Source organism: Mirounga angustirostris, unplaced genomic scaffold (assembly GCF_029215605.1).
Source record: "Mirounga angustirostris isolate CCGP_5_RB_7025 unplaced genomic scaffold, mMirAng1.0.hap1 SCAF_13, whole genome shotgun sequence".
In the NCBI taxonomy this organism is placed as follows: domain Eukaryota; kingdom Metazoa; phylum Chordata; class Mammalia; order Carnivora; family Phocidae; genus Mirounga; species Mirounga angustirostris.
This window is the reverse complement of record NW_026991721.1, coordinates 1,389,251-1,450,198: the sequence shown is the minus strand read 5'-3', so window position 1 is coordinate 1,450,198 and position 60,948 is coordinate 1,389,251. Positions and strand designations below refer to the sequence as shown.

General features: G+C 59.6%; 1 protein-coding gene and 1 long non-coding RNA gene across 4 annotated transcripts; one reads left to right on the top strand and one right to left on the bottom strand.

Moving 5' to 3' along the window:
- Positions 1-793: 793 nt before the first annotated feature.
- Positions 794-3,691, bottom strand: LOC123856325 (uncharacterized). The gene is made up of 3 exons (XR_006793708.3): positions 3,528-3,691; positions 1,915-2,093; positions 794-1,586 (listed from the first exon to the last, which is right to left on the bottom strand). It is a non-coding gene; the product is annotated as an uncharacterized LOC123856325 (long non-coding RNA).
- A 6,626-nt stretch (positions 3,692-10,317) lies between these two features.
- CTSD (cathepsin D) lies at positions 10,318-31,675 on the top strand. Of its 3 annotated transcripts, XM_045892997.2 has the most exons (9): positions 10,324-10,495; positions 12,439-12,598; positions 14,514-14,637; positions 15,114-15,232; positions 16,532-16,758; positions 18,547-18,669; positions 19,034-19,178; positions 19,264-19,362; positions 19,443-20,361. In XM_045892997.2, exons 1-9 carry the CDS (start codon positions 10,428-10,430, stop codon positions 19,608-19,610), a joined length of 1,233 nt encoding a protein of 410 aa, XP_045748953.1. In that variant the 5' UTR covers positions 10,324-10,427; the 3' UTR covers positions 19,611-20,361. The 3 variants fall into 3 exon arrangements, 2 of the variants coding, with proteins under 2 accessions (XP_064432070.1, XP_045748953.1); XR_010406742.1 differs by lacking the exons at positions 19,034-19,178; positions 19,264-19,362; positions 19,443-20,361 and adding exons at positions 25,218-25,670; positions 31,492-31,675; XM_064576000.1 differs by lacking the exons at positions 14,514-14,637; positions 15,114-15,232; positions 16,532-16,758; ... (2 more) ...; positions 19,264-19,362; positions 19,443-20,361 and adding exons at positions 25,218-25,670; positions 31,492-31,675 and having other exon boundaries at positions 10,318-10,495.
- Positions 31,676-60,948: the final 29,273 nt, after the last annotated feature.

Here is a 60,948-nt window from a genome sequence, read left to right as displayed (position 1 = left end):
ATGGAGGCCAAGAATACTTACGGGAAGCCACAGGCATTGCCCAGCTCTTCCTGACACTCACAAAGCCAGCACCCACAAACAAGCAATCCACCCCACCCAGCCCAGCCGACTTGGAGCAGATAGTCCAACCACCACGGCCATCCCAGCTCAACCAGCCTGCCCATCCCACACAGCCCAGGTCCCATGGCCCATCCCATCCCAACCCAGCCCCATGGCCTCAACTCACCTGGCCCAGCCCCCATGGCCCCATCCCACCCACCCAATCCAGCTCCCATGAGGCATTCCATCCCAACCCAGCCCCCATGGCCCCTCCCACCCACCCAACACAGGCCCATGGCCTCAACCCACCCAAGCCATTCCCCCTGGCCTCATCCCTCCCAGCCCAGCCCCCATGGCCTCAGCCTACCCAAGACAGACCCCATGGCCCCATCCCACCCACCCAACCCAGCCCCCATGATCCATTCCATCCCAATCCAGCCCCATGGCCTCAACCCACCCAACCCAGCCCCCATGACCCATTCCACCCACCCAACCCAGCCCGCATGGCCTCATCCCACCCACCCAGCCCTGCCCCCATGGTCTCAGCCCACCCAACCCAGCCCCCATGGCCCCATTCCACCATCCACCACAGCCCCCATGACTCCACCCCATCCCAGCCACCCAACCCAGCCCCGTGGCCTCAACCCACCCAACCCATTCCCCATGGTCCCATCCCACCCAGCCAGCCCAGCCTCCATGGCCCATCCCATCCAACCTAACCCCCAAGGCCCCATTCCACCCAGCCCAGCCCCCATGGCCCATCTTCTCATAGCCCTGCTCCATCTCCCCAAGTCCAGCCACCTACCCATCCCATCTCCAGCCCCTCAGCTCAGGCTTCCTCAGGGTATCCATCCTCTTGCCCCAAACCCCATCACAGACCACTCAGATGCAGTGGGCTCCAGGATTCAGGCCCCTGCCCCTCCTCTTACCTGGACCTTTGCCCCAGCTTTCATGCATGTGCCCCTGCCAGCCCCTCATCCCCGTCAGTCTACTCCCACAACTGTCCCTCCCCTGGCCTTGCTCTGACCTTGCCCTTCATGTCCAAGGCCCTCAGGGACACCCCTCCCTGCAGGTCCAGCCCACCAGCTGCATACACTCTCTGGGCCCCAAACTGAGCCACTTTGCACCTGATGTTCTCCATTTTGACAAGTGACAGTATGTGTGGGTGGAATAGTGCCCCCCGAAAGCCATCTACATCCCAGTCCCCCAAGCCTGTGCATATGTGACCTGATGGGGCAAAGGGCTCGATGACCTTGAGACCAGGATTATCATGGATCCCCTGGGTGGGTGCTTCTCAGGGGGAGGCAGGAGGGTCAGAGCAGAGGGACCAAGCGCGGCGCCCGGCTGTGAGGGTGGAGGAAGAGGCCGAGCCCAGGAATGCGGGCACCTCCCGGGAGCCTCCAGCAGGAACCAGCCCTGCGACACGTCTGTGTTAACCCAGCGAGGCTGGCTAAGGACTTCTGGCTTCCAGAGCTGTAGGAGAGCACTTGGCGCTGTGTCTGTGTCTGCAGTGACTCATGCCACAACCGGGCTGGCATCCTTCTTTCCTGGAGGGGCAGATGGGGAAACGGTGGACGCTGCCCTCATCCTCTTCCTCACCTCCTGCCTCCTCCCTCCTAGTATCTAACAGAGGACCCCTGCCCTGCCCCCGGGAGCACCCCAGCCTCTGCCTTCCACGTCACCTGCTGTTCTCACTGGGCCCTTGCCCAGAGCCTGTGGACCAAACCTCCCGTCTGGGGCCTCCTCCCCGCACACCCAGCCCGGTCACCACCATCGGCCTGGCTCACTATGCACCTCAGGTGCACCCTCCCCAGGAAGGCTCGCCTGAGCCCAGTTCTCCAGAGAAACAAAACCAAAAGGGTGTGTTTCTCTTACCGTCATGGGGGCTGTGAGTCTGGGGCCTGCAGCCTGGACACCAGGGAAGAGCCAACTTGCTGCTCCAGACTGAGGCCATCGGCAGGCAGGATTCCCTCTTCCTTGGGGGCGGAGCTCAGCCTGTGCTCTGAAGGCCTTCAACTGATTGGATGCGGCCCACCCACATTATGGTGGGTGATCTGCTTTACCAAATGTGTGATTGGAAATGTGAATCACCTCCAAAAAATTCTTCACGGAAACATGCAAAACCATGTGGACCAAATGTCTGGGCACCATGACCCGGCCAAGTTGATGCCAAGTTACCCCTCACACCTGCCTCCCTGTCTCTTCCGCCCTCACCAACGGGCTCTCTGGGCGGCTCTGCGCCGCCAACCCCCCGGCCTCCTTCTGCAGGTGGCGGGTCTGCAAAGGGCAGGACAGTCTCCATCCTCACTCTCAGTTTGTCACCATGTGGAGCTCGGGGAGTGCAGGGCATGGACACTCTCCCCAAGGGCAGCCCTGCTTGTCTCCGCACTGACCAGCAAAGCCCTGGATGAGCTCTGTGCAGCTCCACCATACTGAACCCCCAACCGACACCCCCAGTTGAACAGCTCAGATCACCCACACCTGGGTCACCACCAGAGCCCCGTGTGTCCCTGCGCCCCAGCACCCACCCCGCCCCGGGCCACAAGGCCTGTCCGGGAGCTGGGGTCCACAGGCAGGGTTCAACGCCTGCAGATCCCCGTCCTTCCACAGGGATGCAGCTCGTCCCCCCGGTGAATGCCCTCCTGGGGCCTGGCCATGGCACACACCTGCGTGTGCACACCACCTGGCCGGGTGCCTGTCATCCCTCTGACCCCACCTCACGCATGCTTCCCGCCTCCCCCAGCCGTAGGGGGCTTCTCTCCACCCCTGGAGCTCACTGGGCTCAGTCCCATCTTGGGGTCTTTGCACATGCTGTTCCCAAGCCTAAAAGGCTCTCCCTACCTTCCCCAGCCCCCAGCCCCCCACTGTTCCCGGGCTGGCTCCTGTTCACCACCCAGCCGTTGTCGTGAAGGCAACCCCCCCACCCCCCCACTCTAGAGCAGTGGCCTCAGCTGTCATTCAGCCCATGCCACAGCCCGGAACTAGGCCATTTGTCGGTTAAGGACTTGGTTTGGGTCTAGCTGCCCCAAGAAGGCAGGTCCGCGTCTGTCCTGCTCACCCCCAGCGTGCGGCACGGTGTCTGGTGCCCTCTGCTTCCATGGGTTTTGATAAATAAAGGGAGGGGTCCCCAGCCAAGCTTGGGGACCAGAGAGTCAGCATGCAGTCATTCCAGGGCAGGGACACTTGCAAGCTCTGCACTGGGCTTTCGAGGAAGGTCCCAGACCTGTGGGCCCCTGGGGACCCCTAAGGGTCCCACGTGGCTGCCCGCCCCCCCCAACTCCCCAGCGCAGCCATGTTGGAGGAAGACCATGACTCGGGGCTCAACCCTTGGGGTTGCAGTGTCTACTCCAGAGGGCTTGTGAGCCACTGGGACCCTAACTGTGCCCAGGCAACCCCCTCCTTCCACCTGTGCTCGGGTACCCCCTCCCCCACCCTAACTGTGCCAGCCATTCCCAGCCTCCCCCGCCCGTTGTCCAAGGTCAGCCGACCTGAAGCTGATTCCCCCACATGGCCTCCTGTGCTGTCCTAGCAGAACTAATAGCCTGGGCCTGTGGCTGGGGCCCCAGGACACCACAACTTCACCTTCCTTCTGAGGGCCAGGGTGGCAGGCTCTGAGGGCTGGGGTGACTCAGGCCCAGGAGGAGGGCGGGGTGGCGGAGGGAGGGGAGCAGGCATGACTCAGCATCTCCGCTGCTCTCTTGCAGCCTCGTGGGAGGACCTGGTGAGAAACCACTTCCTGCCTCCTCCTCTCCCAGGGTTCTGCCCTTTGGCAGGTCCCCCTCAGCTCTGGGGCTGCTCTTAGGACCTGCAGACAACCTCTTTTCTGTCTGGGGCACCCAGGAAGCCGCAGGTGCAGAGTGCCAATGAGAGAGAGTGGCAGGCAGGGCAGCTTGCTTTGCCCTGGGGGCTGCTGCGGGTCTCAGAGCCTCCCGGTGACACCCAAGCCTGGGACAGCAAAGAGCCAGCTAGGAGCCCCCGCCCTCCTCCCTCTTGAACTGAGGGGTGGGGGCCGAGGGAGAGAAGGGCCTCGGGCGCAGTGCCCAGCACCGTGTTTGCAGGTTCCTGGCCGTGCACCCAAGGGTAATTCATTCATTCTCAAGGCTGTGAGCCTCCCCTTGTGTGCATTTGCCACAAATCATTCATCCCTTCTGTGGTCTTGGGGACAAGCTTCTCCAGGCTTTGGGGAGCTTTCCCGTTTGGGGCTGTTGTCAACATGGCTGGGTGCACGTTCTAGTCCCTGACCCGGTAGCTGGGTGCATTTCAGCTGGGGGTGTGCCTAGAAGAGGTGCCACTGGCCAAGGACAACTCTGGACCGGCTCTCGTGGACAGGCCACACGGTGTGGGTACCAATTTTCATCCCGCAGGCTGGACGGGCCAACCGCCCCGCCGTCCCGACCCAGCTGGGGTTCTCCAGGGTCTCCTCCGCAGCCATCCCCCCAGGTGTGCGGGGTGCAGACCTGGGCTCGAATCCGCACTTTGCTGACGGGAGTGAGGACAAGCCTGGGTTCGTGGGTTTACTGCAAGCTGGGTTTCCTCATTGTCATGGGGATCGCTTCCTTCTGTGTCGGGTTGTCCGTCTTCTGGCTTTGTAGTTTGTCTGTTTCAGACATTCTACATTCTGTAGTGGAGTCTGTTTTCTCTCGCTGTGGCTTGGCTCTTCGCTCGCTTAATATGGTGTATTTTAAGGAACAGAAGTTGTTAATTTTCGTGTAGTCTATCAACCCTTTTTCCCCTAAGAGAGATTGGTGCTCCTCTTTTTCCATTACTAGACTTTAATTTCTAGAACAGGTTTACGTTTACAGAAAGATTGGCTGACAGCAGAGTTGTCATAGACCCATCCTTCATACATACAGTTTCCCCACCACGAACGTTTTTCATCAGTGGCTGTAAAGCTGACGAGCCAGCATTGCTCCACTATTAACCAAAGTCCATCTTTGACATCGGGGGTCACTCCCTGCTGTGCATTTCATGGGTTTTGACAAGTGTATGAAGTCCTGTATCTGCCATTCACGTCCCATACGGTGGAGTCTCCCTGCCCTAAGAATCTGTGCTCCCCGAAATAAGTCAAACAGAGAAAGACATGTATCATATGACCTCACTGATATGAGGAATTCTTAATCGCAGGAAACAAACTGAGGGTTGCTGGAGTGGGGGGTGGGGTGGGAGGGAGGGGGTGGCTGGGTGATAGACACTGGGGAGGGTATGTGCTCTGGTAAGCGCTGTGAATTGTGCAAGACTGTTGAATCTCAGATCTGTACCTCTGAAACAAATAATGCAATATATGTTAAGGAAAAAAAAAAAAGAAGAAGAAGGTAGCGGGAGGGGAAGAATGAAGCGGGGGAAATCGGAGGGGAGATGAACCATGAGAGACGGATGGACTCTGAAAAACAAACTGAGGGTTCTAGAGGGGACGGGGGGTGAGAGGATGGGTTGGCCTGGTGATGGGTATTGAGGAGGGCACGTTCTGCATGGAGCACTGGGAGTTATGCACAAACAATGAATCATGGAACACTACATCTAAAACTAATGATGTATATGGGGATTAACATAACAATAAAAAAATTTTAAAAAAAAAGAATCTGTGCTCTCCCAGTTCCGCAGCCCCCTTCCCTTCTGAACCCCCGGCAACCAGGGGTCTCACCGCTGTCTGCATAGTTGGCCTCTTCCGGGATGTGCCTGAGTTCAAATCACACAGCATAGGGCTTCCTTCGCTTACTGAGATGCACGTAAGATGCCTCCATGAATTTTCACGGCTTCACAGCTCACTTCTCTTTTGTGCTGAATGGTCCACAGTTCACACATCCACCTGCTGAAGGGCCTCTTGGCTGCTTCCAAGTGTTGGCAATTATGAGCACAGCTTCTCTAAACACCCACGTGCAGGTTTCCGTGTGGACATAAGTCCTCAACTCCTTTGGGTACATACCACGGAGTGCGACGGCTGGATCGAATGGACACAGATGTCCAGTTGTGTGCCTCCCAGAGCAGCTTCACCAGCTTGCGTCCCCTCCAGCAGTGGACCACAGTTCCCATTGCTCCGCATCCTCACCAGCATTTCGCGCTGTCCGGGGCTCGATTTTGGCCATCCCAGTAGGTGTGTAGTGGGTCTTGTTTTGATGTGCATTTCCTACGTGGCACGAACATTGTCTCGTGTGCTTATTTACCCTCTGTATTTTTCTTTGGTGATGTGCCCGTTCAGGCCTTTGGCCCTTTTTTTTTTTTTTTAAGATTTTATTTATTTATTTGAGAGAGAAAGAATGAGAGACAGAGAGCATGAGAGGGAAGAGGATCAGAGGGAGAAGCAGACGCCCCGCTGAGCAGGGAGCCTAATGCGGGACTCGATCCTGGGACTCCAGGATCATGACCTGAGCTGAAGGCAGTCGCTTAACCAACTGAGCCACCCAGGTGCCCCTTTTGGCCCATTTTTTAAATGGGTCATTCATTTTCTTATTGTCAAGTTTTAAGAGTTCCTCACATATTTTGGAAATCAGTCCTTTACCAGAGGTGTACCTTACAAAAATGTTCTTCTCTCTGCAGGTTGTCTTGTTATCTTGACAATGTCTTTTGCAGGTTTGACATTTTTGTGTGTGTGTTTCCTCCTTAAACAAATCTTTGTTGGTTAAATTCATGATTCCAAGTTCAAGAAGACATTCTCCTTTGTCTTCTTCCTCCTAGAGGATTTCCCACTGACTTTCAGGTCTCTGATCCACCTGGAATGGATGGCTGTGTACCGTGTGAGGGAGGGCTAGACATCCTCCCGTCCACCTGCCCATTTATGGAGAAGATAATCCTTCTCCGTGTGTGAGACTCTCCCCTGTTCCGGACGTCTCCTTGTCTTCTCTGTGTCAACACCACACTGTCTTCATCACTGGTCGACACCCCAGCCCTTCCCTGAAACTGCTCTCCTCAAGGTCAGATTGCAAAATCCAGTGTCCGGCGTGCGGTCCCATCCTCCTCCTGGCCCATGGCGGGGGCCCATGGCACGGAGGGCCGCAGCCTCCTCCAACGGCACTTTGCTTGGCTTCCAGGCACTCCTCTCTCAGTTCTTCCTGTCCCCAGCTGCTCAGGCTCAGTCTCATCTGCGGTTCCCTCTCAGTTCCCTCACCTCTCAGAGTCGAGGGGCCCAGGGGCCTTCCTAGGCTCTGCCTACACTCAGTTCTGGTTGCCTCCAGCCTCAACCCCCAGCTCCCATAGCTGAGGCTTCCCAGCAGTGCCCCTTGCACGTCCGACAGGCATGATCTCAACCTGACGCATCTGAAACTGAGCTCCTGGTCTTCCGCCCGGATCCCCTGCTCCTGTATGCGCTCCTCACGCTGCCAATAATGCGCCATCCCCCAAGTCAGCACTGACCCCTCTGTCACACACCACTTGTCCAGCCCGTTGGGAAATCCTACTGGCCTGGCCTCAGAAATGCCTCCTGAAATGCTTCTCACTGTCTCCTCAACCGCCGCCCTGACCCAGGCACCCGTCCACCGTCAGCCCCAGGCCCAGGTACCACGGCCTCCGGCCCGTCCACCGTCAGCCCCAGGCCCAGGTACCACGGCCTCCAGCCCGTCCACTGTCTGGCCCAGGCCCGGGTACCACGGCCTCCGGCCCGTCCACTGTCTGGTCCACTCCTCAGAACAGCGGCAGGGTGATGCTGGTCAGGGCCCTCCTCTGCATCTGCTCAGGACCCTGAGCTCACCCTGCTCAGAGGCAAACCAGGGCCCTCCCAGTGGCTGCACGTCTGAGTGCCCCAGCAGGGTGGCCCCTCTCTGCCCCGAACCGGCGTGCTCAGCCTGCTCTTGCCCAGTCTGCTGACCCATCACCTCCTCAGTCTGCTCACATGAGCTCTTCTCATTGCAACATGTTCTTCCTTGTTCCTCCCATCCTTCCTGTGCCCTGAGTCCCCAGTGCTGTGGCAAGTGCCAAGTGCTGGACAATTGTGTGGGGGAGAGACAAATGGGTGCACAGGTTCCAGAGGGGTTGACCTAAGAGACATGGGAGTGGAGATCAAAGGGAAGTGGCTTCTAACCCACTATCATCCTCTGATTCACCCAGGCCTACCCTACCCATCAGGGCCTTGGCTCTCCCTGCCAGAGTCTCTAGACCCTGGCCCCCACCCACTAGGAGCCAGAGACAACAGAGTGGGCTCCTCACTGGGTTCAGCTTTCCGGGACACTCCACACCTGCTGAACTGACTTGGGAGTCCCGTTCCCACCAGGTTTGCCCTGGAGCACCCGGTCAGCAGGCACTGGAATGCCCTTAAGCCCTGTAGTTCTGTGCTGGGCCCACTGCCTTTGGTCCAGCAGGGGAGTATGTCTTCCCGGCCTTGCCCCACATTTGGCAGGGGCAGGGGATAGGGGCCTTTTGGGACCTTTGCACCTGACTGAGGCTACAGGGATTTAGGGAGGACCAGGGCCCAGGCCAGAGCAGCTGTGTAAGGTGGGGACATGGCTCCTGTCTGGAGCCGGCTGGTGGGGGCCCAGTGCAGCCCAGATCCCAGCCTACGCAGTCATGGCCTGTGGCACTGCCCACCCTGTGGCACTGCCCAACAGCTCTTGGTGGGCACGAGCCAGGGTCTAGGGGGCCCACGCATCTCTCCCGCACACCACCGGCCAGCAGCCACCCCGTGCCAGGCCCTGCTCTGGGTGCTGGGGGGTCGTGGGAACAGCACAGAGACAACGTCCTTGCTCTGCATGGAGTGGCTGGACCCATGGTCTCTCCAGACTTTAGGCTACCAGTGGTCCCTTCTCTGCAGCTCCCCACTGTCCTCACGGGGAAGCCCAAGGTCTCAGCCCTGCTGGCACCTGCCCCAGCCAGGCACCAGCAGCTGCCACGTCACACCTATGGCCTCAGCGCCATGCCCGCCCGCGGCCTTGCTGGCCCCTGTGGAAGAAGCAGATGGGCCCCTCTGAAGCTGTTTGCTCACACATCTGTGTCTGAGCATCCTGGGACACACGTGGTCTCGTGGGCGCCCAACTGACCCGTCTGAGATAGCGGCCTGCCAGGAGGGAGGTGATGATGCCCCGTGCGAGGGTCCCACTCTGGGGCCTGCGTGGCGCATGGCCGTGGACCTGCACACCTGGGGTCAGATTCTGAAGGCAGGGGTATTTGCTTGCCTCCGGGCTCCAGTCCTCATATCTAGAACACACCAGGGGAATCCAGTACAAATGTGTGGAACAGCCCGGTGTGGAGGCAGGGCAAGGCAGTGGTCACTCATCTATGGCCATCCAGGCTGACCAGGGTGGGAAGGTGTTGGCTGGGGTCAGCGTCCTGATTTATTTGGTGGTCACAGAAAAGATGGGGATTCCAGTCCTGCCTGCCGTGGGTCACGGAACCCATTTGCCCGCCTTTAAGTAGCTGGCAGGACCACTCAAGAAAAAGTGCCCTATAGGTGAGTCCCTTTGGGAAAGTTCCTCATTGTTCACATCCTGCTCAAACGTCACCTTCCCAGAGAGGCCTGCTCCCAACAAGGGTCACTTCCCAGCACATTCTCAACATGGACCTCTCTGAAGTGACCGATCCAAACTCCCCTCCTCCTACCCTCCTCTGGAGAAGTGAACCGGGCCCTCCCCTCCGGCAGCAAGCTGGCCATGACTTAGTGACTTGGGGAGGTGGGAGGTCCTGGAGGGCCATGGAGGTCCTGGAGAGCCGTGGGTCACTGTGGCCTCAGCAGGACTGAGCACTGGCCCCAGCGAGGGACTCACTCCCCCAGCCCCTCACTCTCCCCAGGCTGGGAAAACGACCCCAGTCACTCAAGGTGAGAGACCTGGCTCCTTATCTGATCCTGCTGCGCAGCATCCTTTGAGATGGGGCCTGGCACAGTGGGCTCCCAGAGGAAGGAGGACCCAGGGTAGGGTCCGGCAGGTGCTGCTCTGCGGAGGTGAAAGGGGGGGGCCTGGGGACACTTGGAGCCGGAGGATAAGGTCTGGACGATCCCCAAGGCTGAATAAGAGTGGGAAGGGAACAGGCTTGGGCGAACGGGGCCTGGGTGCTGCAGCAGGTGCAATGGGGAGGGGGTGACAGGAAGGTACAGCAGGGGCCTGGGAAGGGCTGCGAGGCCTCGCGCGGTGCAAGCCCGCGAGTCTGGGGCGGCGACGGAGCCCCGGGCTCAGGGGGCCGCCCGGCTGCCGGTCCCGGCCCGCGCGCCCCCGCCCGCGCGCCCCTCGGGCTGGGGCGCTCCCGGAGCCCGCGGGCCGGCGTGCGCGCCCCCGAGCGTCGCGCGCCCGCCCGGCGGGGGCCCGGCCCGGAGCGCCCCGCCCAGGCCCCGCCCCGCGCACGCCGGCCGCGGCCCGCGTGACCGGCCCCGGTGCAAACAGTGCAGTCAGCTGACTCGGCCAACTGCGCCGTCATCCCGGCTATAAGCGCACGGCCCCCCGGCGCTCCGCTCGGCCCCGGCCCCCGCCACCATGCAGCCCCCCGGTCTGCTGCTGCTCGTCCTTGGCCTGCTGGCTGCGCCCGCCGCCGCGCTCGTCAGGTGAGGCCCTGCGACCCCGTGCGCCCCCGGCGCCCTCCGTTCGCCCCGCGCTTTGGAATGCAGCCGTGCCGCCCGCGCGGCCTCCCCCGGGGCCCCCGCCAGCCGGCGACCCTTCTTCTCCACCGCCATGGAGTCAGACTGGGGGGGGCAGGGGGCTGCAGGAGGGAGGATGGCTGAGGCCCAGGCTGACCGAGCCTCCCCAGGGCAGGTGGGATCGCGGTGCCTGCACCCAGGGCCCACCGTGCGGAAGCCAGGAGACCCAGGTGGCCTCCAACAGCCCCTGTCCCTGCGAGCCGCTTTCCCGCTTGGCTCCCCCTGTGCCCGCTGTGAGCTGGGCGTGGTCGCGCTTGGTCTGTGCCGGGGGGCTCTGACCACAGCGCTCCGGCGGGAGACCCTCTGACCCGAGGAGCCCCGAGTGTTTCAGAGACGGAAGGGAGTTAGCCTAAGGAGAGGGTCTGGGTGAGTGGCCCGGCTGCAGTAGGCTTCCCCACTGGCACCTGCCCTAGTGAGGACCACACGTTCCTCAGGCCCAGGGGCCTGTCCCCCTGTACCAGGTGAGCTCGTCATCCGCCGGGCCAGCATCGGGGCTGTGCCATGCTGTGCCAGCCAGGCTGAGGACGGGCGCCACCCCCCACCCGCCCACTCTTGCCAGGCAGCCTGCTTTCCCAGGTGGGGGAGGGGTGCAGTGGGCCAGCCCCTTCTGGTCCCGCACCCACCCTTGCCCCCAGGGCCCTGGTGCCAGGCCTGGGAAGGCATCCTTGCCCCTCTGCTGTGGGCCTTTTGCCTGTGGGCAGGTGGGTGAGGTCACAGAGCCGTGGGAGCTGGCTGGGGGCCGAGTGGGACTCAGCCTTGCCAAAAGGCCGTTCTGCGTGGGCTTCAGCACGGGCTGTGGCTCGGGGGCATGTAGCCCCAAATGGAGTCTTTGTGGGCAGGCAGCTGCAGGGCTGCGCCTACCCTGGTGCCGCCCAAAAGCCTCCTCTCTGGGGCTGGATGGCTGTGGGGAGCCGAGTCTGTGGCTGTTTGGGGCCGGGCAGCCAAACCAGAGCCCCTCACACCTCCTCCAGGTCTGTGGGACTGATGGCACCACCTTCCTGGGTTACTGGAGGGCGTGTCCCCTTCCCCCAGGCAAGAACCTTGGACTCTAACAGCCTACCAGGTCTTAGGCAAGAGTCCCATTTTCCTGAAGCATGCCCTTGGCATGCCAGGAAGGGCCAGCTGTGACCTTGAACTCCCAAGTCCCCTTGGCTGGGAGGACCTTCCATCCAAGTGTTGGAGTGTGCTCAGGGGTGCCTGCCTGTCCCACCTGCACTGTCAGAGCTGGGAGCAAGTTGAAACCCAGGAGCCAAGGATCCAGGCCAGGGGACCCCATGCACACTAGAACCAGGCCACCTGACCTCAACCCCATGCTCTTTCTGCCCAGGCAGACCGCCAAGGCCGGGAGGCAGGGGCTGTCAGTGGGGGCCGCGGGCATCTCAGAGGGAGGCACAGCCAGAGGCAGAGACCCCTAGCACCCCAGCGCAGGCCTGGCCTTCCCGGGGTCTGCGCCGTGATGGGGACAGAGGGTGCATCAGCAGGAAATGAATTCACTACTGTGAGGGCCCCGGAGGGTAACAGGGTCACGTTGAAGGATGGCCAAGGAGGGCTTCTCAGAGGTGGTGGCGTCGAAGTCCCATCTGATGGCCAGGCATAGCCAGCCCAGGAGGCCAGACAGGGAAGTGGGGACCCTCTCTGCGCGGAGAGCAGCAGATCCAGAAGGCAGGTGAACGGGCCCCCTCGGAGGGCGTCGGGCAGAAGTGACGGATGGACAGCGACACTCTAACAGACCTCACAGGCACAGAGTGGGGACAAGGGATGGGAGGTGCTTTTGGACCCCCCGGTGGCTGAGGGTGCAGAGGTGGAGGGGGAGGCGAGCCCTGATGAGCCCCCTTCCCTCCTCTTGACAGAATCCCGCTGCACAAGTTCACCTCTGTCCGCCGGACCATGTCGGAGTTGGGGGGCCCCGTGGAAGATCTGATAGCCAAGGGCCCCGTTTCCAAATATGCCCAGGGGGTGCCCAGTGTGACAGGGGGGCCCATTCCGGAGATGCTCAGGAACTACATGGACGTGAGTATGGGGGTCGTCCTCTTGGGGCTGGGGCTGGGTGGACCGCAGACACTGATTTCGACAGCCGTCGGCTTTTAAGAAGGGTTCTGCATAAGCGGGCAGCAAACACTCAGCTCAGCAACCCAGGGTTTTGCAGGATTCACCAGCTCCATGGGGGGAAGGGCTTCTGCTCAGCCACGCCCTGCCCTGCTGGGTGCCCCTCCCACTACCCCTGCCCAGTTGAGCACTCCCACCTGTGTCCCCCTGTGGGGGCGGGGAGGGCAGGTTGGGGTGCCCGTAGCTCCTCCGTGACCTCTCCCCCTGCGTACCACTGACCATCACTGATGTCAGGAGCTGTCTTGTTCCTGAGGCCAGCCTGTGGGCATGGGGGACAGGGTTATCGTCTGTAGATAAGCGAGCTGGGCCCAGGGCCATCAGCTGGGTGCGGAGGAGCCTAAATCAAACTTAGGCCCCAAGGGGCTGTGGGGTCCTTGAGCTCGGGTCATCTGGGCCTGCCTGCCCAGGCGTAACTAAGGGCTCTGGAGCTTTTTTGTTTTTGCCTATCCTGCTGGAAGGCCTGGCGCCACCCTTGACCCAGTCCTGCCTCCTTCCCTTCTTCCTCTTTGATCAGCAGCCAGCACTGATCATGCCCAGTGCTCCTTGAGGGGCAAACAGGCTCGGAAGTGGGACATCTTGTAAGTCCCATACCGAGCTGGGGCTGGGTCAGCCTGGTCCTAGCTCGGGGGTCAGGTCCTGGGACCCAGCCTGGCACCTCTGGGGCTGCCCAGCTGGCATCCTTCTGCGTGGCCTGCCCCCGAGTGGTGGGGACCTAGCTCCTTGCTGCCATCCAGCCACCGGTCCACCTGGGGTTGGGACAGGTTTCCGTGCCCTCTGTCCTGTCTGGCCAGAGACCCAGCCGTGCCAGGAAGCGGTGGCCTCAGAGGCATGTGACTGGGCTGGGGGGTGGGGGCATCCTCCTGTGGGCCTGACTGACCAGTTCCTGATCCCCTAGTGCAAGCTGTGTGGGTACACACACACACACACACACACACACACACACACACACACGGAGATTTGCTGAGTCATCCCCCAGCCCCCCAAATCTGGACACTTCTGCTAGGTCATGAGGTAGCAGCTGCTGGTTCTCCTGGAGCCAAGTGGCAGGAGAGAGACTCCCGCAGGCACTGGAGCTGGAATCCCTGGGTGACCTGGGGCCCGGGCTCCCTCCCCAGAGAAGGGGACGCCCAGGCAGGCAGGCAGGCAGGGCTCACGTGGCCCCAAGCTCACACCTGTCCAAGCATCCGTGTCCTCTGACCTGTGAGAGCACCAAAGACGGGGTTTCCCTTTGAGGCTCAGAGGGGCACGTGCCCCCTTCATGCTCACCTGAGCCGTGGATCAGCACCCGGGGCTTCCCCCAGGTTGCCCTCCCCCCTCCGCCATGTACCGATGAAGAAATTGAGGCCCAGGGTAGTGAAGGCAGAGTGTCTAGGCAGTGAGAGACTCTGAGCTAACACTTCCGGCCTCCAGGGTGTACCCCCTGCCTTCGGCCGCCCACATGCCTCTACCGGGGAGCCCTCCAGGCTTGGCCCGGTGGGGCAAGGGCAGGGTGGGAAGGAGGTCCCAGAGGCAAGCCCTGACGTGGCCCCCACTGTGGGAGGAAGTCTCCCCTGCTGGGGCCCTGGGGCAGAAGGGTCTTCCAGGGCTCAGGGATGGCCAAGCCGATAGGACCGCTGGTTTCCTCTTTCAAGTGGGGTGGTCTTCCAAGCTCACGTGGTCAGGCGGGACCCCCCGAAGCACCTGGGTACAAGGACCGAGGGCTGGGGAGGGGCGGGAGCACGTGTGGACCCTGGGTGTCCCTCGCCTGGCTTGGGCCTTCCAAAGTCTGGGTCCCAGGACAACCCGGGGCGGCCCTGACGGACCCCGCTCCCCTGCTCAGGCCCAGTACTACGGGGAGATCGGCATTGGGACGCCCCCGCAGTGCTTCACGGTGGTCTTTGACACTGGTTCTTCCAACCTGTGGGTCCCCTCGATCCACTGCAAGCTGCTGGACATCGCCTGCTGTGAGTCACAGTGCTGCCTCGTGCGGCCGGAGGGGGCAGGTGGGGAGGACGGGGCCCAGCCGCCGCCTCACGTGGGTGCATGCTCTCCCCCGGCCGCGGGGCCGCCCCGTCCCCAGTCCAGGTGGGGCCAGCAGGGCAGGCCTCAGGCCCTCAGTGGTCCGGCCTCAGCCTTTCTTGGGCAGTGCACTGCTCTGCCTCTCGGGCACACCGGACGGGCCTGGCCCCTCTGCCCCGCCCCAGGGCACCCCGCTTTCCGGGTGAACCTGTTCATGCCAGCCTTGCTTCTCGTCCGGGCTGGGACCAAGGTGGCCGGGGATGGGGCGAGCCAGGTCAGACCACTGCTGGCTGAGACCGAGCCTGGGGTCACAGGCCCACCCCGACACTGGGAGCATGGCTGGTGGGGGGCTCCGCAGCGGGTGGCGGGGCCCGGCTGGGGCGGCGGGCTGATGGGCTTCTGGGCTTCTGGGCCGGCACAGGGATCCACCACAAGTACAACAGTGGCAAGTCCAGCACGTACGTGAAGAACGGCACCTCCTTCGACATCCATTACGGTTCGGGCAGCCTCTCTGGGTACCTGAGCCAGGATACCGTGTCGGTGAGTCTAGGGCGAGGCTGCTCCTGGGCCCTGGACACTCAGAGGCCTTGGTGGCCCCTGCCCCACCCCAGGGCTGCGCAGCTGAGCCAGAGCCAAAGCCGGGAACTGTGGAGGAGCTTGGTGGGCCTGGCTGCACAGGGGTTGGGCAGCAGGCCTGGCCCCGTGTGTGTGCGCTCGCGTGTGCTCGCGCGGGGGGACGGCCGGGAGGGCTGTAGGGGAAAGTGGGCCCACCAGAGCTGGGGGCCTGGCTCTGGGACCGGGACCTGGGGAGGGATCCACGGTGAGGCTCCTCCCGGGGTCACGGAACCAGTTGGGGGGCTGGCTTCTGTTCCGATGCCTTGGGTTGGAGGTGTCTGCTGGGCGCTGAGGCCTAGGCCCTGTGGACGGGGTCCCCGCCACTGGCTGGGGACCTGGGGTCGGGGAGGGCAGAGGTGCGCCGGGAGCCCCTGTAGAGGACACTGGAGGGCCATCCAGGCACCCTGCCTGCCACAGAGAATCTTTGGGGTGAGGTGGATGGGCAGGCCCTGGACGGTTCTGCCCGCACCTCTGTGTGACCTCTTGGTATGCAGCGACCGGGAAGGGTCCGGACTGGGAGTCCTGGGGGCGGGGGAGCAAAGTGGAACACAGCCCCCGGCCCCCCAGCCTCCAGCCCTCCATCCCCAGCCGGACCGGAAGGCGGCAGGGTGTGGCCCATGCCCAACCAGTGTCCCCCTTGTCTGTCCCTTGTCTGGACAGTGGAGTGGGCCATAGTGGCTGGGGACCTTCCTGCAGAAGCACTGCCCCTCCCCTGTATCCACCTGCCCTCTTGGGGTCTCCGCCTCCTGATCTCTGTGGGCCCAAAACAGTATGTTGCCTATCACGCTTTCTTTTTCTCAGTGTCAGGGTGTCAGCCCCAAACAGCCGTTTCTCCCCACATCCTGCTCTGCGTCAGCCGCCGCCTGGTTGCGGTGGGGGAGAGGTGGCGTGGCCTTGAGTCTGCTGACTTGGGTCATGGGGTTCCAGTAGCCCAAGGGCAGGCACAGGCCTGGGTGGAGCCGGCCCCGGGCCAGAGGTCAGAGCTGAGCTCGAAGGCCACCTGTCTGTGCTGACTCGGATGAAAACCATGTCCTGACAGCCATGGATTCCCACGTCCCTGTCCCTGCTGTGTCCTACCCAGTGTTGCCAGCCCTTCTGGGCTTGTGTGCAAGGTGGCGGGTGACGATTGAATGGGGCTTGTCGCTGTGCGTGCACACGCAGGGCCCGGGGGTTGGGCTCCGTGGTTCCTGTGGCCCACTGACCCCCCCCCCCCCCGCCCCCCAGGTGCCCTGTAAGTCGGCTCTGTCTAGCCTGGCTGGCATCAAGGTGGAGAGGCAGACCTTTGGGGAGGCCATCAAGCAGCCGGGCATCACCTTCATCGCGGCCAAGTTCGATGGCATCCTGGGCATGGCCTACCCCCGCATCTCGGTCAACAATGTGCTCCCCGTCTTTGATAACCTGATGCAGCAGAAGCTGGTGGAGAAGAACATCTTCTCCTTCTACCTGAACAGGTGGGGTGGGAGGGGCCCAGGCCCCGTCTCTTCCCCACACCTCACCCCTCCTCCCAGTTCCATGCAGCTGCCCGCCTCCCCGTCCACCCTCCAGGCACCGGGCCGCGGCTCCTGACCTGCGGCCTCTGACCGGAGTGGGGACTGGCCAGCCTTTTACAGACGAGCAGGAGGCTCTCTGGGCAGGCGCTGGGGTTGGGGTTTCCCGTCAGGAACGGCTCGGGCTGTGGGCCCAGGGTCTCGCTCAGTGGGCCTCCCTCCTGGAGAACCAGACTCTGGTCAGGGCTCATGGCAGCTCCTCTTCCCGGGTCCTCAGCCCGGCCTTCCCTGGGTCTGACGGTGAGCAAATGTGGCCCCTGAGTCACTGATGGCCCAGAGGGGACAGAGCTATGAGCCGCAGTCTGTGGTCGGGCCTCTGGAGGTGAGGGGCCTGGGGGCTTTCCAGGGGAGGTGACCCCAGTGAGGCCTGAAGGCCAGACGCTGCTAGAGGGAACCCCGGGTGGAGAGTGGCCCCCACCATCCGTCCCTGGCAGCAACGCCGACTGTCCCAGTGGCCCTTGCCCCACACGGAAGGGTGGGTGACCAGTGTGCCGTGCCCTTGAAAAGGGGCCCCTCGCTCTCCCCTCAGGGCGGTGCCAGGGGTCCCGATGCGGGTGTGCCGAGGACAGAGGTGTGGGCTGCGTGTGAGTGGGCGGCCCACCGACCACGGGTGGTCACTGCACCACACGCCCCCTCCTCACCCCACAGGCCCACTTCCCCTCAGGGTCCAGCCCCAGGCACTCCGGCTGATTCCGGCCGCAAGCCTCTCCTCTTGCCCAGCTCCTGGCCTTGGCGGGGGTGCTGCCCTCGGGGGTGAATACTCAGCAGCTGCCTGAGGCAGAGCCACCCACCGGAGGCTGGATGACCGCACGCTGGGGAACGGAGTGGGGTCTGTCCCTGTGAGCCCTCAGGCCCAGGGTGGGCAGTCAGGGGAAGAGGACGCAGGGGGCTGGCCAGGCCCGGGCTCAGGGCTTCCGGGGGGGGCGGGGGGGGCGGCGGAGGGGCAGGGCTGTGGGTGGGGAGCAGACAGGAGACAGCCCTCTGGTTTCCACACTGGACTTCGGAGGTGAAGGCTGGGGGGAGGGCTGGAGGCCGCCGGTCGTAGGGGGAGGGCAGGGTTTGGCTTGGTGTTTCTGCGTGCGGACCGGCCGGGAAGAAGGCGGTGAGCTCAAATGCCAAGTCTGGAGAAGAGCCTGGAGGCCGGGGCAGGGCCAGCCATGCAGGCTGAGTGCAGGAAAGCTGAGAGGTGAAGGGGGCGCGGGAGCAGTTGGGTGAGGATGAGGGCATCCTTGGGAACAGCAGATGCAAAGGCCCCAGGGCAGGAATGAGCTGGCTCAATTCTCAGCGCTGCCCAGTGCCTCCTCCCAGAAGCCCTCCCTGGTGTGTTCTCAGGCAGACGTGGTCCCCTTCCTTGGGCTCCTAGCTTTCACTTTCCTGTCGCCCGCTAGCCTGACCCCGGCTAGCGGGCCCCTCTGCTGGCTGAGCAGGAGCTTGGCCTGCAGGCCACACAGCGTGGGATCAGAGCCCCGCTCCTCAAGGAGAAGGAATTCCTCCCCCTTCTCATGCCCCCTCTGGATCTTTCCATCTCTGCAGCTCCACCCCACCCCTTCTGACGTGGCCCCAGCTCGTGCCTGTCGGGCCCGCGGTCAGGCTGGACGCATGGGGTGGGGGTGGGGGTGGGGGTGGGCAGCCCCCCCACCCGGCTGTGCTTGAGGAGCAAATGCAGCTGACTCCGCCCCTCTCTCCTCCCAGGGACCCCGGCGCGCAGCCTGGGGGTGAGCTGATGCTGGGCGGCACGGACTCCAAGTACTACAAGGGCTCCCTGTCCTTCCTCAACGTCACCCGCAAGGCCTACTGGCAGGTCCACATGGAGCAGTGAGTGCTAGCTGGGGGGCCGCGCTTGGTTCTGGGGGAGCGTGGTGTGCGGGGCTCCGCCCAGCCGCCCGCTCAGCTGGGTAGCTATGGCCCTTGGGCCCCCTGGCCCCGGGCGTCCGTTGCCACCTCCTGGCGCCCAGCTGAGCTCCTGGCCCCTGGGCTCTGGCTCTCTGCTGCCCGAGACTTGGAGGCTGGCAGTTAACCTGCTCGTGGCCTCTTGAGCCCCGAGCCCACCTCTGTTCACAGCCAGAGGGGAGGAAAGGGTCCCAGCAAGGCTGCGGCCTGGAGGTAGGACTGGCCCCGCCCCCGCGGCCCACCCTGAGCGCGAGCCCAGGCCGGGGTGTTCACACCCCCTCCCCCGCAGGGTGGATGTGGGCAGCAGCCTGACTCTGTGCAAGGGGGGCTGCGAGGCCATCCTGGACACGGGCACCTCCCTCATTGTGGGCCCCGTGGACGAGGTGCGCGAGCTGCAGAAGGCGATCGGGGCCGTGCCGCTGATCCAGGGCGAGGTGAGCGGGCTGGGCTGCCTGGGCGGGGTGCCCCAGCCGCTGCCCCCCACACTGCCCCGGAGCTGCTCCGTCTTCTCTCCCTCAGTACATGATCCCCTGTGAGAAGGTGTCCACCCTGCCCAAGGTCACCCTGAAGCTGGGCAGCGATCCTTACACGCTGTCCTCAGAGGACTACACGCTCAAGGTCCGTGGAGGCCGGGGGCGGGGGGGCGGGCTGGCCGGCCGGGGCGGCGGGCAGGGTGCTGACCACCGTGGCCGTCCCAGGTGTCGCAGGGCGGGAAGACCATCTGTCTGAGCGGCTTCATGGGCATGGACATCCCCCCGCCCGGTGGGCCGCTCTGGATCCTGGGTGACGTCTTCATCGGTCGTTACTACACTGTGTTCGACCGGGACCAGAACCGCGTGGGCCTGGCCGAGGCCACCAGGCTGTAGCCACCCGCCCGCGGGGGAGGAAGGAGTCCAGCAGGAGGCCAGCCACCCCCGCCCTCCCGGCCGCCCTTGCCACACACACTCACGCTCAGACTCACACTCACAACCCAGCTCAGCAGGCGCCGGCCTGCCGGGCCTGCCGTTTCATTCTGTGGTTTTCCCCAGCCCTGGTTGCAGAAATGCCGCCCGCCTGTCTGCCTGTCTCGTGTGTCTGTCTAATGGAGGGGCAGGGTGCGGGACAGCCAGCAGGCTGATCCAGAGTGTGGAGCCCCTTCAGTACCTTGGAAGCCCAGCCTGGCCTGGCAGCCCATCCGTTGCGCATCCCAGGACCACCCTCCCCCACCCGCCCCCAGCCTGTGTCTCAGGGGCCTGGCTGCCCAGCCAGGACCTCTGGACTGAGCCCCCACCCCGAGCCAGGCTGTTCTCTGGGCTCCGCTGCCACCTGGCCTGGGGTCCAGAGCTGGGTGCTGCCGGCCCCCCTATCTTCCTGTGTGGGCCCAGCAAGGAAGGGGCCAGCTCAGGCCTGAGGACAAGCAGGAAGGACTTGGAAGGGTCGGGGCTCAGAGACAAAAGCCAGCCTTGTGACGCCTTGGGGTCATCCTGGGTCTCGACCCCATCCAGGAGGGCATTCGCTGGTCCAGGGTCAGGGAAGAAGGGGAGGAGGGGGCCTGGTGCCACCTTCTCTGCAGCTGCTCCTCTCTTGAGCGACCGGGAGCCAAAGTTGACATGAAAATACAGTTGTTTGGGCCTCTTTTTTCTGTGTTGGCGTGTTTTGTGTTTGGTGGGAAGGGCGGCTCTAAATCTGGACATGGGAAGGAGCCGGTGTGGCTGGTGAGAGGCCCTTGTTCCCGAGGCCTGACTCACAGCCAGGCAGGGGGAGAAGCTTTGGAGGTGCCCTGGCTCCCAGACCCCAGCCCCCCTGCCCTGCACAGGGGACCCTGGGGGCTTTAGCTTGCTGCCCGGCCTCACCGGTGGAGGGCTGGCTCGCCCAGAGGCTTGGGGCAGTGACCACCAGCAGGATGTGGCCTTGGTGGGAGGCTGCAGGGTGGGGCTGGGCGAGGTTGCCAGGGCCTGCACTGAGCACGGTTTTCAGGGAGTGGTCCAGGTGAGTGCCTGCCATGCTTCCCTACGATGTTCCACCAGCAGCAGGGACCCGGTCTTCCGCAGCCCCCCTGACACCCCATGAGAGCCTAGGATAGGAGCCTGTGCAAGGCTGATGGTGAGGAGGCAGCCTGCCTCCTGGGCCTCCTGGCCAGCACCTGAACGCCGTCTGCAAAGCAAGCTGATGATGGAGCAGGCCAGGCCGGGGGCCTGTAGTCTCGGGTTCAGGGATCCCAGTTAGGAACTCCCTCAGGCTGCAGTGACCTCCCTGGGGATCTGGCCTCTTGGGAGTTTGCTGAGGGGTGCTTGGGCTCACCTGCCCAGAGGCAGCTACACAGCCAGGAGGTTTTAGGGGATGAACAGGAGCTTGAGAGCCACTGGGACAGAATTCCCTTGGCTCAGCGGCTCTGGACTCTTGCCTGGGGCCCACTCTCTGCAGGTGTAAGGGAAATGGCAAATATGACCCATGTCACCGTCCTGGTGCCTTCTCGGCCTTCAGTGCCTTGGCTGTCACTGGCCTGGCCCTAGGGGGCCAGGGGACTGCACCCCAGGGCCAAGTCCTAGCTGGCACCTTTAACAAGCATTCAGCCAGGATTGCGCGGAGGCCTATAAACACGTGTGCCGTGCTCTCCGCACTTGAAATCCGAGCAGGGAGACGGCAGAGCCGCAGGGCCTGGCAGGGCAGTTGGGGAGACAGTGTCATCCAAGCCTCTGTGTCCTGAGAGAGCTGGCCAGGAAGGAGGCAGCCTCCTTCAACAGCCCCCCCAAACCCCTGGTGGCTGCCCTGGGACCCGCCTCCACCCGCCAGGGCCTGGCGGTGCCTCCCCAACTCTGCTGGCCCTGCAGTTGTGACCCTCAGCTTGGAGGCCACCTCCGTCTGCTCTCTGGGAGGTGGGGACAAGCACAGCGGATGCCCCTGGTCCCTCCCCAGGTGCTGTGTAGATGAGCACAGGCTGAGCTTCCAGCCCCCAACCCGCCGTCAGGGCGCCGAAGCTCCTGCCCAGAGCCCAGGACCCGTGCGACTGCCCTGGGCTGCTGGCTGGGATCCTCTGGCCCCTAGCATCTGCCTCCCGGCTCAGATCCAGCCTCTATGACCCAACCCTAAGCCTCTAGTCTGACTAGAAGGTGGGAAGTAACAGGGCATTCCTCGCCAGGGCGCTGGCGGGTCCCCACGGGGAGCTCAGCTCAGCACCTGGCATTTGTCCCAGCTGGCTTGCCATGCTCTGCACCAGCCCAGCAGGCCCCGGTGGGCATTTCCTGCCTCTTGCCCTTGCCTGGAAGACGCCCGAATGGAGTCGAGCGCCTTCCCTCCCCTACTGGGAGGAGGCCAGTGGGGGCTAACGTGCTCCCCCCGCCGCCGCTCTGGGTTCCGGGGCCCAGGGAGAGGGAGCCTCAAGGCCGTCTGGAGCAGGGGGCCCTGACTCCACCCTGGGACCTGGAGCAGGCCCCTGGGGGCCAGGCGCCCCTCTCCTGCTGTCTGAGGACCAGCTGGACTCCTGTGCCGACGAGCCCCATTGGCCACGGCTGGCAGCCTGCCTGCCCACAGCAGCCCAGAGCCGAGCCTGTGGCAGGTGGGACGGTGCCCGGCCCCAGGTGAGCTGGTGGTGTGTGGAGCCGACCGCGGGCAGGCCGCACCGTAGGTCAGGCTCGGCCTGAGGCCTGTGGGTGCAGGTGCCCCTACGTGTGGCCCTTGGGAAGGGGGCAGTGGGTGTGGCATGGGGGAGAACTGAATCCAGATCCCCCCCCCAGTCCCCATCCTCCCTCATGCCTGTGGGCTCTTGGACTGGGCCTGCCTCTGCCGAGGACGTGGCCAGGATGGGGGGTAGCCCTGGTGCCCGGGACCCCTCCCACTCACAGGGGCTTTTATCAACCTCCTGGAGGTTTCTGGGGTTCCTGACAGCCACAGATGAGGCTGGGCCAGGGGGCGGGGGGTGGGGCTGGAAGGGGAGGGCTCGGGGAGGGGCTGGGGCCTGTCCAGCGAGATGGGTTCCGGGAAGGCCTCAGACTCAGAGAGGTTTGGGGAGAGCAGGGGTGGGCAGAGGACTGGGCATAGGCGGGCAAGGATTGCTCCTGAGAAGACCCAGGCTTGGAGGAGAGGCTTATGGAAATGGGGAGGCAGGTTGAGCTGGTCAGGCGGCAGCCAGGGCTTCTGAGGGGACAGGGTCTTGGGGAGGTGGGGAGCTGGGGAAGGAAATCTAGGGCCACCACACATAGGCGCAGCTTCTGGGGGGCTTTGGAGGGTCTGGGGTCTGTGGAGGCTGGTGGGCTGGTGAAGAGGGCACTTGCAAGGTGGGGGGGGGGGGGGGGGCGTGTTCCGGGAGAGGCAGAGAGGGCTAGGGCTTCTTTCTCCCTTGCAGATGGGACTCACTGGGACTTTTGCAGGAAGGAGAGGTCATCTGGGGACACGTGTGAGAGAGAGCGAGAGGGTGTGGAGTGAGTGGAGGCCCCAGAGGGGTCTGGGGCTGGGCCGGCAGGCGCTGGCTAGAGGAAGGGGCATCTGCAGGGGACACGGCCCACGTGGGACCAGCAGGGCTGGCAGAGGCATGGACAGGCGAGTGGAAGGAGACAAGGGTCATTAGGGGCTTGGAGAAGAACATCTGGCCCCATGGGCAGAAGGGACCAACCAGTGAGAGGTAAGGGCCTTCAAGACTGAACTAGGTGAGGGATGCAAATTCAGGAGGTGGGGCTGGGTGCTCTGGGCTGGGGTGTGTAGGGTCAAATCTGGGGAAAGGGGGTCAGGAGTTTCCACAGGGGTGGGCTCAGAAAGGACGGGGCCACATCAAGGCTCAAGGAAGGCCGGACTTGGTAGCCTCCAGGGCTAGGGCCTCTGTTAGGGGCAGGACTGTGCAGAGGTGGGTGCTGGGGTTGGGGCTCAGAGAGGTGCTACCGTTGGGGGCCGGGCGCCTGCAAGGGGCTTGGCTGGGGATAGGGGTGTACAGGAACAGGAGAGCAGATGGGGGCTGGGCTAGGTGCAGGGATGTGCTGGGGAGGGGCACAGGCTGGGGTACCTGGGCTCTCTAGGGTGGGGGCTCTGCCAGGCCAGGACTGGTACTTAAGGAGGGGTGAGGACTGAGATGTGGGGTGGGTAGGGACCCGGCAGTCTGAGAGGGGGCAGCGGAGGGGAAGGGGCTCAGATAGCCATCCCGGTGGCTGGGGTGGGGCAGAGGAGGACAGCAGGAGGATGAAGGGGCTCCATCCTGGAGAGACAGAGGGGAGAGAGGCTGGGGGCTCGCAAGTGGGAGGGGCAGGGAGGCGAGAGAGGCTCAGCGGTCGGGCACACCGGGTGGCACTGTAGGAGGACCCATCCCCGCAACCCCCGCCGGCTCTGCAGCCCCCGAGGGTCCGGCTTCCGGCGGCGCCCGCGGCCCCCACCCTGCGGGCGGGAGGAGGCGGGGAGGTGGCTGCGCCCGCCGGCGCCGTGAGTCAGGCTGGGGCTGCGGCCGCGCGGCCGGCCTGGCGCTGCGGAGGGAGCGCAGGAGCGGGGACAGCGGCGCCGCCAGCCCCGCGCGCTCCCCCCGCCGAGGCTGGGCTGCCGGGACGCCGAGCTGCGGGGCAGACAGCGAGCCGCCGGCCGGCGGAAGGACGCGCGCACCGCGGCGCAGGGGTCGGTCCGCCCGCCGAGGAGTCGCCAGCAGGTGAGGGCGCGCGGCGCGCCGTCCGTCCGTGCGGCCGCGGCGGCCCCGGGCCGGGTCGCGGGGTGACGGCCGCAGACCCACCCCCCGGGGGGGGGGGCGCAGGGCGCGGACGCCTTAGTGCCTGGCTGGAGAAGTGCGCGTTTCGCAGAGTGTCCTTGTGCGTCTGTTTGTGGCACGCGCTGGGTGGCTCCCTGCGAGCCAGAGCGAGCGCTTGGGGTCCCCGCCGCCGCTCTGGGCCGGGGTTGGGGGCGGGGACGACGCGCACGAGTTTGGGGCGCCCGCAGTGGCCGTTTCCACCCCCGGGCGATTGCGTCCGAGCCCGTGTGGCTGTGTGTGTCCACGCTGCATGTCACAGTGCGGAGCTGTTTACCTGGAAGCATCTCAGCACACGGGTGCGCCCGGGGGTCTGGAGAGTCTTGGTGGTCCATGTCAGTGTTGTCAGCCTGTAGGTGCTCCGGAGAGCTCTGCTCATTCTGCCAGACAGTGGCCAAGACGCTGCCATTGTGGGTTTGCCTGGCCTGTGTGTGCCGGGGTGTTCGGGATGCTGGCATGCTCTATTACAACGGCCTGTCAGTTGGGGCGTAGCTGGGTATGGGGGGTGTTGCTGTTGTATGTCAGTGGGTGAATGTTGGTGCGCAGATGGCAAAGTGATGAAAAGCCCCCGATGTTCCTGCCAAGGCTGCTGTGAAGGGCTTTGGCATCGGGGTGGCTGGGGCGGGTCGGGGAGGCAGGCTGGCAGCTGGCCGCCTCGGTGGGGATTTCCATCTCCTTTGGGGCTGCTTGTGAGTCTGCAGGGGAGATGCTGCAGGACAGCAGGGCAAGCCCTGCAGGGCAGGCAGGACCCAGCTCATTCTTCCTCCCTGCCTCCCTCCAGGCCCAGGGCCCCGGCCAGTGCCCAGCGTCGCTGGGAGCCCCGGCCAGCACCACGGACGGCGCCCAGGAAGCCCGAGTCCCCCTGGACGGGGCCTTCTGGATTCCCAGGCCCCCGGCAGGCTCACCCAAGGGTTGCTTTGCCTGTGTGTCCAAGCCCCCGGCCCTGCAGGCTCCAGCGGCCCCGGCCCCTGAGCCCTCAGCATCGCCCCCCATGGCGCCCACCCTGTTCCCCATGGAGTCCAAGAGCAGCAAGACGGGCAGCGTGCGGGCCTCTGGTGCCCCCCAGGCCTGCAAGCACCTAGCCGAGAAGAAGACTATGACGAACCCCACAACAGTCATCGAAGTCTACCCAGACACCACCGAGGTCAACGATTACTACCTGTGGTCCATCTTCAACTTCGTCTACCTCAACTTCTGCTGCCTGGGCTTCATCGCGCTGGCCTATTCCCTCAAAGTGAGTGGGGCAGGGGAGGGGGGCAAGGGGAGTGGGGGATGGCAGGTGGGGGCCGCCTCATGGGATCCAGAGACACATGGCTGCCGGCTAGCTCCGAGCCAGCAGGGTGGGGCTGCCCGTCCCGGTCCTGAGCTGCGGAAGCTTCCAGGCTGCCTTGACAGGGCTCGGGGGGGGCGCAGGACTGCGTTCTCTACACAGCCAGCTTAGTCCTTGCGGAGCAGACCCAGGGCTCAATGTCCTGTCCTCCGGATGGGGTCCTGGGGCTGCCCCTGGGCATGCGGGGATGGAGCCGCACCCCAATGAAGACCCTTGGAGCCTTTCTCCTGTTGGCAGGAGGACAGTGCGGAGAGCTTCTCCAAGCCCCTCACAGGGACCCTGAAACCAGGCAGGCGTCCAGAAGGAGGCCACGGTAGACAGGGCCTCTGATCAAGTCACTGCTTTCTGCCTTCCCTCTCCCACATGATTTCTAGACAGTCCGTCCTGGTGGCCGGGGTGCCCGGTGGGGGGCGGGGGGTGGAGAGAGCCACCAAGCATGTCCCACACACCCCTGACCCCAAACCCTGAGTGGGTACAACTTCCAGGAGCCCCTCACTGCTGTGAGAGGAGCTGTCTGGGAGCAGAGCAGGGCGCCAGGCAGACAGGACCTCATGTCCCCAGGGCAAGGCAGAAAGAAATGGACCAAGATTGCAGGAGAGAGGCTGTGATCCACTCACATTCGAAGTGGGGAGCTCGGTGGAAATGTATAAGGACTGAAGGGCCCCACCAGCAGGACCCATCTCCCTGTCACTCCGGAAGGGTTTGGCTCATGTCTAGCCAGATCATCACTGTCCCCGGATTGTGGGTCCAAGCCCAGGTGCATGTCACTGATTACATGCACGCCCAGTGAGGTGGGGGCGGAACGTGGGGGCTGGAGGGAGGGGAGGGTCTAGGCCAGGGAGGCTGGCCCTGGAAAAAGGACAGAAGCCTGGACAGCTCTGCCTCTGTGCGTCTTTGAGCCCCACCCCTGCCCCTGGCATCACACGCCCTGGCCACCCGGCTATCCCCACCTCCTGACTCATCGTCAGCATCACCCACCGCCAGGCGCACCTTTGCCTGCAGGCCTGTGTACTGAGCTCTGGGCTCCGCCGTGGGGGACTGCGTTGTGTGAGTGAGTGTGTGTGAGTGTGAACATGTAAGTATAATTGCACGTATGACCATGTGTGCACAAGTGTGGGTGTGAGTGTGCGTGCGTGTGTATGTATCACGGGTGGGCTTGAGTGTGCGTGTATATAGGAGCAACTGTGTGTGAGTGTGCACGTGTGTGCATGAGTGTGCGTGCTGTGGAGGCAGCAAAGGGAAGGGGGCCCTAGAAATTGGGGAGTGGAGGCCCCAGACCAACCTCAGCTCTGCCCCCCTGCTGCCCTCTTGCCGTGCCCTGACAATGGCCTGTAGACCTGGGTCTTGCTGCGTGGGCTCCCGTCCGGAAGCTGTCCCCTCCTCCCCTTGGCTCGGCTGTGGGTGCCGGCTGGCACAGGGCAGGCCCATCTGGTGCAGGTTGTAGGTAGGTCAGAGATTTCTGAATGGTGCAGGATTAGCTCTGGGGTGGGGGTGGGTAGGAATTAGTGCTTCCGAGGGGCAGAAGGGAGCTCACCATGACTCCCCTCCGGGGGACAGCCAGGGCAGAAAAGCTTGCGGCTTGCCAGGGAAGAGGGTGTAAGGTGAGTTGTCTCTGGCCTGGGCGGGGGTGGGGCGTGCAGCACCGGCTGGCTCAGACTCCTGCATCTGGGAACGTGTCCATCTGTCCATCCAGCTGCATGGCTCCTGGCCTGCCGCACCCTACACCATTTGTAGCCCATCATGGGCACTGCCAAGGGCGCCTAACGGACTTGGGGTCAGAAGGCCTTGGCCAAATTCCCAGCTTGGTCCCTTAAGAGCAGTGAGCTCTTGACAGGCCACCTTCATCTGAGCTCATTCCTTCGTCTGTTCACAAAACAAACTGAAATGAAACGACATTCCAGCAAGCACACCTGCGCAGGGTAGAGTTTGGCATTCGGCGGGTGTGAAAGAAACACGGTGTCCCTCTTTGCCTTCCCCTGTCCATCCACCCATCAAACCGGCCGTCTACCCTCCACCCACATGGGCCAGTTCAGTTCAGGGCAGGCTGGGTCTGCAACACACAGATCGCCGATCACAGCCTTATGTCGCTTCACCTAGTGTCCGGGGAAAGCAGAGACACAGAACGTCAACTCTCCACTCTTGCAGTAGGCGCGAGCTGCTCATAACGACCACTGGCATCCCCTGTTAGCCGAGCCAGAGTCCTCATCTTGGCATTCAGGGCTCTTCAAGATGTTCAAGATGCATTCTCAGCCATTTCCTAGCCCCCCCCCACATGTGCCCTGCCCTGCCCCAACCCTTCTGGGAGCATACCTCGGTTTGCAACGTGCTGCTCCCTCAGCCTCAGGGCTTTCCATCTGCAAAGACTCTACTGACTCACTCTGGCTGCCCCCACTTCCCAGCAGGGACTCCCCTGCCCCAGTCATGGCTGCCCTCTCCACCAGAACCACCCCTTCCTCTTGCTGTCACCGGTGCCGAGGCAGGGCTGACCACGGTAGGGGTCAAAGGGTGTTGTATGAATGGGTGGATGGACAGAGGACACCTCCACGATAGAAGAAGTGTCACAGTGTTTCAGAAAAAGAACACTTCATTCCTGATTTGGGACGACTCTGGAGCCGGGTGTGGGACACTTACGGGAGGAGTCATCATTTTCACTGGGCAAGGCGGGGTAAGGAGACAGGTGTTCCAGATGGAGAAAAGAACATAAATTAGGACACGAGAGTGGGGCAATTGGGGGGGATTGCAGGGCCCCCATCTTCTGTGGGGGACAAGAAGATAGTCCTGGAAAGCCAGACACAGCCATGCAGGGAGGATTTGAAAAATTATGTGAGAGGTTTGGATTTCATCATGTGGAAGACACAGAAGGGAAAGATAGGGTCGGAGCAATAAAATCTGCAACCAATGTGGAGGAAGGGGACAAGAGAAGCCCAGAGGCAGAGAAAAGTTAGGGTCCCAGTGTGGTGGCCAGGAAAAGGAGCACATAGCTTGAATTAGGGCAGGGATGGTGGGCAGGAGAGAAGGAGCAGATTTAATGACATGGTGTCTCCTCAATCTGGGCCTAGGAGGCTGTGGACTTCCCAGTAACAGGGAAGTAAAAAAGATTGATTACGAGGGGGGATACTGTGCCAGTTTTGTACATACATATTTGCCCATTACTTGCTTTATGAATATCAACATCGTCCACCCACCCATCCATCCACCCACCCACCCAACCATCCACCCACCCATCCAACCAGCCACCCATCCATCCATCCACTCTCCATCTATCCTTCACCCACCCACATCCACCTGCCCATGTACCCATCCATCCACCCACGCCCCACCCATCTACCCACCCATCCACCTGCCCATCCATCCATCCATCCACCCATCCACCCACCCATCTACCCAACCATACATCTATCCAGCCAGCCAGCCAGCCATCCACCCACTCATTCACCCACCCATCCATCCATCACCCATTCATTCACCCACCCACCATTCCATCCACCCATCCACCCATCCATTCTTCCACCCACCCCTCCGCCCATCCATCCACCCACACACCCATCCATCTACCCATCCAACCATCCGTTCTTCCACCCACCCATCCAGCCAGCCAGTCACCCACCCACCCATCCATCCACCTGCCATCCACCCATTCATCCACCCACCCATCCATCCACCCATGCACACATCCATCCACCCACCCACCCATGCACACATCCATCCACCCACCCACCCATCCACCCATCCATTCTTCCACCCACCCATCCACCCATCCATCCATCCACCCACCCATCCACCCACCCATCCAACCAGCCACCCATCCATCCATCCACTCTCCATCTATCCTTCACCCACCCACATCCACCTGCCCATGTACCCATCCATCCACCCCTCCACCCACCCCTCTACCCAACCATACATCTATCCAGCCAGCCAGCCAGCCAGCCAGCCATCCACCCACTCATCCACCCACCCATCCATCCATTACCCATTCATTCACCCACCCATCCATCCATCACCCATTCATCCACCCACCCACCATTCCATCCACCCATCCACCCACCCATCTACCCACCCATCCACCCATCCCCCACCCACCCACCCACCCATCCACCCGCCATCCACCCATCCATCCACCCACCCATCCATCCACCCACGCACACATCCATCCACCCACCCACCCATCCACCCATCCAACCATCCATTCTTCCACCTACCCATCCACCCATCCATCCACCCACCCACCCATCCATCCACCCATCCATCCACCCATCCAACCATCCATTCTTCCACCTACCCATCCACCCATCGTCCACCCACCCACCCATCCATCCACCCATCCACCCATCCATTCTTCCACCCACCCATCCAGCCAGCCAGTCACCCACCCACCCATCCATCCATCCACCCATCCACCCATCCACCCACCCATCCAACCCCCACCCATCAAACCATCCACCCACCCACCCATCCACCTGCCCATCCAACCATCCAACCATCCATCCATCTATCCATCCACCCACCCACCATCCCTTATACATTGATCCATCTTCTTTTATTCCCTTCAACCCATCCAAATCATCACCCAACCCTCCATTTATCTGTGTTTATACATGTTCATCATGCATCCTCCTCCCTTCCCTACTCATCTCACCTATTTTATACATCAGTGCACTTAACTATTCATCTAACCTCAATTTCTAAGTAACTTTCTCCATCTTACTTACCAACTCTACCTGTCAGCCATCCATCCATCCTCTGACCCAACACATCAATACATCCATTCATCCTTCAAGCCATCTGCCATCACTTCTGCTCCTCTAGCTAAGCCATGTACATCCATTCATCCTGTACCTGTCTTCACAGTCATCCTTGCTCACTCGCACCCTATTACTCCTTAAGTCATCTCATCCATCCATGCAGTTTATGCACTATTGCTTTTTTTTTTTTTTTTCTATTTTCCTTCCCTTTTCATCCATCCACATATCCAACTACACTTCTTTGGACTTTGTGGAAGAAGAAAGTGCTTAAGAGAAGGAAATCCTAAGATTTATCCTGGGTGAGGGTGGCCTCTTCCTCAGGAACATCTCTTCATAACCAGAGAATCTTGGAAATGGGTCCAGCTCTGCCCACTGTCTTCCCAGAACTTCCTGGGCTCCAACCTACTCCCTGTATCTTAACATCCCTTCCCAGAGGCTGCGGGGTCTGCCACTTATTCTGTCTATGCATAGCGCCTATTCTTAGGTAACCCCTGTTAATTTGAGATTAGGAACCCCATTCAGAGTAGAGCACGCTTATATCCTCCATTGTCTAATCATATAACTCTCTGAGACCAACTTCCTCCTTCATCTTATGTATTCATTTATTGATTCCAGCTTTATTGTTATACAATTGACAGGTGACAGTGTGTAAGTCCAATGTGTACAATGTGATGATTTGATACACGTAGATGCTGCAAGATGATTGCAACAGGGGGTTCGTTAGCACATCCGTCACCTCACATAATTATTGTTTTGTAGTTTTTTGGTTGTAGGAACACTTAAGATGTGCTCTCAACAACTTTCAATCAAATAATAGAGTATTGTTGACAATCCTATTTTATTTTAAATAATTTTAGACTTACTGAAAAGTTGCAAAAAGAAATACAAAGAATTCCTGTGTGCCCTTTGCACAGATGTTCCCAGTACTAGCCTTTTCCTTCTCTCTGGCCACTGGCCTCACCTCCTCCCTCTGGCCTCAGGTTCGGGACAAGAAGCTTCTCAATGATCTGAATGGAGCGGTGGAAGACGCCAAGACAGCCCGGCTGTTTAACATCACCAGCTCTGCGCTGGCAGCATCCTGCATCATCCTTGTCCTCATCTTCCTGCGGTACCCGCTCACCGACTACTAAGGCCCCACCGGGCACGGCTGGCCGTGGAGACAAGGCACTGAAACATGTTTGTTTTCACGCCTGATGTGACTCAGGATGCTGTGTGGTTGGGGCAGAGCAGGGCCCTGGAGCCCCCCTGAAGCTGTGACCTGGGCAGAGAGGCCGTCAGAAGCTCTGTACAATGTGGGGCAGCGAGCTTCGGGCTGGCCCACCCTCTCTGCCTCCTGAGCCTCTCCAGCTCTGCCTGTTTCTGGGGTCTGTGGGCGTCTCCTTGTGCTGCTGCACCCTGGCTTCCGCTGGCTGCCCTCCCTGCCCTCCTGTGCCCCCCCAGGCTCCTGGGGCCCCTCTGACCCGATACCCAGCAAGAAGGGCTTCTGTGGGAGCTTCCCAGTTTGGGAGTGCTGCCAGCTTCTGGGGACTCACTCTGTCTTCCCTGACCCCACCTCCTCCAAGCTGTGACCCTGCTCAGAGCTCTTGTATCTGTGAACTTTCAATAAAATACCTGTCTGGCTCCAGCCCAGCCTCTTCCCACGGCCGAGCAGGGCATGGGGGGAACTTGGTGGCTTTGGGAACCCCACTCTGGCACTGCCCGGTGGTCCAGGCCCCCAGGGCTGACTCTGCCGGGAAGGTTTACTCTGTGACCTGGCAGTCTTCTGCCCACGATGCAAGGGGACGGAGCGGGGCTTTGGCAGAGGGAGTCCCAAACACAAGCCCCCTGAGGGTTAGGCGGCAAGAACACAGCTGCCCACCTGGTTGTAAGTTAGAACAAAAAAAACCAGCGCGTCCCCCAGGAGGGGCAGAGCCCTCGTGGCACGGGGTCATGGCTGGTCTGGGACACCAGGCAGCTCAGGTGCAGAGAGGGAGGGAGGAAGGCCTGCAAATTTTACCCCCAGGCCCAGGGGCATGCTCAGCAGGGGAGGGACCAGGTGTGCTTCATGGTTTTTGAGGATGGTGCTGTTCGGAGCGTCAGGACCCCTTGGAGGGGACAGGGTGGGGCACAGACTGCAAGAAGTGGGAACCATGGCGTGTGGGCTGGGGCTGGGGCAGCTAAGGAGGGCATTCACCGTGTCTCAGGGGCAAGGTTGATGGAATCTGGGGACAGACTGGGTGTGCAGGTGAGGCGGGCATGGAGGAGCCAGCGGGGATTCCTGCATGTCCAACTTGGCCAGGGCTGTGTGCTAATGTGGGGACCCCGGGAGGAACCCTGTGGGAGCAGAAGAGCCCTCTGGGCTGACACTGTGGGTTTGGAGCCTCTGCGGGGGACCCGGGCAGCCTGAGCAGTGACAGCCTGCGCGGAGCCCAAGGAGCACCACCGCTTCCGGGACGGCTGGCAGGAAGACAGCCATCCCCGTAGGAAAGCCGGGAGTGTGGCGGGCCAAGGACGGAGAGGCCAGAGGTGCCCACTGGGTTTAGGGGCCTGCAGGGGAGGAAGGAGGCAAGGAAGGGTCAGAGAGCTGTGCTTGGAGGGATGGGGACGTAGCAGCAAGTGGCCATGATGGGAGAAGAGAGGCCGCGTGAGGTGTTTCGGGTCTTTTCTGGGCAAATGAACCGGGTGGGGGTGGGGCACTGTGCCCTCGGTCTCTGGGGCGGTGCAAGGGTCAGCTGAGGGCATGCGTCCAGGGGCTCCGTGGCTTTCCCACGAGGTGCCCTTCTGTGGCAGACCCACCAGAAGGAACGCGCCAACAGGGCTGGAGAGCAGGACACGAGGCTGGGCATCTGGTGAGGACGGGAAGGCGCTGGACAATCCCCAAAAGGCTGGGCTGCTGGGGCTTGAATCCTGGTGGGTCCAAGGTTCCGTGTGCAGAGTCATGCTGAGCGGGGAGGCAGGTGTTTCTGTGGGAGCAGCGGATCCGGTCTGGAGACATGTTTCCCAGGTGAGAGTGTTAAGGGGGAGGTTGGCAGGTGCCTGGGTGCGTGAGCAGGACTCCAGCCCCCGGCCTGACCCAGAAGCCCAGGAGAAGGGGGTGAGGAGAGACAGAATACCATGGCATGACCCCTGACCCCTAGGCAGTGGCAGGGTGCGGGGGGGTGGGGGTGGGGGGAGCTGGGACCCCTGCAGTTTGCACGCCACCCCGTGGAGGGAGCAGGGAGCCTTCCAGATGGCCCCCAGGAGGGTGGCTGGTGGGGCGCTGGAGGGCAGGGAGCATCTGGGGCCAGCTTGGTCCTGCATGCTTCCAGAGCCTCCAAGATCATACCAGGTGGGTTCCCATCACTGCCCAGCAGCCTTCTGGAGGAGGCAGGGTCAGAATGTTATGTGGAGGGCATCTGGGAGCTGGGGACTGGGTGAACCTAGGCCCTACCGTAATGTCCACGTGGCTTTATTATGCCTGGCGGGGCCGGGAACGTAGAGGCAAAATGTTTTCTTCGCTCTTTTTCCTTAAGCCTTTGCAGCCAGCAGCTGGCTGAGCCCCTGGGACAGGTACCCGGAGGAAAAACATCCCCAGGAAGGAGGCCTTGGCCAGGCTCTTCCCTGGAACATGCCCCGCCCAGCTGAGGCTTTTGGGCTCTTGTTCAAAAATGGCCCAGTGGCCTCGCAGGCAGCAAAGGCACCCTAGCCTACAGATATTTGTGTCCTTCCTGGGCAGTGCGGGGCCACACCCCAGAGGTGCCATCTCCCCCACCCTTGGGCTCAGGAGAGAGGCTGGCGCTCGCTGGGCGGGGAGTCTGTGGTGGTGTCAGGTGCACCCCTCACCCCAGCAGGCGGGCGGCATCGGGTCTGGCCTTGGTCTCTGGCCTCCAGGTCTGTGTCTTTGCCCCTTGGGGCTCCTCCCTGACCTTCCGGCAACTCCCCTCCTTGCTTTCATTTGGTTTTGCACTATGTCGGGCAGGCACTTGCCGCTCAGTAAATACTTGTAGGAACAAAGGAGCCAGTCACCTCGGCTCACTCTCTTCCTGTCCTTCTCCATGTGCCCCTAGTTTCTGCATCTGCAGGGGCAGCTTTCTCTGCCCTCCCCCTCCCCCATGCTGCCCCGATTGGCCCCCCACTGCCCTCGTGACCTCCAGCCCACTGTCCAGCTTCAAAGGATCGAGACCCAGTGGCTGAATGGAAAATGGGTCTAAAGGCCGAGACTGGCTGTATGCACATGTGTGAGCACGTGTGTGAGTGTGTGTGTGCATGTGCCCATGTATGTGCGTGTGAGTCCGTGTGTGTGCTCGTGTGTGTGCTCATGTGGGCCTGTGTGAGTCCGCGGTGCACCCACGTGTGCCCGTGTGAGCCCGTGTGAGCCCGCCTGTGTGCCCGCGTGTGTTGAGGAGGGCTGCTGTGCAGTTCGCCCCCAGCCCCTCCCCTTGGCCACAGTGGCCCAGAATTCCCCAGCCTGACCCTGTTCTCCAGACACTGAAACCACAGAGTGGTCTTTCTCCATGACGTGCTCTCAGCTCCTCTCCTGCTCCCACAGAATAGAGACCACTGGCTCAGATGGGGGGCACGGGAGTGGGCAGTGCCTGACCGTGACAAGCCGCGGGGCCCAGGTAGATGGGCAGGTCCGCGGGGAGGCTGCTCTGAGGCAGGAGAGACCCCGACCCGCCCTGTAGGCACCTGCCGGGCCGCAGACACCAGCGGGCAGGGCCCGGGGCTGGTTGGAAGGACAGAAGCGCTGCAGCCTGGAGCCCAGCGGAGGGGTGTGAAGGGCAGCAGTGCAGGAATGTCAGCTCCTGGGCATCTCGTCCTCCCTCCCTTTCAGCCGTCCTGGGGGAGGTGGCGGGGTGGGGGGCTCCCGGGGCTTCAGGCTGTGCTCCCCGACCCTCGTGACATGAGCATCTTTCCGTATGCTTCCTGCCACCTGCCTGTTCTCTTGCTAAATGCCTGTTCTATTCGCTTGAGCACGTCCTTTCTCCCAGGCTGTGGATTTCTTCGGGGAGCCCCGGTCACTCTGTCTACATCTTGTCTCGCCCCTCGACGGCCCTGCTCGGAGGCTCTTGGAGGGCTCTCTCCCTAGCATCTTCTAATAAAGAGAAATGTCTGATTTCAATACGGTCACAATTAACAACACCTTCCATTAGGTGAGGGCCTTTCTCCCAAGACACAAAAAGAAGCGAATGTAGAGAAAAAGACCCGGACATTTGCCAAATCAGGGCACACGGGGGTGACGCCGGGGTGCTGAGGAGGTTCTATTTCTTGACGCCCATGGTGGTTACGTGTTTGTTTTATAAAAGTCGTTAAGTTGTGTGGTCGTGCCTTATGTAGTTGCAGGCACGACATGCACGCGTTTCTACAAATATATTCATGAGTGCTGTCAATGGGAAATACCTCAAGCGTGTGTTAGTATATATTTTCATATACGTATGAAAACAAATTCATAAATGTGCACAGCTTTGCTTGGGCTCAAGTGATTTCCGTAGGGAAGTTGTCCTTATATTTATTCATAAACAAGCACAATGCATGGAAGAGAATGTCTCTGGAAGAAACCACACAGACAAGACTGAGGTGTGAGGGGGGCGCTGGGGTGGAGCCGAGAAGGTTTGTGGGGAGCAGGCAGGTGCACGGGGCAGGGGCCGCGGGCATGACGGGAGGCTGGATACAGACAGGGGGTTTGGTCAAATACTACATGCGGTAAGGCTGATGGGAGTTGGTGAGAAAAGTGTCGAGGGACAGCAGAGCCACAGTGCTGGGTGGGATTGGGGAACCCGGACACCCCAGCCCTCCCCACGGGGCGGGGCGGCAAAACACTCCGAAAGTAACAAGCTAGCCGGCGCCCAGATCCTGGCTCTTAAGGTCGCTGGTCCCTGTAGGGACCGGGCATCCCTGGGATCAGCGGGCAGCGGGCAACGCCTGGGCTGGGACCGGGCCGGATGAGATGACCAGGAAGCAAAGACCTGAGGAGGCATGAGCCCCACTCTGGCCAAATCAGGCACGACTGAGCCTCAGAGTCCATCATGTTAGTAAAGGTTACAGTCCACGAATACAATAGGAAACCCAGAGTCCACCTGGATGCTCGGGGAGCACGGGGTCTGTAGTTTGCAAGAGCATCCTGGGAGCAATCATAATCACAAAGGGAGCACGGAGCCCCAGCAGGCCATACGTCAGGGGTGCCCACCACCCCTCCTGGCTGGCTTCCGTCTTCTGTCGCTTTTCTTTTTTTTTTAAAGATTTTATTTATTTGACAGAGAGAGATAGCGAGAGCAGGAACACAAGCAGGGGGAATGGGAGAGGGAGAAGCAGGCTTCCCGCTGAGCAGGGAGCCCGATGTGGGACTCGATCCCAGGACCCCGGGATCATGACCTGAGCCGAAGGCAGACGCTTAACGACTGAGCCACCCAGGCGCCCATTCTGTCGCTTTTCTAAAGCAGTTCCCGGGACTCCAGGAAACCGTGCTCTTGCTGCTTACCAGCTCCTGTGATGAAAGGACACGACAGGGGACGCGGACCAGCCTTCCAGATGGAGGACACGCACAGACCCAGGTGTGTGGGAAGGGCATGGAGCTCCCTCTCCCCAAACCTCCAGGTGTTCCCCAACCTGGACGCTCGCCAGACCCCACATTTCTGGATGTTTCGGAGGCTCCTCCACGTAGGCATGATGGATCATTAACTCGCAGGAGGAGGGGGTGGGCTGAGAGTGGCAAGCTTCCAATCAGGTCTCGTCTTCCTGATGACCAGCCCTCCTAGGACCCCCCACACCCACCCCGAGTCACATCTGGAGAGCAAAAGATGCTTCTGTCACCCAGGAAATTCCTAGCGATTCAGGAGCTCAGGGTCAGGACCCGGAGTCAAAGACCAAATATTGGAACAGAAGATGCTCCTAGAGCTCTCCTTACTGGAGGCTGCGTGGGGAGCCGGGACCAGGGACCCACGTGGATGGTGGCTGGGATCTCACGCGGCCCAGGATCACAAAAGCAAGCACCACACAAGCCCACACCGAACGATAATCCAAACAGAACCGTCCCGCCACCTGCAGAAGCCTCGGGGCCACGGGAGTCACGGGAAGACGGGGGACCGCCGCAGACCACGGTGCACCGGTCACTGCAGACACTCCGTGGCCGGCCTTCCACGCACCTGCACTACCTTTCCATAAACCCATGTGATTATGTCCCCTCACGTCTCATTCATAAGTTTTTCTGGTATGATTAATGCTTTTGCTACTAGGATTCGCATCCTCCTGACGCTTCTCACAATGTTCATGGCTCCCTCCAAGGTTTCGAGACCTGCCCTTGGTGGTTGCTTCACGGGCGGTCCCTGCCACCTAGCAGGTGTCCCCTCCTGCAGGAGACCGTCTCCGAGCTGCACCAGCACCACGGAACCAAAATTACCATAGCTTTATCGTGCGTCCAAACACCTACTGGAGCTCCCATAGTGGTCTTCTCCAGAACTTCTTGACTATTCTACTTTTGATATTCATTGAATTGTAGAATCAACTTATCAAGCAGGGGAAAAAAAACCCTGCTGGGATTCTGATTAAGTCTATAGGTACATTTGGGAGGAATTTACATTTTTATACCACTGGGTTTTTCAAATCTGTAAGCGTGCCATAAAGTTTCATTTATTTAAGCCCTTAAAAAAAAAAAGATTTATTTATTTAATTATTTGAGAGAGAAAGGTGGGGAGGGGCAGAGGGAGAGAGAGAATCTCAAGCAGACTCTGAGCTGAGCACAGAGCCCGATACAGGGCTCGATCCCACGACACTGAGGTCATGATCTGAGCCAAAACCAAGAGTTGGACACTTAACCAACTGAGTTAAGTGACCAGCCCTCCCAGGAGCCCCCCACCAAACCCGAGCCACCCAGGCGCCCCTTTTCAAGCCCTTTTAAAGCTCTCCCCAAAATGTTCTGCAGTTTTCTGCGTAGAGGTCTTACACAGGATTTGTCAGATTTATTTCCAGATATTTGATTTTTATGCTATTGTAAATGTTAAGGTGTGAAATATTCTCTTTCCCAAGCGTCTGCTGCTGATGTGAAGAAATGCATTTGACTTCTAAGGTGCGATCCTGTATTTTGGCATCCTTACTAAGAGGATTTTTATTTTCATGATATTTTTTGTAACTTCTGCATTTCCCACATATCCAACCCCAGCGTCTGTTCCTCTGCAAACTTACAGTCCCGCTGTTCCTTTCTAATCCACAGATGCTGTATTTGTTTTCCTTAATTCTCTAGGACTTCAGTTACACTGTGAAAGAGAGGTCATCCTTCCCTCACAGAGGAATCTCTCCAGGCTGTACGATTTGGGATGACATTTGCTCTAGGTATTTGTAGGCATCCGTTACTAGCTTAAGGAACTTCCCTGTTATTCATAATATGCTAATATTGACATTTGTGATGCAATGGCACAGACAGGAGAAACTTTGCAAATTCTGCCAAAGCAGGGCCTACAAATGAGAGAGCTGACAGGAACACAGATTTGGAGGCAGACGGACCTCTGTGACCGGAGCCGACGGCGAGCACCAGCCCCCCCCGTCCCCACAGGGTAGGCGGCCAGCGCCCCCCAGGCTGTGCCCCTCTGCACACCTGCCACGCTTATTTCTCCCAGTCCTTAAGGGCGTTCACTCCGGATTCCACCCAGTTTAATCACCCGATCCAGAACGGAGACATTCCCAGACTTCTCGAGCACAAGCGGAGTGTCTTCACCGCTTCCTGATCTGCGTCTCGGCTTCTCCGGGTCTGGGTCCACTACCGGGCGGCGAGGGTGCCCGCCACCCGGGACAGCAGCTGCAACTGGGTGTCTTCTGCCCCAGACTCCCGGCGCTGCCCCCACGGTCTTCACGGCTCCCAAGCCTTCCTCCTTCGTCGTGACAATGCTAAGCTCAATTATTTAACATCATTAATACGCTGAGGGAAAACGTGTCTCCATAATCACGGTCCTTGAGCCAGACCGATAGCTCTTTATTTACCCGTTGCTTTGGGCTAATTCGCATTTTGTGAACAATTTTGTTAAACTAATACCGAATACGATTGAATAATTTTCTGTGCCTTTTGATTTGATTATGTGACTTTCCTTTTTTATTTTTATTTTATTTATTTATTTTTTTTTAAGATTTTATTTATTTATTCATGATAGACAGAGAGAGAGAGAGAGAGAAACAGAGGGAGAAGCAGGCTCCCAAGGAGCAGGGAGCCCGATGCGGGACTCGATCCCAGGACCCTGGGATCATGACCTGAGCTGAAGGCAGACGCTTAACCATCTGAGCCACCCAGGCGCCCGTGACTTTCCTTTTTTAATAAGTTCGTTTGCAGATTACATCATTTGATCCCCCCCCAATATTAGAACAAACTTGCACACCTGAAATAAATCTAAAATGTTCATTTCGTAGTACTATTTTAAAACACTGCTATGTTGGTCGTGATTTTTCTTTTTTGCATCTGTGTTCAGGAGTGTGATTGACTCGCCGTTTTCCTTCCTCACACCGTCCTTGTCAGTCCTGGGAGTCAAGACGATGCTAGTCTTGACTTATTTCAAGGGGTTTTATTTGCATTTTATATTTGGTGAATTAGCCGGTGAAGCCACGGGGCCCTAAGTTTTCTTCGTAAGGAGGTTGTTTTTTTTTTTTTTAAAGATTTTTTATTTATTCATGAGAGACAGAGAGAGAAGCAGAGGGAGAAGCAGGCTCCCAAGGAGCAGAGAGCCCAATGAGGGACTCGATCCCAGGACCCGGGACCATGACCCGAACTGAAGGCAGACGCTTAACTGTCTGAGCCACCCAGGCGCCCGTGACTTTCCTTTTTTAATAAGTTCGTTTGCAGATTACATCATTTGATCCCCCCCCAATATTAGAACAAACTTGCACACCTGAAATAAATCTAAAATGTTCATTTCGTAGTACTATTTTAAAACACTGCTATGTTGGTCGTGATTTTTCTTTTTTGCATCTGTGTTCAGGAGTGTGATTGACTCGCCGTTTTCCTTCCTCACACCGTCCTTGTCAGTCCTGGGAGTCAAGACGATGCTAGTCTTGACTTATTTCAAGGGGTTTTATTTGCATTTTATATTTGGTGAATTAGCCGGTGAAGCCACGGGGCCCTAAGTTTTCTTCGTAAGGAGGTTGTTTTTTTTTTTTTTAAAGATTTTTTATTTATTCATGAGAGACAGAGAGAGAAGCAGAGGGAGAAGCAGGCTCCCAAGGAGCAGAGAGCCCAATGAGGGACTCGATCCCAGGACCCGGGACCATGACCCGAACTGAAGGCAGACGCTTAACTGTCTGAGCCACCCAGGTGCCCTGTTCGTAGGGAGGTTTTGATTTTAGTTTCAGTCCCTTTAATAGTTAGTGTTTTATTTCCCATTTACTTGTTCCTGCCTCCGGTCGCTCGCAGTAAATACCTAACTCATTCATTTTCATGTTGTCTCATTTTCGAATAGACGCTGGCCACTGTCTAGTCTAGGACTCTGCCCCATAAAGGCTACTGACCATTCCTGCTTCCTTTAATACAACCATTTCTGTTTTATTCCTCACGGGGGCTTCCTCACCCTCCAATACGTTAAAAAAATAAATATAAGAAGTGACACTTCATCGTTATGGTTTCAGACAGAGATGCGTGTTCCTCACTCAGCACGACCGCGGGGGTCAGAGAGTGTGATGTCATATGATGTGAACTGTGTGCCTCGTGCGGAGCCCAGCGTGGCTGCCACAGGCGGGGGTGGGGGGCTGAACCGCAGATGGAGGGAGCCGTGCAGGGCGTGAAGGGGTAAAACGGACCGACGACAGTCACTTCCAACTGCTTTCATTGTTCGATGGAACCAAGTTTCTGTTTGTTAAAGCAGTTTTGATATTTGGGGACGTGATGAAGACGTTGAAATTTTTCACATTAAAGTCAATGGACCTATGACTTTGTCTTCTGGCTTGTCACCAGCGGCAGGGTTTTCGCGGAAAAGTCAAGTCATCTCGGGGTCGGGCATGCTCGCGTTCAAGCCGTGCATGTTTTGTGGCTCTTGTGAATTCATATCACTGTCCGTCTTTGACGACGTGTTTTCATTAAATGTGATGGGAGCATTTGACTAGTGACATCATTAGCTGCAGCTGCAATACGTCCCGAATGGCACTGTATGTTCGCCCACCCCAGCCGACCCATACCAGGGAATGTTCTAGTTCAATGTTCTCCTGGAGTTGAGCGTAAGTGCGTTGTGGGCAGAGAATATTCTCTATGTGATTTCAGTCTTCCCAAATGTTTCAGCACTTCACTGTCGATCTTCTGTTACTCTGTCAAAATGTCCTTCAAAACAATACATCTTTCCAGCATTGCAGCTGGGCTTTTTGCACGACCTGCAGGTAAAATTTCGGTCTTCAGCAGCTTACTGGCTTTGCAAAGTGGGAAGCGGTAGGTCAGAGGTTCCTGTGCCCTGAGGCCTCACCCACATTGGCCCTGAAGCCACCAAGGGGCTGGCGAGGCAGGCTCCTTCCCGGACCATCCCCCTCTGCCGAAAGACAGCGGCTCGCTCGGCCCCTGCGCCTCTGCAGCCCGGTCTCACATGCGCTCTTCCCTCCCCCTCGTTCAGGGTCAGGTGCGCACCCGGCCCAGGGTTCCTTCCCACCTTCTCTCTCACACACGTTTCCCCAGGGAAGTCTTCTAGTGGGATCCCTAGACTGAGACCCGCAGGAGTGGCACCCAGAGGATCTGAGGGGACAGGGGCAGGAGTGGGGGCTGGCGACTGAGGCGTCCCCATTCTGGTAGTCGGATGGGGCACGGATAGCGCCAGGAACACGCTGGAGGCCCTGTTGTTAAAGGTTTCAGTGGTGACAATGGGCAGATAGTCCCAGTGGAGGAGAGCCCAGGGCAGGTGGGACGACGCAGGTGTTTGGGGAGCTCAGGGGGACAGGGCCCCCAGAGACAGCAGAGTCGGCTGGTTGTGGCTGAGTCGTTGTGACGCCCCATCCAGTGACAAAGAAACGGGACGTAAGGGACCCTGAGAACAGAGATGGGGACACACAGACGGACGCATCCAAGGATGCTGACTCGGCAGCCCACCTGGACACTGGACCTACAGAGTTGGTCCCCCCTCCCAGGTAAGAGCCAGCCCTTCTCGGACCCTGCAGGATGCTGTCAAAGCCCCTCCCACACTGCGCCATGCCTGCCCCCTCAAACGTGCCCCCATCTTGTCACCTGGCTGCCAGGTGACTGGGGCTAATTCCCACATAATACAGTCGGGAACATGTGGGGTCTGACAAAGCAGGGGACACCATACCCCTACAAAATCGCAGAACAAGCCTGCATCCTGGCGGGACCGGGGGGGTATTCCTGGATCGGACTTCATTTCCATAAAAAAAATTAATGTACAATTTACATACAGTAAAATCCACAGTTCTTTGAGTTTTGACAAATATATAGACACAGAACCCCCACCAAAACCAAGATACAGAGCAGCTCCACATCAAAAAGAAAAAAAGAAAAGAAAAAAAACTCCCCCGTGCCATTTTGCAGTCAAGGCCTCCCCCCACCCCAGGCCCTGGCAACCCCTGATGTCTTTTCTGTCCCCAAAACATTGCTTTTTCCAGAACACCATCAAAATGGAATCACACAACACGTATCCTTTCAAGTCTGTCTGCTCTCGGTCTCGATAGTGTCCCCAAGCCGCTCCTACCGTGGCAGGTGCCGGGAAGTGGCTGCCCCGCCGTGTGTCCACCCCCAGGCAAAGGGACAGTCCCCAGCACCTCTGCCCAGCGGTGATCACAGATCAACACCTGCACGCGGGCTTTTGAGTGAACGTGGACTTCTTTTCCCCTTGAGTCAACATCTGTGAGCAGGACTGAGTCACGATGCGTGCATGCTTAATTCTGGAAAGACCCGCCGAGCGCATCCTCCGTCCTTGCCAGCCCCGGCGTGGGCTGTTCTCATTCCAGCCACTCTGCAAAGCATGCAGTGGCCCCTCGCCGTGGCTTTCACATGCATGTCCCTCCTTACTGGCCACGTCGGACCCCTTCCGTGCCCCTGGCCATCCGCGTGGCCCCTTTGGGGAGGGGTCTCCTTATGTCTTTAGCCCATGTTTTGATACCGAGTTGTTCTCTTCTTATTGGTGGTTGAGGATTCCACATGTACCCTGGATACGGAGACACCTGTTTTCAAGTGTCTTCTTCCCCCGTGGCTAGCGTTTTCCTTCTCTTAGCCGTGACTTCCGAACACAAAATTTCTTCATTTTGAGAAGGTCCAATTTATCCCATTTTTTTCTTTTGTGGATAGCGTATCGAAGACGTTTTCCCCAACCCAGGGTCACGAAGATTTTCTCCCATACTTTGCATTTCGATCTAGGACCGATTTGGAAGTGATTTTTGCATATGGTGTGAAACATGAATCAAAGTTCATTGTTTGGGCATGGAATTCCAATCATTCCGTGCCTTCTGTTGAGAAGGCTGTTAGTTGTCCATTCATACATGGGTCTACTCCCAGACCCTCCATTTGGTTTACCCTTCCTCCTCTGCCTGGTGTCCCGGCCTCGGCCCTGCGGACGCTTCGGGCCAGGCAGCTCCCTGTGGAAGGGGCTGCCCTAAGCACTGGAGCCTGTTTGCCGCACCCTGGCCTCCACCCACCCCCAAGTGCAGCAGCCAGACATGTCTGGAGACCCCACTGTTTCATCTGCCCGGGTCACCATAATGCAGTTTCACCGAGGAGGCGGCTCACACTGTCCCCCGGTCCCAGAGGCTGACGCCCGAGATGCAGGCGCGGGCAGGGCGGGGTCCTCCCGAGGCCTCTCTCCTCGTGTGTGGACGGCCGTGCTCTCCCTGGGTCCTTCCTCACAGGGTCGTCCCTCCATGCGGGTCTGTGTCCTGATGTCCTCTTGTTACAAGGACCCCGGTCACACGGGATCAGGGCCACCCCAGTGACCCCGTTTTAACCTGATTACCTCTCTTAAAGACCATCTCTCAAATGAGGTCACATTCTGAGGTCATGGGGTTAGGGCTTCAACCTGTGAATTTGGGGAACACAGCTCAGTCCACAACCCGTTGCCCTATCAGTGACTTCCTAGGAGTCCCCAGCGTCAGGGGGGAGGGGACATGCCCCTCGCTCAGGCCCAGCCCTCCCCTCAGGATGAGACGCTCGCATGGGGGACAGAACCAGCCTTGCGAATGGACTTCTCCAGGCCTGACCCTCAGAAGCACCGGGGCTGGTAAAGACTCGGTTTCTTCACTAGGAGAATTTCATCATGTTTCTGTTGTTTCCTTGTTTAGAGACATTCCTGGATACAGTTTGGTCAGTTATAGTTAAATTTGACTCTTCTTTTTTTTCCAGAAAAAAGATATACAACACCAAGAGTGAATCCTGGCATAAAAACCGAAGTGTGGACTTCTGGCGAGGACGATGTGTCTGTGGAGGCTCACGGACTATAACACACATACCACGTGGTGGGGATGTTGAAAGTGGGGAGCTTGTGTGGGAGCAGAGGTACGCGGCCACGTGTACGCTTTCCTCCCAATTTTGCTGTGAACGTAACACCGCTCTAAAAAAACAGTCTATTCTAAAATGAATAACATCCATCTTTTAAAAATAGCTCCCCAAAATGAAATCTTTAGGTATAAACCCCATTAAACATATTCAGAATCGGTCTGCTAAACACAACGCAACCCTCATGAAGGAAACCGAAGATGGCCCGGCGAAGCCGACGGAGGCCACGTGCACGTGGAGGGGAGATCAAACACCGCAAACGTGTCCGCTCTCCCAGCTCTTGTCTGCAAATGTAATGGGATTCCAGTAAAACTCGTAGCAGAATTCTCTGGTAGATAAAGACAAAATGAAATTTCGTCTGTGAGATTTACGGTGAAAAGCGAAAACAATTCCAAAAATGGAAATAAAGTGGGAGGAGTTGTGTTCCCTGCCTGTAAGCCGTGTTAGCGGGCACTCGCGGGGCAATGCGGGGGTGGGAGACCACGTCCGGACACCCACGAAGTCGCCTGAGATCCCCGAGCTCTGACGGAGGCACAAAGACAGCTCACTGGGGGAGGGACAGCCTTTCTCAACAAATGGAGGGGGGACAACTCAACAGCCACGTTACAAAGACCTGAACCCCACATTTGTACGAAATCAAGTCTCAGTCAGTCATGGACCCAAATGCAAGCTACACAAACTAGAGCACATTTAGAAGGAAGCATAACACAGCAGAACGCTTTTATGACCTCGAGTCACAAGCACAGTGTGTACAAGAAACAAAAGTAACCAGTGGGATTCACTGCATTCGGAACATATGGGGTAAGGGAAAGCAATCTTACCGTTCTCGCTAAAGGCAGGAGGGAAACCTGACCTTGGTGGGGGGGTCACATGATCTGTCCCTTCCGAAGGGACGTTTGTCTTCAACTTCTTCACCAAACGTTTAGCCTTTGGGGGAGCTCATGGTTATCTTAAAATGTCACTTAGTAATAAAGTGACGGGGACTCCGCCCTCATCAGGACACCATAGGGAGCTCCACAGATCACCCCATCCCCCCGGCAAAATAGAGAAAATGTTTCTTTTTTTTTTTTTTTTAAAGATTTTATTTATTTATTCACGAGAGACAGAGAGAGAGAGAGAGAGGCAGAGGGAGAAGCAGGCTCCCAAGGAGCAGGGAGCCCGATGCGGGACTCGATCCCAGGACCCTGGGATCATGACCTGAGCCGAAGGCAGACACTTAACCATCTGAGCCACCCAGGCGCCCCAATAGAGAAAATGTTTCTAAAAAACTACGGACTGTCACTTAGTCTCTGGCAATGGCCTAATTGTCATTTCAAATGAAGGGACATTTGTTCAATAAAATCTACTAAAAGCCGGTACAAAGTGTGAGTCTGTGGTATCTGAACCAAGACGTGTGCCCTCCCTCCCCGTCCCAGCTCAGCTCTGCTCCGGACCCCGCATCACGGTGGTGAACATGGGCCGCCCTCCCCACTTCCCGTGGTGGCCACCCTCCCGGGAGGCAGGGGCTGCCACGGGAGAGTGCCCGCGGCCACCTGCAGCTGCACCTGCCTCGGGAGACGCGTGACCTTCAAGAACATAGGGAAGTCAGGGGATGGCCCTCCCATCCGGGGCTGAGGGCAGTGACTCCTCCGGGGCCGGAATGTTCTCGATCGGAGGGCGGCTCTAGGAGGGCTTATGAAAACCCAGTGAGATCTACTGCACACTGTGTCCCCTTTCCCGTGGCTTCACTCGCATATGGTGTGGCAGCAGCGAGAAGCAAACGTGTTCGGGTCTGTGCCAGTGACGCCCGCGGGCGGCCCAGGACCACACGGTCGCTCTTCTCCAGCCCCTCGGTTTGCCCCACAGTGACCGCCCCTACTTTTATAAGCTCAGCTAAGGATTCAAAAGGATTTTGCTTATTGCACCCCACAGTTACATTTTTTTTTAAGATTTTAAGGATCCAGGATTTTCCAGGTTGTGCGCCTTCTGGGGTTTCTAGGATGCAGCCCTGGAAGCGCCAGGTCTTACTGGGTGAGGGCGGCCTGTCCCCCTCCCCCCTCCCCCGACTTCACAGGAGGGGCCCTCCTGCCCAGGGGCAGGGCAAGGAAGACGGCAGGCTGGGAGGCGGCAGACCTGTCCTCTCCCACGCCCCCGCGGAGACTTTGATGTGCGGGCTCTCTGACGCTCTGCAGTTCACAGGCGTCTCTCGCCCCCTCCTCAGCAGGCCCCGTGGCCATGCGTCCCAGGAGGCCAGCATGGCCCCAGCACATGTGCGCACCTGTGGAGGAGAGGTGCCGGAGTCTTCTCACGGGACGGGCATCCTTCCCAGCACTGCTAGTTGAGCTCTGGCCTCGCTGTCCTAGATGGCATCACATGGAAGAGGTGCAGGATGGCCAGACGCGTCTGTGGGCAGCCTCCCTGCAGCCATCGGGCAGTGTGCTGGGCAGCGTTCTCCAGAGCAATGGAACCAACAGGATGTGTAGATAGAGAAAGATACTTATTGTAAGGAGGTGGCTCATGCCATTGTGGAGGCTTGGTGAGCCCAAAGTCTGGGCGGGGAGACCAGCACCAGAGAATCAGGTAAGAATCAGGGTATGAGCGCAAAGGCATTCTGCTGGCAAACAAGTAGGAGCCAATATTGCTGATGGAACCCAGAGGTTGTCCACTGGCAGAATTCCCTCTTGCTTGGGGAAGTCTGGCTTTTGTTCTCCTCAAGCCTTCAACTGATTAGATGAGGCCCACCCACATCGTGGACCTCCATCTGCTTTACTCAAAGTCCACAGATTGAAATATCAATCTCATCCAAAAACACTCTCATGGATGCACCCAGAATAACATTTGACCAAATATCTGGGCACCATGGCCCAGCCAAGGGGACACATAAAATTAAGCATCACACTTGGGAATGTGTAAGTCACATCCTTGCTCTGTGTTGGGCCTGTCGCTCTTTCCCTGGACATTAACTTCAAATCCATTGTCCCACCTGTGAATTCATCAAGCTTTAGACTTGCAAAAGTGCTGCTCTTCCAAATCAGCCCTGTGACTTGGTCCCTCAAGTCTCACTGAGGCAGTCCTGGGGACCCCCAGCCCTGGAGGGCGCCCTCTATTCTGGGGCCCATCACCCCATGTGTCTCAACCACCAGGTTGTTTTAATGATACATTTGGGACGAAGTTTGTAAACATTTCCCTCCAGCCTGGAACATGATGCTCAGTAAGTCAGCTAAGTGTTGGTTGATCCTAGTTCTCACGTGAAGCAAGATGCTGCATTAGGTCCAGATGGAGTGGGCACCTTTGGCTGGCAGAGAGCACCCCTGGCCGAGGACAGCCAGGCAGAAAGATGCAAGGTTTCTGATGCCCGAGGCTGGTTCCCGAGATGTGGGGTTGCAGGCAGCCTGGGGGTCGCACATCCATCCGTTGACTTCCAGTACAGGGGGCGTTCACTTGCCCTGACGCCTCAGCCCTCCCACCATCTTTTATAAGTCGGAGCCCTTGGCACTGGCTAAACCTTCTGTCCTGGTCACGAGGAGGACTTGCAGCCAGACAGAAGGGTTAGGACCGCAGCTGTACCACCCCGGGGGGTGCACACTCCATGCTGGGGCTCAGCCCCTGGAAATGCAGAAACAACAGGACCAACCTTGTTGGAGAACTGAGTTGGCCAACGCCTCCTGGAACAAGAACCTGGGCCACAGGTCTTTGTTTTTCCTTTCTGCTGTCCCTAGGGCGGAGCAAACACAACAGGTGCTCAGTACACATGAATGAAGACAATGGACGAGCGGAATCCAATGATGAAGGCGTTAGGAAAAGAACCACCATGAGAACAAGGCTGACGGGGCAGAACATTTTATTTAAAGGGACTGAAGGCCCAGTTGGGCCCGAAGAATCTCAGCTATAGTTTGTGCCCCTAGTTCTGATCTCGGCTGCAGGGCTGGCTCAGTGGGGAGCATGAAGGGAAAGGGCAAAGAGGGAGCATCAGTAGGAGCCTGCAGACATGGAGGGTCCCCTCCTGGGCTGGACCTGGAAAGTGCTTGTGGAGGAAACTTCAGGGTGCAGGTGTTGGATGCCAGGAGGGATGGGGTGATGAGGAGGAGGCTCCTTGTGATAAGTAACTGGAAAAGGGGTCACAGGACAAACCAAGGACCATGACAGGGTCATTCCCTTCCTCAGGACTCAGAGAAAACTGTCCCTGGGTCTGGAGAGCAGCTCAGAACTGAAATGAGGAGGGGTGTCTTCCTGGGGAGACTGAATTTACCTAAGGCTTATGGTCACATCTCAGATCTCGTGCTGGCAGCAGATGGGGACACAGCAGCTGGACTGGGAGCAGCCAGAGCCACAGCCTCCAGAACAGCCACAGCAGCCCATGGTTCTGGTGGGTTGAGGGTGGAGCAGGTCAGAGGAGCAGGGGCAGAGGACAGGTGTTCAGGTGTGGAGCCTCCTGCACCAGGAGCCCTTTCTATACCTGCCAGGGTCAGTTGTGATGCTGGGCACATGGCCCCTTCCTGGTCCCTGTTTGGGTCACTCCCCCAGGGAAATCGTATTTGTTTGTTTCTCATCTTAAAATAACCTCAGTGCTGTCACAGTTTTGCACTTTTTCTTTAGTCCATGATTTCCCCTCATGTGTTCCCTGACAAATAAGAATGCCCTCCATTTCTGTGTCAGTTGAAGGTGATGGGAACAGGGTCCCTGGCTTTGAGGCCATGTTCATCTCTGCTACCTGTGTTGGTTTTCTGTGGCTCCAGAAAAGATGACCACAAAGTGGATGGTTTAAGACAGCAGACAGTCTGGAGGCTGGAAGTCCGAGATGGAGTCAGCAGGGTCGCGTGCTCCCTGAAGGCTCTGGGGGAGGATCCTTGCTGCCTCTTCCAGCTCCTGGGGGCTGCCGGCATCCCTGACGCTCCCTGCCTCGAGCTGGTGCCTAACTCTGTCTTCATGTGGCCTTTCTCCCTGTGTATCTGCACCTCAGCTCTCCTCCTCTCTTCTCTTACAAGGACACCAGCCATTCAATTAGGGCTTCACCTCATCCAGGACAACCTCAACTTGGTTCCACCTGCAAAGACCTGATTTCCAAATAAGGTTGTATGCTGAAGTTCCAGGAGGACACTGTTCAACCCACTGCACTGCCTCATCATGTTCCTGATGTGGTCCCTGATGCTGCCCTGGCAGTGAAAGCCTGGGGAGTGTCCATAGAATGCATAGGGGGATGGAGTCCAGGGAAATACTCTGGAACAGTCAGTCCCATCTTGCCTGTCACCTCTGGGAAGAACAGGACTCAAGGTCAGGACAGGAGCCAGGACTAGGAAGGGACTTGGGATCAGGACAGAATTCAGGATCAGAATGGGACTCAGGATCAGGACAAGATCCAGGATCAGAACAGGATTCAGGATCAGAATAGGACTCAGGATCAGGGTAGGACTCAGGATCAGGACAGGACCCAGGATCAGGATAGGACTCAGGATCAGAACAGGATTTAGGATTAGGATGGGATCCAGGACTAGAAATGGACTCAGGATTAAGATAGGACCCAGGATGGGGACAGGACTCAGGATCAGGATAGGATGACAATTAGGAAAGGACTCGGGATCAGGACGGGACCCAGAATCAGGATAAGATTCAGAATCAGAACAGTACTCAGGGGTGCCTGGGTGGCTCAGTTGGTTAGGGTCCAACTTTTAGTTTTGGGTCAGGTTATGAATGATCTCAGGGTCCTGAGATTGAGCCCCATGTTGGGCTCCCCGTTTAGCTCTGTTCCTCCTCTGCTCATGCTCTCTCTCTCTCAAATAAATAAATAAATCTTAAAAAAAATGAACAGTACTCAGGATCAGGACAGGACTCAGGAACAGGATAAGACTCAGGATCAGGACAGGACTCAGGATTAGGATAGAACTCAGGATCAGGATTGGAATCAGGATCAGAATAGGACTCAGGATCAGATCAGGACTCAGGATCAGGACAGGACTCAGGATCAGAACGTGACTCAGGGTCAGGAGGGGATCCAGGACTAGAAATGGACTCAGGATTAAGATAAGACCCAGGATGGGGACAGGACTCAGGATCAGGATAAAACTGAGAATTAGGAAAGGACTCAGGATCAGGACAGGACCCAGAATCAGGATAAGATTCAGAATCAGAACAGTACTCAGGGGTGCCTGGGTGGCTCAGTTGGTTAAGGTCCAACTCTTGGTTTTGGCTCAGGTTATGAATAATCTCAGGGTTTTGAGATCGAGCCCCATGTTGGGCTCCCTGCTTAGCTCTGCTCCTCTTCTGCTCATGCTCTCTCTCTCTCTCAAATAAATAAATAAATCTTTAAAAAAATGAACAGTACTCAGGATCAGGACAGGACCCAGGATCAGGATAGGACCCAGGATAGGGACAGGATCAGGATCAGGACAGAACCTAGGATCGGGTTAGGACTCAGGATTAGAATAAGATCCAGGATCAGAATAGGACTCAGGATTAAGATAGAACTCAGGATCAGGATTGGATTCAGGATCAGAATAGGACTCAGGATCAGGACAGGACCCAGGACCAGGAAAGGACCCAGGACTAGGAATGGACTCAGGATCAGGACAGAATTCAGGATTGGAATAGGACTCAGGATCAGGATAGGACTCAGGATCAGACTAAGACCCAGGATCAGAATGGGATTCAGAATCAGGACAAGATCTAGGATCAGAACAGGATTCAGGAACAGAATAGGACTCAGGACCAAGACAAGACTCAGGATCAGAACAGGACTCAGGATTTGAACAAGGCTCAGGATCAGAATAGGACTCAAGATCAGGACAAGACCCAGAAGATGACTCAGGATTAAGACCGGACCCAGAAACTGGACAAAACTCAGGATTAGAACAAGACTCTGGATCAGAACAGGATTCAGGAACTGGACAACTCAGGATCCGAACAAGACTGAGGATCAGGATCAGGGCAGGATTCAAGATCAGGACAGGACTCAAGATCAGGATAGGACACAGGATCAGTACAGAATTCAGTGTCAGCACAGGCCCCAAGATCAGAATAGGACTCAAGACTCAGGATCAGGACAGGACTCAGGGTCAGGACAGGACTCAGGATCAGGACAGGACTCAAGATCAGGACAGGACCAAGGATCAGGATAGGACACAGGATCAGTACAGAATTCAGTGTCAGCATAGGGCCCAAGATCAGAATAGGACTCAAGGCTCAGGATCAGGACAGGACTCAGGGTCAGGACAGGACTCAAGATCAGGACAGGACTCAAGATCAGGACAGGACCAAGGATCAGGATAGGACAAAGGATCAGGACAGAATTCAGTGTCAGGACAGGGCCTAGGATCATGATAGGACTGGCTGACTCAGGGATTGCTTGTTTAGGGTTTGAATGTGGCCTTTCAGCCCTTGCAAGATACAGACAACACACTCCGACTGGGTCCACAGAGCTGGAGAAACAATGGAAACTTGCCACAGCTCCTAAGAGCTGAGAGGGTGCCACTGCTCCCATCGGGCTGGATTGGCAAGGGGGGCCCAGGGACTGAAACCCTGAGAGAATCACACTGTGGGCGAGGCCCTGCCCCCACCCCAGGTGCAGGACTGTGGCCATCAGCTTAGGGACACCGCCACGGCCAGGCCAAGGTGAGTGCCAGAAAGAGAGCCGGGAAGACATGCCATGGCTGATGGCATCCTTCAGAAGCTGAGGGGCAGGGGTATGCCCATGACGTGTCCTCGGAGGTCAGCCACAGGGGAGAAGGGCAGAGGGTGGACCTGGAGGGTCCCAGCCCTGGTGGCAGCACAGGCTCAGGACCAGCTCCCAAATTTGCAGGGCCTCTGCAAAATGAAACTGCAGAGCCCCTCGTCCAAAAACAGTTAAGAAATTCAAGAGCAGGTATCACCTCACACCCGTTAGGACGGTTGCCATCCAAACGCCAAGAGAAGACAAGTGCTGGCAGGGATGCGGAGAAAAGGGAGCCCGCGTGCGCAGCTGGTGGGGTGCAAACCAGTGCAGCCACCCCGGAAAACAGCAGGACTGCCTCATGACCCCGCAATCCACTTCTGGGTGTGCATCTGCAGGGAATGAAACCACTATCTACCTACGCAGGGGGGTGGGAAGAAGCTGTGGGAGCAGAAAACATTTGAGGCCCATGCTCACCCCCTGGCTCCAGCGAGGCAGGGCCTGCGGACACTCAGGGAGGAGGAGCTGGCCCGCGGGGGGCTCAGAGGCTGGGACAGCCTGGAACCTGCCACCGTTCCCCAGGACAGGGTCTGGGCATGGCCCTGCTGGGTTCCTGGCCTTTCCTGCAGGGAACAGAGCTGGGTATTGAGGCCCCCCGACCTTGCTGAGCTTTCCCGGGTCGGACCCTGCTCCGCCAGGCAGGGATTGGGCAGGGGATCATGGTGAGGGCAAGGCTCCCACTGCGGGCCAGGCAGACAGCGCCTTCTGCAGGTGCCTTGGGCAGAGGGGTGGGTCAGTCGCCCTCCAGGTCACCGCAGTGCCCGCCATCCCTCCGGGGCTCCGCCAGGCTCCCTGGGCACTGGCTGGCAGGTACCTAGCACAGGCCTTCACTGGTCTCTGGGTACCCCCCGTCCCTGCCCCCTTGTTCTGCCAGGTGCCCGCACCCAAGCCCCCATCCCCATCACTCGGGGGCTGTGTCCTGGCTAGACTCTGGTCCCCACCATGACTGTCGCCAAGTTACTCATGCTCCCTGCACCTCCTTTTCTCCACTCTAAGTCGCAGTGGTAATCGCCCCCCCCCCCCCCCATTAATGAGCAGGTGCATCCCTGGGCAGGTGCAGGCGGGGCTCCTCAGGTGCAGCGGGGTCCGCGTCCTCGGCAGAGCGCCACCTGGTGGCAGCATCTGCACACGGCGGGCCCCGGGCGGTGGAAGGGCAGCTCCTGTCCCAGCCCTGGGCTCTGCGAGGGGAGAGTGAGCTCTGGGGTCTGGGCTCTGCAGGAGCGCACCCGCCTCTCAAGGAGCCACGTCCCCGGGTGGCCAGGTGGGACAACCGACATGCCTGGAAGCTGTCCTCTCCTGATCGATCTGGATAAAACCACATGGAACCAAAACCACGCAGACGCATGCTGTGAAGTTTCCTTCTTCCCTATCACAATGCCTTTGATGCTTCTTAAAAAATAAAATCACACATTCCTAAAATGTGGTTTCGGTGGGCTCCTCTTCCTGGGGCCGCCGGCTGAGCCGGCACAGCCAGGGGTCTGGCCGCCTTCAGTGAAGATCTCTATGGGGAAGTGCGGGCAGTGCCCACCCATGGGGGACGTTTGGTGTGGGAGGCTGTGGGCTGCACGTGAGGCTGGCAGCTCGAGGACCCCCGAGGGTGGTGGGACCTCCTGGGTGGGTGTAGCGTGGGGCTGGCTGAAATCTCAACCTTGAGCCTCCCTCCAGCCCCTGGCCCTGCAGAGTGGGGGTCTCCGTCTTCCTTCCTGCCATGGAGACTCCCCTGCCGGGGTCCCACATGCTGAGTGCATGGTTGTCTGTAGCCTTCCTCTCCGACCTCCCTCCACGTCAGCTTAGTGGGCCATGGCTGACTTGGGGAGAGGCCCTGGGGATGGAGGCTCTCCCTCCCCATTTCCTCACTCCCTCCCGAACTTTTCCACAGACTGAAGACTTTATTCTTTCTGCTCGTTAAGGGCCATTGGGTTAGTCCCCTTGGAAGATCCTGGCGGCACCCTGGGAGTGAGAAAGGTGCATTTCCAAACTGGGTGAAGCTGACGAGCCGCCCGAGCCTCTGGCCTCAGTTTCTGACGAACAGCCTTCTCTCTGGGCTGCCATGGGGATTGGCAGTCACGGAGGCACCTGCCTGCAGCGTGGGGGCCCTTTGTAAGGCGGCAGCCGCGTGACATCTGCCAGTGCTCTGCACCCCTGCGTCCTGGGCCCCGGTCCCGCACGAGGCCCTCTGCGGCTCCCCTTCCCCGGACAGCACCTCCTGGTCTGGCTACGTGGTCCCAGCCACAGACCAGCCTTAACCAGCGTCCACTACCCACAGTCCTGGGGCTGAAGCCTGAGGTCAGGGTGTCGGTGGAGGGAGGCTCTGGAGGGGCCCTCCTCCCCCTTCTAGTGTCCTCGCCGAGGAGAGGCAGTGGTCTCCGCTTCTGTAAGGACACTAATTCTACCGTGGGGCCTACCCTCCTGACCTCATCTACCCCTCATCACCTGCCAGAGGCCCCGCGTCCCGACACCATCCCATGGGTGATTAGGGACGGCTTCCCCATGTGAATTTAGGGGAGGACACAGTTCAGTCCAGAGTAAACCCACAAGCGGCTCAGGACAGCTGGTCCCACTCCATCGAGCAGGGTCCCAGCACATCCCCGAGAGCCTGAGCCAGCCCCACACTCCTCTGCATGTACCATGCCCCTCAGCTGGCGTGGAACCCATGCTTCTCTGCAGCTTCCTTCCTGGACTCTGCACACAGTTAGTGCCACATAAGTGCTCTATGTAAGGAGTGGATGACCAGCAGAGGGACAAGCTGGATGACACATGGTCTCTGCTGCCAAGGCCAGGGGCCAAATCTCTGCTCCAACACCTGACCCACACTGTGCCTGGGGCCCCGCACTTGAGGGCCCACGTCACTGCTGGGGTCGGAGTTCTTGGACGCCCTGCAGCCACTACCCAGGATGGGCCACACGTGGGCCCGGGGGCTGTGGGCATGGGAAGGGGCTGTCCAAGTTCTCGACCCCGTGGCCCTTAGCCAGCTCCACTCCTGGTCAGGCCTAGAGCTGGGCTGGGGCCACCAAGGAGGGGGGGCTCCAGCCAGCACCCAGCAGTGGTCACAGTGTCCTGAGCTGATGGCGGTTTGCCCTAGTGCCTGGCAGGGCTAGGGCCGCGGGAGAGGGGGACGCACAGGACTTCCAGCCGGGCCCGCGGCCGTCGACCCTACACATCCAGAGTCACAGCGTCCCGCCCGCCCGCCCGCCCGAGGACTGGTTTTCCCCTGGATCCTCCCTCTGGGATAAAGCCCCTGGTTCTTGGCACCGAGAGCCTCAGTGTTCCCAACGGGCCCCGACAGCCAGTACGGGCCACCGTGGGTCAGCCGGACGGGAGGGCTGCGTGACATGCGTGTGTTCTGGAGGGATGGAGAGGGTCCCCTCCCGGCGGTGACAAGCCGGGAAGGGGCGATGACAGGATTCAGCCACCACGCGACCGTGCGAACCGTAGCTCTCCCTCAGCGCCGGTGACCCGCGCATGTTTACGGTTCCCCGCCCGCCCGTCGCACGGCCCGTGGGAAAAGACATGGACTTGCACTTGCTACTTCGCACACGGAAGCGCGGTTTGCATCTGTCCCCCTGAGCAGTGCTGCTTGGTCGTTAAGGAAAACAAACACAGGCACTGAAAAATCACCCAAGCTGGGTTCACAGCCCCGCCAACTCCAAGTGCAGGAAACCCTGCTCGGCGCGATGTCCAAGTCTGTTACCACCCCACCTGGAGAACTTGAGAACTCAAGCACCAAACCCACCCCAAAAGAGCAAAGCAAAATGTTCATTTAGTCAAAGAGAAGGAAGCTGCCGGAGCGAAGGCGAGAGAGATGCAGAGCGAGGGCCGTGCTCGCTCCCAGCGGTGATGCCTCGCCGTGGGGCCGAGTCCGCGCTCGGAGCAGGCGCTCGGCGGGGCTGGGGCAGCGGGGGCCGCTCTGCCAGCAGCCGGTGGGACCCCACGCCGGCCGCCAAGGGCTCCCGGGCTCCGAGGCGGCAGTTTCCCCGCCGCATCCGTATCTCCAGGGCAGGACGACGCGACTTCCACGAGCCGGGTCCGCGGAGACTCTGACACGGCAGCGGGGCCGGGGGAGGGGGGCGGGAGATGACGAAGCCGCCGGGGTCCTGGGTGTGAAAAGACTGATCTCGGGGGAGCGCGGAGTCTGCCGTTCGCATCATCTCGCGTGTTGCAAGGAGCAGTCAGGACCCGCGGAGAAGAAGCGGGCCCCTCGGCAAACCGCGGAGGCGGGCGCGTCTGGGTGCTGAGCCCGCGGTCCCGCTCCTTCAGGTCCCGTGCTCTCCCACAGCAGAGCGGGCCGTCTGACTCCCCACGCCTCGTGGTTATTTGCAAAGAGGCAGCTAGACCGGCAGAGCCCGAGTGGCGGGGGCGGCGGCCAGACAGGACTGCGGGTCTGGGTCACAGCTACTCAGGGCCGAGCCGTAGAGCCCGTGGGGGCCGGGGACCGAGCGGCAGCGGGGCGGAGGCCTGCCTCCCGTCCCGTGAGCGGTGGCGGCTGACGGGACACGCGTCTGGGTCCCTGGACGGGAGCTGCCGACAGCCAGGGCCCGGGGAGGCCGGTGGCCCCGCCGACCGCTGAGCGCTGAATGGGAGGGGGGCGTCAGCGCCCAACAGGACAGAGTGCACGAGGCGGCCTGCCTGACCTGCTGCCCCGAGCTGGCATGCGGGGGTGCCCGGCAGAGGACGGAGGCCAGCACCGCGGGCTCCCCGACCTGGGCGTTCCTGTGGGGCGTGAGGCCTCAGCAGATGGTCACACGGCGGGTGGGTGCCGCTCAGACCAGCTCCGTGCGGAGCGCGGTGACTCGGTCCAGCCACGGCGGGGGTCACAGGAGGTGCTAGAAGGACGTGGGTCTGAAGCACCGTTGTCGTCACGCCCCTGGGCATGAGACCGCCTGGGCGGGGCCGGCAGCCCGAGGACAGAGACCCCAGGACGGCCCGTTCGACAGCGTGCAGGGCAGGAGGGGTCACTTGGCCCACAGTGGGTGTCTGCGGGGGCCGAGAGTCCCGGCGTCCAGGCCCGTGCGGTCGTACTGCCCGGGATCCGAGGGCGAGAGGGACGGGAGGCCCGGGGACCCTGGTCAGGGAGGGGAGAATGCGTGTCCTGAGGACAACAGAGGACCAGCTAACAGCGGGGCAGGGGCAGCTCTCCCGGGTGACGGAGGAGGAAGGGGGCAGTCCTCACAGGGGAGAGGACGATGGTAGGACGTGGACCTGGAACCGGAGGTTTGGTCCAGCTCCCTGGAGAAGGAGGACCCGAGACCAGCCTCTGGGACCAGGTGCAACCGGTGGACGCCTGGCCCGAGGGTGGGCCCCGGGGGCCTGGGGACACCAGCAGGGTGTCTCTCGTGGCACCCCAGCCCCACGGCCCCCGGAATGGCCCGGCAGCCTGCGGTTCTAGCAGCTTGAGGGCGGAGTGGGTCGGAGGGGCAGGTGGGGAGGAGCGAGTCCAGGGCCTGCACCCCGGGTGCCCCCTGCACGGGGGCCTCTCGGTCCGTGGACAAGCCCGGGTCCCGCTGCCCGCTCTGAGCCTCCGCTCACGGGACGCCCCAGAGGTTTCGGCCATCGTGTCCAGCGGCCCGCCCCGATGCGGGGGCTGGACGAGGCCCCCCGCCCTCCACCGAGGCCCTGCTCCCCGGGCTGACGGCCGGCTGGGTTTGCTCCCCACCTGCGCGGCCGGCCCGGGCTGTGGCCGACCACCCGCAGGCCGGGCCAGGGGCTGATGCGTCCCCCAGATGGGGCCGTCCGGAGATGGCGAGCCTCGCGTGATGGCGCAGACGGTCCCCGGGGACCCCAGAGACCTGCAGAACATTACCCCAAATGAAAGGGAAGGAGAGGGAGAGACAGACGCGGTGTCCTGTAAACAGTCTGATTTCTCGATGTAAACCAGATTCTGGCCTGGGACGTCAGGTAAACATCTGTGCCAGAGCCCGGGCCCCCCACCTCCGGGGAGGCCCAGCGGTCTGCATCGCCTACTCTGGGACACGTCAGAGTGACCGCCGAGACATTTCGTAATTAGGCAAAATTGGTCTTGCATTCCTTCCCTAAATCCCCAAGATCTCTGCAATTTCAGGTCTTCTCAAAAACGAGAACATTTGGTAATTCAATGACACAAGTGAAAAAATCAGAGGATGTTCTCTCAACTGGAAAATACCAATTAAGGAAGCAATTCGGATTTTCCACCCACCTTGGGCTGAGCGGGGAGCTTATCTCCGGGGAGAGGGATCGCGGGGATGGGGCTCCTCGAGGCCCGAGGCCGGGGCTGCTGCCCGGGGCTTCGCCCGAGGGCGCTGCCCGGCGGCCGGGCTCCGAGGAGGGCCGGGGCTTCCGCGGGGTGCCGGGAAAGGCTGCGGCGGGCCCTGCTGTCTGAGGTGGGCGCTGGGGACGGGCCCTGACACGGCATCCCGCTGTGTGGCAGCACCGAGGACAGCGTCCTGGGCCCTGGGCAGCCGCGGTGGGTGATGGGTCGCCCTGCAGGCTGGCCGTGCCCCCCACCTGGTCCCGGCTCCTGCGGGGGCCTCGGGCCCCTCTGGGGGGGGCGGGGTCGAGCAGGCTGCAGTCCCAAAGGTGAAGTCAGTTAAAGCTGGTGGAGTTCTCACGTCACTCCCATTCGATTGCTCGCCGCAGTTCTATCCATTTCATCTTTTGACCAAGTAGAGGACCACGGTGGTGGCGGAGTTAAGACGTCCTCTCTCAGCTCCCGTCCCCTTGTTTCTGGTTTACCTTCCCTGTGGGTTTTGCTGCAGGAATAAGTACAGACCTGCCTGTTCATATTTCTCCTTCTTTCTCACACAGAAGGAGGACACGATATGCTCTCTTCTTATTACTCATAATTAAAATAAATCTTTTCATTTTGAAATAGTTACAGATTCACAGGAATTTCAAACATAGCCCAGGGAGACCCCAAGCACCCTGCAACCATTCCCCCAGGGTGGATGTCCCAGCAGCCGCCAGCCATGTCCCAGCTGGGAGCTGGCCTTGCTGCGGCCTCGCGTGCACGTGGCGGCTCCGTGACATGACCGTCCGTCCCGCCACAGTCACGGTCCACTTGCCACCCTGACCTGCCTCCCGTGGCTCAAATGGGGTCATTCTGAGAATAAACGGAATCACACGGCCCGTGGCCGCTCGAGGTTGGGGTTTTCTTCACTGAGCAGAATGACCTTGAGGTCCTTCGAGGTTGCTGTGTATGTCAGTCCGTGACAGGTGTGACAGGTGTGTCCCGGGGCCTCCACAGCACCGTGTGTCTAGCCACCCACCTGTGGCAGGAGGCTCGTTTCCAGGTTGGGATGATGGGGAAGCTGCCATGTACGGTTTCCCGTGTGGGCACGGGAGTTTTCGTTTCTCTGGGATAAGTGTCCGGGTCTGGGGCCCCGGGTCGTACGGCAAGCAGAGCCTTCGGTTTTTAAGAACCTGTCACACTCTTTCGCAGGGCGGCTGTCGCGTTCCGCACTCCCAGCGGCTGCCTGTGGCCGCGTTCCTCGGCCGCCGCCGCCCGCGCTGGGCAAGGTCATGACTTTGACTCTCAGCGGCTCTGACAGCCGAGCCCCACGGCTCGCGGCACTGCCGATGTGCACGTCCGGAGGGCGAGCGGTGCCGGCGTGCCCGAGTGCTTACCCCCTTTCACAGCCCCCTTGGCGCGTTCCTGTCGAGGCTTGAGTGTCCTCTCCGTGCTCTGGATGCGTGTCTGTGGGCGCACGCGTGGCCTGCAAACACTTTCTCCCAGCCGGAGCTCCTGGCGGGGGCTCTTGCGGGACAAAAGCTCTCTCTCTATTTATTTTCATTTCGATGGGCTTAACAAATGGTGTTCTTTTTGCAGGACAAAAGTTTTTAATTCTGACAACGTCTAATTCACAGACTTAAAAAAATTTTAACGGATCATGCTTTTGATGTTACCTTTAAGAGCTCTGCCCAGCTCCAGGTGCTGAGGATTTTCTCCTATGGTTTTTCTCTTAAAGCTTTATATTTTGTGTTTAAATTTATGATCCACTTTGAGTTAATTTTTTTTATAAGGTGGCGTGAAGTCAAGGGTCTTTTTCTCCCCCCTGTGGATGTTCATTTGCTGCAGTGCCATTTACCGAAAAGCCTGTCCTTTCTCCGTCGCCCCCCGACTGCACACCGCATGGCTGGCCGAGCCTGCGGGGTCCGTCCACAGACTCCATCCCGCTCCATTTGCTGGGGCGCCTTCCTCTCCCTGACCTGCACGCAGTCACTGCCGCTTTGCAGAACTCTTGAGCTCAGCGGGCTGCTCATTCCTTCCACCTGATTATTCTCTTAAAAAAAAAAAAGGTTGAGCTATCCTAGCTTTTTCTTCCTTCTCTATGAATTTTAGACTCGGTTTGTCTATTTCCACAAAAAGATTTTCCCTGT

What these genes read in the sequence shown, in the direction of transcription:
- CTSD (XM_045892997.2), top strand. Translation starts at nt 10,428, where the DNA reads ATGCAGCCCCCCGGTCTGCTGCTGCTCGTCCTTGGCCTGCTGGCTGCG. An exon ending in CCCGCCGCCGCGCTCGTCAG is followed by an intron (nt 10,496 to 12,438) that starts GTGAGGCCCTGC and finishes TCCTCTTGACAG; the next exon opens with AATCCCGCTGCACAAGTTCA. An exon ending in TGAGCCAGGATACCGTGTCG is followed by an intron (nt 15,233 to 16,531) that starts GTGAGTCTAGGG and finishes CCCGCCCCCCAG; the next exon opens with GTGCCCTGTAAGTCGGCTCT.